Source organism: Saimiri boliviensis, chromosome 11 (assembly GCF_048565385.1).
Source record: "Saimiri boliviensis isolate mSaiBol1 chromosome 11, mSaiBol1.pri, whole genome shotgun sequence".
In the NCBI taxonomy this organism is placed as follows: Eukaryota; Metazoa; Chordata; class Mammalia; order Primates; family Cebidae; genus Saimiri; species Saimiri boliviensis.
This window is the reverse complement of record NC_133459.1, coordinates 31,139,690-31,211,778: the sequence shown is the minus strand read 5'-3', so window position 1 is coordinate 31,211,778 and position 72,089 is coordinate 31,139,690. Positions and strand designations below refer to the sequence as shown.

The 72,089-nt window shown below is 44.9% G+C and overlaps 1 protein-coding gene and 1 non-coding gene across 3 annotated transcripts; both read right to left on the bottom strand.

The window, feature by feature from the left end:
• Positions 1-34,400: 34,400 nt before the first annotated feature.
• ZBTB8B (zinc finger and BTB domain containing 8B) lies at positions 34,401-69,042 on the bottom strand. Of its 2 annotated transcripts, none has more exons than XM_003937558.4 (4): positions 68,995-69,042; positions 52,791-53,822; positions 42,302-42,480; positions 34,401-37,876 (listed from the first exon to the last, which is right to left on the bottom strand). In XM_003937558.4, exons 2-4 carry the CDS (start codon positions 53,779-53,781, stop codon positions 37,559-37,561), a joined length of 1,488 nt encoding a protein of 495 aa, XP_003937607.1. In that variant the 5' UTR covers positions 53,782-53,822; positions 68,995-69,042; the 3' UTR covers positions 34,401-37,558. The 2 variants fall into 2 exon arrangements, with proteins under 2 accessions (XP_003937607.1, XP_039330118.1); XM_039474184.2 differs by lacking the exon at positions 68,995-69,042 and adding an exon at positions 64,548-65,479.
• LOC120366283 (U4 spliceosomal RNA) lies at positions 56,586-56,724 on the bottom strand. The gene has a single exon (XR_005581010.1). It is a non-coding gene; the product is annotated as a U4 spliceosomal RNA (small nuclear RNA).
• Positions 69,043-72,089: the final 3,047 nt, after the last annotated feature.

Sequence of the window (72,089 nt, the reverse complement as noted above, 5' to 3'; positions counted from 1 at the left end):
GGGGAAAAATAGGCTATTGGACAAACCACTGGTGACAGGGAGATAAAAGACTAATAGAAAGCAAAGAGGAGGCCGGGCGCGGTGGCTCAAGCCTGTAATCCCAGCACTTTGGGAGGCCGAGGCGGGTGGATCACGAGGTCGAGAGATCGAGACCATCCTGGTCAACATGGTGAAACCCCGTCTCTACTAAAAATACAAAAAACTAGCTGGGCGTGGTGGCGCGTGCCTGTAATCCCAGCTACTCAGGAGGCTGAGGCAGGAGAATTGCCTGAACCCAGGAGGCGGAGGTTGCGGTGAGCCGAGATCGCGCCATTGCACTCCAGCCTGGGTAACAAGAGCGAAACTCTGTCTCAAAAAAAAAAAAAAGAAAGAAAGCAAAGAGGGGGTACTGGTGTGATGGCTCACGCCTCTAATCCCAGCACTTTGGGAGGCCAAGGCAGGAGACTGCTTGAGCTCAGCAGTTTGAGACCAGCCTGACCAACATGGCAAAACTCCATCTCTACAAAAAATACAAAAAATTATTTGTGGTGATATGCACTTGTGGTCCCAGCTATTTGGGAGGACTGCTTGAGCCTGGGAGACAGATGTTGCAGTAAGCCAAGATCATGCCACTGCATTCCAGCCTGTGAGACCCTGTCTCAAAAAAAAAAAAGAAAAGAAACAAGCAGCTAGGTCAGACACCTGTGAATTTGTACCAGCTCCTTAACAAATGTAATGATCTTACCCTCATGTTACTCATCTCAGAATTAGAAACCTATACTTTATACGTTTATTTTTCCAGTAATCATAGTTCCCATACCACAACTCAAAACACAGCATCTAACAATAACTGCGGTCATGTACCGCATAATGATATTTTGGTCAACAATAGACTGCATATACAACAGTGGTCCCCTAAGATTATAATGGAGCTGAAAAATTTATATTGCTTAGTGATGTTGTAGCTGTGGTAGCGTCCTAGCACTGTGGTGACACTGGCGTAAACAAATCTGTGCTGCCAGTCATACAAAATTCTGGAACACACAATTATGTACAGTGCAGAATACTTGATAATAAATGACTATGGGCCAGGCGTGGTGGCTCACACCTGTAATCCCAGCACTTTGGGAGGCTGAGGTAGGCAGATCACCTGAGGTCAGGAGTTAGAGACCAACCTGGCCAACATGGTGAAATCCCATCTCTACTAAGAATACAAAAATTAGCTGGGTGTGGTGGCGCATGCCTGTAATCCCAGCTACCCAGGAAGCTGAGGCAGGAGAATTGTTGGCACCTGGAGGTAGAGGTTGCAATGAGCTGAGATCGTGCCACTGCACTCCAGCCTGGGGGACAGAGCGAGACTCCATCTCACATACATTTGTCTAAGTGTACAGTGTTTATAAAGTCTACAGTGGTGTACAGTTATGTCCTAGGCCTTCACATTCACATTCATAACTTTACTCACTGGCACTTCTAGAGCAATTTCCAATCCTGCAAGCTCTATTTATAGTAAGTGCCATTAGGTGTACCATTTTGTAAATTTTCGATACTCCTTTTTTTTTTTTTTTTTTTTTTTTTGAGATGAGTTTCACTCTTGTTGCCTAGGTTAGAGTGCAGTGGCATGATCTTGGCTTACTGCAACCTTCATCTCCCAGGTTGAAGTGATTCTCCTGCCTCAGCCTTCTGAGTAGTTGGGATTACAGGTGTGTGCCACCATGCCCAGCGAATTTTTTGTATTTTTAGTACAAATGGGTTTCACCATGTTAGCCAGGCTGGTCTCAAACTCCTGACATCAGGTGATCCACCTCAGCCTCCCAAAGTGCTGGGATTCCAGACATGAGCCACTGCACCCAGCCAATACTACATTTTTAAATTTTGAGACGGAGTCTCGCTCTGTTGCCCAGGCTGGACTGCAGTGGTGCAATCTTGGCACATCACAATCTCCACTTCCCAGGTCCAAGCCATTCTCCTGCCTCAGCCTCCTGAGTAGCTGAGGTTACGGGCACTTGCCATTATGCCTGGCTACTTTTTGTATTTTTAGTAGAGATGGGGTTTCACCATATTGGCCAGGCTGGTCTCGAACTCCTGACCTCGTGGTCTGCCCACCTCAGTCTCCCAAAGTGCTGGGATTACAGGTGTGAGCTACCGCACCTGGCCCAATACTACATCTTTATTGTACTTTTTATATGTTTAGATATAGAAGTACCATTGTGTTACTGTTGCCTACAGTTTTAAATACAGTAACCTGCTGCACAGGTTTGTAGTCTAGGATCAATAGTCATCAGCTGAGATTACAGGCACCCACCAACATGCCTAGCTATTTTGTGTATTTTTAGTACAGACAAGGTTTCACCATGTTGACCAGGCTGGTCTTGAACTCCTGACCTCAAGTGATCCGCCCACCTCAGCCTCCCAAAGTGCTGGTATTACAGGTGTGAGTCACCGTGCCTGGCCTTGAAACTTTTTTTTTTGGTAGAGATAGGGTCTCAAAAAAAAAAAAAGAGCGAGAGATAGGGTCTCACTATATTGCCAGGGTGGCAGTGAGATCTGCGCTGCCTACAGACTCTTCAGAGAGTCGCCTCTAACAAGAACTTCTGGGCTCAAGTGATCCTCCCACCTTGGCCTCCCAAAGTGCTGGGATTACAGGTGTGAGCTACCATGCCCAGCCTATATTTATTTTCATCAAAATTTTTACAAAGGGAATCAAATTAAATGTTACTCAGTTTCATCTAATGTTGTTTTACCTAAAATATCTTACCCAAAATTATTGGTAATGTAATATTAGACTAGTGTTTCCACAATTCATTTTATTTATTTCTCTACTATATTGGCTACAAAGTATTACACAAAAACTATCATACTTCTGTTTTATTATGGTTTTTTTCTTTTCTTTTTTTGAGATGGAGTCTTGTTGTGTCACCCAGGCTGGAGTGTAGTGGCATAATCTCAGCTCATTGCAACCTCTGCCTCCCAGATTCAAGCTATTCTCCTGCCTCAGCCTTGCAAGTAGCTGAGATTACAGGCACCCACCACCACACCTGGCTAATTTTTGTATTTTTAGTAGAGACAGGGTTTCACCATGTTGAACAGGCTGATCTTGAACTCCTGACCTCAGGTGATCCACCCACCTTCACCTCCCAAAGTTCTGGGATTTACAGACATGGCCACCGTGCCCTGTCTATTGTTTTGTTTTGTTTTTTAATTAAACAAGCAATACTTAAATACTTATAAAGGATTTAAACAATGCAGAAATACAGATGTTCCCACATTATGATGATTCAACTTATGATTTTTCAACTTTGTGATCGTGTGAAAGTTATAGACATTCAGCACACTCCTAACTTATGGTGGGCCTCCATCCAGATAAATCCATCATAAATTTAAAACATCATATGTCGACTGACTTAATTACAGTGGGTTCATCTGGGTGTAGCCCCATTGTAAGACAAGGAACACCCATATACATGGTTAAAAGGCAAAGTCCACATTTAACATGATCAATTGCCCTAGATCTAAGTTATGCACATCCTTAGATCCGCTCAGTGGTCTTTATTCTCACTGTTACTGAATGCTCCCTCAGAAGCATTGCCTGGTAGTGAGTGCATTTCTCTAGGCTGCAGGAAGGAAGTTTGTCAAGCTCCTCAAGGCAGAATTCATTTTTTTTCTTTGTGCTCTCAGAGTTTGTCCAGGAGAGCCAACTCTGGAGACCACCCTTAGTCCCACAAGTTGCTCACATCTTTGCCCTTAGCTTATCTGTTGCTGCTGCAGCATGATATTTTTTTTTTTTTTTTTTTTTTTTTTTTGAGACAGAGTTTCGCTCTTGTTACCCAGGCTGGAGTGCAATGGCGCGATCTCGGCTCACCGAAACCTCCGCCTCCTGGGTTCAGGCAATTCTCCTGCCTCAGCCTCCTGAGTAGCTGGGATTACAGGCACGTGCCACCACGCCCAGCTAATTTTTTGTATTTTTAGTAGAGACGGGGTTTCACCATGTTGACCAGGATGGTCTCGATCTCTCGACCTCATGATCCACCCGCCTCGGCCTCCCAAAGTGCTGGGATTACAGGCTTGAGCCACCGCACCCGGCCTGCAGCATGATATTCTATAAGACCTACTCAGCACCCATGGTTTCTGCTATGGTCTGTCTGTCCCTCCGAAAGTAATGTTGAACGTAGTCCCCAATGTGGCAGTATTGAGGGGTGGGGCCTTGAAAAGGTGATTGGTTCATGTATTAATCCATTCATAGATTAATGTATTAATGGGTTAATAGATTAACAGGTTATCATAGGAGCGGGACAGGTAACTTTATAAGAAGAGGAAGCGGCAGCTCATGCCTATAATCCCAGCACTTTGGGAAGCTGAGGTGAGAGGATTGTTTGAGCCCAGGAATTTAGGACTAGCCTAGACAACATAGCAAGACCTTCTCTCTCTCTTTCTCTCTCTCTCTCTCTCTCTTTGTTTTTTTAAAGAAGGTTCAGCTATGGAAGAATTAAAAAAAGAAGAAGAAAAACCTGAGCTAGCATGCTCTGTAACCTTACCATGTAATAATCTGATAATCTGCACTGCCTACAGACTCTTCAGAGAGGCGTCTCCAACAAGGTTTTCGCCAGATATGGCCCCTTGACCTTAGACTTCCCAGCTTCCAAAACTGTAAGGAATAAATTCCTTGGCTTGATAAATTACCTGGGTTTTGGTATTGTTATAAACAACAGAAAATGGAGTAAGACACTTGCAGACTGGCTGGCCGGCTGGTTTCAGAAATATGAGACTTTGGGGGTGCAATGTGTCTAGTGAGATATGGGAACCATCAGATCAATTCATCTTCAGGTACAGGAGCTGGAGTAGGTTTGTAAAACCTCTCTGATGACATCCCTTGAGACCAGGCAATCACAGATGCTTATCAGGAAGCTTCTGGATTGGCATCTGTATGCAACTGGATTTTTGTCTTCGCCTTTTTTACTCCCTTTCCCCCTAACTCCTGCTTTGCTGGGATTACACTATCCCACAAAGTATTAGCTGGCACATAACTGGCTGAGTGTCTGTAATCCCAGAACTTTGGGAAGCCAAGTCCGTCAGATTGCCTGAGCCCATGAGTTCAAAACCAGCCTGGGAAGCACGGCAAAACCCCATCTCTACTAAAAATACAAAAATTAGCCCAGCATGGTGGAGTGCACCTGTGTTTCCAAATACTTGGAAAGCTAAGATGAGAGGGTCTCTTGAGCCCAGGAGGTCAAGGCTGCAGCGAGCCAAGATCATGCTGCTTCTCTCCAGCCTGGGTGACAGAATGAGACCCTGTCTCAAACAAAAACAAAAACCAAAGAAAAAAACTAGCACATAACCTTTGGCTTAGGCTTTGCTTTCTAGAGAAACAAGCTAAGACATTCACCCCATTATTCTACTTTCTTCTCCAAAGGCTACTATTATTGTTAACAGTTTAATATATATCCTCTATTCACTTAGTCATATAAGTTAGATTTTTGTTTTGTTGTTTTATATTCATGATACCTGTATCATATATTACCTTCCTTCCCCGAGGCTGGTTTTTGTTTGTTTTTTGAGACAAGGTCTCACTGTCACCAACGCTGGAGTGCAGTGGCACCATCTTGGCTCACTGCAACCTCCACCTCCTAGGCTCAAGTGATCCTCCCACCTCAGCCTCCTGAATAGCTGGGACCACAGGCATGAACCACCATGCCCGGCTGATTTCTGTATTTTTTTGTAGAGATGGGCTTTTGCCATGTTGCCCAAGCTGGTCTTGAACTCCTAAGTTCAAGTGATCTGCCTTCCTTGGCCTCCCAGAGTGCTAGGATTATAGGCGTGAGCCACTGCACCCAGCTCGAGGCTGGTTTTTTGTTTGTTTTGTTTGGTTTTGTTTTTTTTGAGACAGAGTTTCGTTTTTGTTACCCAGGCTGGAGTAACAGACAGGCATGGTGCGATCTCGACTCCCCGCAACCTCCGCCTCCTGGGTTCAAGCAATTCTCCTGCCTCAGCCTCCTGAGTAGCTGGGACTACAGGCACGCACCACCATGCCCAGCTAATTTTTGTATTTTTAGTAGAGACGGGGTTTCACCATGTTGGCCAGGATGGTCTCGATCTCTTGACCTTGTGATCCACCCGTAGAGGCTGGTTTTGATATCTCTCTATGTCAGTACACACAAAATTGTCTCATTACTTTTTCCCAATATTTTGTTACAAAATGTTTCAATGATACAACATTGAAGGTATTTTACAGTGTTTCATAAACAGTGAACACCTGTACGCTCACCACTTAGACCTTTCCATTAACATTTTACTAGACTTGCTTTATCTCATATCTATCCCTCTGTCCATTTATCCATTCATTTTCCTTTTTGATGCATTCCAAACCAAGTTGCAGGCATCAGTACACTTCCCCCTTAAAAAAGGCACATATATAATTAATTAAAGTTCAATGTTTATAAGCATATTTTTTTTGAGACGGAGTCTCATTCTGTTACTCAGGTTGGAGTGCAATGGCGAGATCTCAGCTCACTACAACCTCTGCCTCCCAGGTTCAAGCAATTCTTCTGCCTCAGCCTCTGGAGTAGCTGGGATTACAGGCATGCACCACCACGCCCAGCTAATATTTGTATTTTTAGTAGAGATGGGGTTTCACCATGTTTGTCAGGCTGGTCTCAAACTCCTGACTTTGTGATCCATCCACCTTGGCCTCCCAAAGTGCTGGGTTTACAGGCCTGAGCCACCTCACCCGGCCCACATTTTTTTATTTCAAGGCAAAATTTACATGCAATGAAATGCACAAATTTTAAGTCAACTTTTGCTGAGTTTTAAAAAATCCGTACACTTGTGTAACCAAAACCTCTGTAAAGACACAGAACCTTATCTTATTTATTTATTTATTTATTTATTGAGACAGTCTTGCTCTGTTGCCCAGGCTGGAATGCAGTGGCACAATCATGGCTCACTGCAGCCTTGACCTCCTGGGTTCAACAGACTCATGTCTCAGCCTCCCAAGTAGCTGGGATTACGGGCATGTGACACTACGCCTGGCTCATTTTTGGATTTTTTTTTTTTTTTTTTTTTTTTTTTTTTAGTGACAGAGTTTTGCCATGTTGACCAGGCTGGTCTTGAACTCCTGACTTCAAGCAGTCCTCTCACCTCGGCCTCCCAAAGTGCTGGGATTACAGATGTGAGCCACTGTATCCAGCCCAGAACCTTGTCACCCCAGCAGGGTGCCTCATAGCCCATCCAGGTCAATTTCTTTCCTTAACTTTCTTAGGCAAACATTGTTCAATTTTGATTCCACAAAGTTTAGTTTTACCTGTTCTAGAACTTCATATAAATGGAACTATATATCATGTGCTTTTTTTCTTTACACAGAGTCTCACTCTTACCCAGGCTAGAGTGCAGTGGTACAATCTCGATCTCGGCTCACTGCAACTTCTACCTCCTGGGTTCAAGCAATTTTCCTACCTCAGCCTCCCTGGGATTACAGGCACCTGCCACCATGCCCAGCTAATTTCTGTACCTTTAGTAGAGACGGGGTTTTACTATGTTGGCCAGGCTGGTTTTGAACTGCTGACCTCAAGTGATCTGCCCGCCTCAGCTTCCCAAAGTGTTGAGATTACAGGTGCAAGCCACTGCACCAGACAAACATGTGCTCTTTTGTATAAAGATTATTTTATTCAGCGTAATGTTTTTGAGAATCATCCCTGTTGTTGTATGTAGCTGTACTTCACTCATTTACATTGTTGAGTATTCCATTGTATGAATATACAAGGTTATATAATAGTCTATTGATATAGACACCTGATCTGTTTCCAGGTTTGGGCTATTGTGAAGAGAGCTGCTATGCACATTTCTGTACAAGTCTTTTTATGCATTAACATTTTCATTTTTCCTGAGTAAATACCTAAGAGTGGAATTGCTGGTTCATAGAGTAGGCATATATTTAGTTTGCCACGTTTTCTTTTCCCAAAGTGGCTGTACCATTTTACACTTCAAAAAAAAAATGTGAGTATCAGTTATTATACATTCTTTCCAAATTTGGTGTTGTCAGTTTTATTCACTGTAGCCATTGTGGTAGGTGTGTAGTGATGTTCATTTTAAAAGCTGACCTAGGCTGAGCATGGTGGCTCCTGTCTGTAATTCTTTTTTTTATTTTTTATTTTTTTAAAATTTATTTTTATTTTTATTATTTTTTTATTGCATTTTAGGTTTTGGGGTACATGTGAAGAACATGCAAGATTGTTGCATAGGTACACACGTGGCAGTGTGGTTTGCTGCCTTCCTCCCCCTCACCTATATCTGGCATTTCTCCCCATGCTATCTCTCCCCAACTCCCCACCGGCCTCCTGTCTGTAATTCTAGCAGTTTGGGAGGCCAAGGCAAGTGGATTGCTTGAGCCCAGGAGTTTAAGACCACCCTGGGCAACATAGTGCAAAACTCCATCTTTACAAAAAAGTACAAAAAATTAGCCATGCATAGTGGTGTACACCTGTAGTCCTAGCTACTCGGGAGGTTGAGGTGGGATGATCACCTGATCCCCAGAGGTTAAGGCTGCAGTGATCACTGCTCTCCAGCCTGGGTGTCAGAGTGAGACCATCTCAATTAAAAAAAAAAAAAAAGTTTATTTCATTGATTTTAAAGGCTGCATAGTATTTCATAGTATGCAATGTGTGTGCGTGTATATATACCATATTCCATAGTATGGAATATATATATATATATATACATAGTGTGTATGTGTGTGTATATATATCTATATATATACATATATAGATATATATAGAATATATATACCATAGGATTCCACAGTATGCATTGTGTGTGTGTGTGTATATATATACCATACACCATAACTTTCTTGACTATTCTCCATCAATGGATATTAAGGCTATTTCTGATTTTTCCTATTATAAACAATGATGCATGGACAGGTATCTGCACATATGTCCAATTTGCAATGTGTCAACTTGGCTGGACTAAATGACATTTTCTAGAATTTCCTTTCTTGTACGTTTCCTTTAGGGTGGACCATGAGGGCAGTCTGGGGGATATTTGAAGGGCAGAAAATCTGCTGACTCATTTGGATGTGAAGCAGCAGTTGGACCTGCAACTTCTCTACTTTCTCCTGGATCCTCCTTTAGCTTCTCTGACTCATTAGCGAGGTGAACATGTTTTGCTCTATGACAAAGGGCCCTGACTTCTGTGAGACACCCACATCAGCAAGGTTGGATTGAAAGCAGTGAAAACTGACAGGGGTTCCGGTCTGGAACTGGTAGGGTTCCACTTGCACTTGTGGGTCCCAGCCTGCTCCTGATCTTTCCGCTTATGTCCATCTTCCCTTCCCCATTGCCTGCCTGCATTTCTTTTTCTTTTTTCTTTTCTTTCTTCCTTTTCTTCTTTTTTGAGATAGAGTCTCACTCTGTTGTCCAGGCTAGAGTGCAGTGGCGTGATCTTGGCTCACTGCAACCTCCGCCTCTGGGTTCAAGGGGTTCTCCTGCCTCAGCCTCCTGAGCAGCTTGGATTACAGGCACATGCCACCACTCCTGACGAATTTTTGTATTTTGTATTTTGTATTTTTTTTTTTTTTTTGAGACAGAGTCTTCCTCTGTCACCCAGGCTGGAGGGCAGTGGCATGATCTTGACTCACTGCAACCTCTGCCTCCCCTGGTTCAAGCAACTCTCGTGCCTCAGCCTCCCAAGTAACTGGGATCATGGGTGCACACCACCATGCCCAGCTAATTTTTGTATTTTAGTAGAGATGGGATTTCTCCATGTTGGCCAGGCTGGACTTGAACTCCTGGCCTCAAGTGATCTGCTTGCCTCAACCTCCCAAAGTGCTGGGGTTACAGGTGTGAGCCACTGTGCCTAGCCGCCTGACTGCATTTCTGTAGAAGAGATTCACTAGAAGTAGGATTGCTCGGTCAAAGGGAATTTATATTTTACATTTTGACATACGTGTGTTAACAATCTTTTTTTTTTTTTTGGCAGGAGATAGGGCCTCACTCCCATCACCCAGGTGGAGTGCAGTGATGTAAACATGGCTCACTGTAGCTTCAACTGCCCAGGCTCAGGTGATTCTCCTATCTCAGCCTCCTGAGTAGTGGGGACTACAGGTGTGCACCACCATACCCAGCTATTGTAGTTTTAGTAGAAATGGGGTTTTGCCGTGTTGCCCAGACTGGTACTAAACTCCTGGCCTCAAGTGATCTGCCTGCCTTGCCCTCCCAAAGGGCTGGGATTATAGGCGTGTGCTACCATGCCTGGCCAACAAATTGCCTTTAAAAATATTCTGGATGTGTTGGCTCACGCCTGTAATCACAGCACTTTGGGAGGCTGAGGTGGGTGGATCATTTGAAATCAGGAGTTTGAGATCAGCCTGGCCAACATGGTGAAACCCTGTCTCTACTAAAAATACAGAAATTAGCTGGGCATGATGGCGGGTGCCTGTAGTCCCAGGTTCTCAGAAGGCTGAGGCAGGAGAATCGCCTGAGTCTAGGTGGTCGAGGTTGCTGTGAGCTGAGATCGCGCCATTGTACTCGAGCCTGGATGACAGAGTGAGACTGTTTCAAAACAAACAAACAACCAAACAAAAAAACCCTCTTCCTGAAATGTTATCAGAACTGGATATTATGAATTATTTTAATTGTTGCCAATTTGGTGAAAAAATACCAACTATTTTTTGACTTGTATCTTCCCCACACCAGTGAGGCTGAACATCTTTTCATGTTATTGGGTATTGGGTGTTCATTTCTTCTCCTGTAAATTCCTGTCCATAGCCTTTGTCTTTTTTTGTTGTTGTTATTTGGGTCTTTTCTTTTCCTTTCTCTTTTTTAGACGGCGTCTCGCTCTGTCGCTCAGGCCGGAGTGTGATGGCGTTATCCCTGCTCACTGCAACTCCACCTCCCGGACTCAAGCAATTTTCCAGCTGGGATTACAGGCGCATGCCACCACGTCTGGCTAAATTTTTTGTATTTTTGGTAGAGATGGGTTTCACCATGTTGGCCAGACTGGTCTCAAAGTCCTGACCTCAAATGATCCACCCACCTTGGCCTCGCAAAGTGCTGGGATTTCAGGCATGTATCAATATAAATTCTTTCTTTTTATATGTTTGGCAAATATATGACTCTGATTTTTTCATCTTCAAATTTGTTTATAATATATTTTATTAAATTTTTTTTTTCTGGAATTAGAAAACCTGATGTAATATATTTTTCATGTTACACAACATTTGGACTATGCAGTAGTCATCCTTTTCTTCTATGGTCTCTGGGTTTTATGTTTTTTCTTAGGAAATATTTTTCTCATATCAATTTTATATTATCTTATTTTCTTTTAATATTTTAATGACTTTTAATGTTTAGAATTCTTACCCATCTAGGGAGAGAGATCCAAGATGGCTGATCACTAGCAGCTCGGGATTGTAGCTCCCAGTGAAAACGCAAAGAACGAGAGGACGCCACACTGTCACATGAATTCTTGTTGCTCACGCACCAGGAGATTCCCAGCGGAGGAGCCCCACGGGTTGCCAGCGCGACTCTTGTGACCGGCGAGGCGGTTTTGCAGCGCGTCAGAGCGTCGGTTCTTGGTGCAGAGTCAGAAAAGCACCATCAATCTTAACGCCGCTGATTTAGTCGGTGCAGTGGGTTGCTCAGATTTCGGCGCTGAGAATCAATAAGTTGGACGTCCACTCAGAAACCCAATTACAAAGACGGTAATTATAAAGACCACAGATGGATAAATCTACAACGAAGGGAAGAAAACAGTCAAAAAAGGCTGAGAATGCCCAAGATCAGAACGCCTCTTCCTCAGCAGGGGATCCCAGTTCCTCATCAGCAACGGAACAAGGCTTGATGGAGAACGAGTGTGTTCCAATTACAGAAGCAGGCTTCAAAATGTGGATAATAAGAAACTTCTGTGAATTAAAAGAACTTGTTCTAACACAATCTAAAGAAACTAAGAACTTTGAAAAAAGGTTTGACGAAATGTCAACAAGAATACAAAATTTAGAGAGGAAAATAAGTGAATTGATGGAGCTGAAAAACACAATACAAGAACTACGTGAAGTATGCACAAGTTTTAACAGCCGAATTGATCAAGCAGAAGAAAGGATATCTGAGGTCGAAGACCAACTCAATGAAATAAAACGAGAAGACAAGATTAGAGAAAAAAAGGATAAAAAGGAATGAGCAAAGTCTCCAAGAAATATGGGACTATGTGAAAAGACCTAATCTACGCTTGATAGGTGTACCTGAATGTGACGAAGAGAATGAATCCAAGCTGGAAAATACGCTTCAGGATATTATTCAGGAAAATTTTCCCAACTTAGTAAGGCAGGATAATATTCAACTCCAGGTAATACAGAGAACACCACAAAGATATTCCTCAAGAAGAGCAACTCCAAGGCACATAATCGTCAGATTCACCAGGGTTGAAATGAAGGAGAAAATACTAAGGGCAGCCAGAGAGAAAGGTCAGGTTACCCACAAAGGGAATCCTCTCAGACTTACAGCAGATCTCTCAGCAGAAACCCTACAAGCCAGAAGAGAGTGGGGACCAATATTCAACATCCTTAAAGAAAAGAACTTTCAACCAAGAATTTCACATCCAGCCAAACTAAGCTTCATAAGTGAAGGAAAAATAAAGTTTTTTGTGAACAAGCAAGCACTCAGAGATTTCATCACCACCAGGCCTGCTTTACAAGAGCTTCTGAAAGAACCACTACACATAGAAAGGAACAAACAGTATCAGCCTTTATAAAAAATACCAAAAAGTAAAGAACATCAATATAATGAAGAATTTACATCAACTAATGGGCAAAATAGCCAGCTAATATTAAATGGCAGTATTAAACTCACATATATCATTATTAATTCTAAATTTAAATTGACTAAATTCCCCAATTCAAAGGCAGACAGGCAATTTGGACAAAAAACTAAAACCCATCAGTATGCTGCATCCAGACCCATCTCACATTCAAGGATACACAAAGACTCAAAACAAGGGATGGAGAAAGATTTACCAACCAAACAGAGAGCAAAAATAAATAAATAAAAAGCAGAAGTTACAATTTTTGCCTCTGATAAAATAGTCTTTAAAGCAACAAAGATCAAAAGAAGCAAAGAAGGACATTATATAATGATAAAAGAATCAACACAACAACAAGAAGAGTTAAAGATCCTAAACATATACGCACCCAATACAGGAATACCCAGACATACAAGACTTATAAAGAGACTTAGACTCCCACACAATAATAGTGGGAGACTTCAACATTAATATTAGACAGATCAACGCGACAGAAAATTCACAACGATATTCAGGACTTGAACTCAGATCTGGAACAAGTAAACGTAATTAACATTTACAGAACTCTCCACTTTACACAAAATATACACTCTTATCAGTACCACATCATATCAACTTAGAAGTTTAAACGAAACGTTGGTTGGCTCCTTGTTTGTTACTCTCTTCCCTCATTTTCTTCCATGTCTCCATTATTAAGGACAATTATAGGCATACCCATATTTAGACTGCATTCTAGCCCGGGCAACAAAGCAATACCCCCATTCTCTCTCCCTCCCTCTTCCTCTTTCTCTTTCTTCCTCTTCTTTATTCTTTTTCTCTTTAAAAAAAAAGAAAAAAAAGAATTGTTACCCATCTAAATGTTATTTTGTTATATATGATCTAATGTGTTTTTTTCCAATATAGCTACCCAGTTACCCAACAAGTTTTATTTAATAAGCCATCCTTTCCTTCAGATTTAAAAAGCCACTTTTTTTCAGATATTAAATTTACATTTAAGCCAGGTGTGATGGCACGTGCCTGGAGTCCTAGCTACTTGGGATGCTGAAGCAGGAGGATCACTTGAGGCCAGGAGTTCAGGAATGTAGTGCATTATGACTGTGCGTGTAAATAGCCATGGCACTCCGGCCTGGACAGCAGTGAGACCCTGCCTCTCAAAAAAAACAAAAAACAAAAAGACTTGCATATATTCAAGAGTCTTTTTCCACATATAATATTGTGTTCTATTAATCCATCCCCTCATGTCTTAGTCTGTTTTCTGTTGCTGTAATAATACTGGAGACTGCGTAATTTATAAAGAAAAGAGGCTTATTTGTTCCAGTTCTGGGGGCTGGAAATCTAAGACTGGGAGTGCATCTTGTTGGCTTTTGGTGAGAAGGTATAACAGGGTGAGGGGGCACACTGAAAGCCAAGTGGCTTTGATAACAAATTTACTCTGTGATAACTAACTAACCTGCTCCCATGATAAATCTTTAATCCATTAACCCATAATCCACGAATGGATGAATCCATTCATGAGGGCAGAGTCAGGACTTAATCGCCTCTTTTTTTTTAAATAAAGACGGGGTTTCACCATGTTGGTCAAGCTGGTCTTGAACTCCCGACCTCCAGTGATCCGCCTGCCTTGGCCTCCAAAGTGCTTGGATTTCAGGCGTGAGCCACCATGCCCGGCCAGGACTTAATCACCTCTTAAAGGCCACCTCTTTTTTTTTTTTTTTTCCGGATACAGAATTTCACTCTTGTTGTCCAGGCTAGAGTGCTCGGCTCACCACAACCTCCGCCTCCCATGTTCAAGTGATCCTCCTGCCTCAGCCTCCCAAGTAACTGGGATTACAGGCAATGCCTGGCTAATTTTAAAAATATTTTTAGTAGAGTGCCGGGCGCGGTGGCTCAAGCCTGTAATCCCAGCACTTTGGGAGGCCAAGGCGGGTGGATCACAAGGTCAAGAGATCGAGACCATCCTGGTCAACTTGGTGAAACCCCATCTCTACTAAAAATACAGAAAATTAGCTGGGCATGGTGGCGCGTGCCTGTAATTCTAGCTACTCAGGAGGCTGAGGCAGGAGAATTGCCAGAACCCAGGAGGCGGAGGTTGCGGTGAGCCGAGATCGTGCCATTGCACTCCAGCCTGGGTAACAAGAGCGAAACTCCATCTCAAAAAAATATATATATATATTTTTAGTAGAGACAGAGGTTGTTGTGAGCCAAGATTGCACCATTGCACTCCAGTATGGGCGACAGAGCAAGACTCCACCTCAAAATAAATAAATAACTTTTAATCCCTAACTCTACTGGGTGTCCAACTGATTATTCACTATAATTCTTCCCACCAACTTAAGAATGACTTTTAACTCTGCAAATTTATTTGCATTTCTAAAAGAGGAGGTGTTTAAAACAAATAATTTTGTTATTGTTAGAGGAGGTGTTTTTGAAGAGCAGGATCAATACTCCTGCCAGTGGCCAGCTCTATCACTTTCTCCCCTCTTCAGAAACACGCATTCTCCTTAAAAGTTAGAGATGAAACGTGTGATTATACAGCCTCACCTTATTGCTCCTCCCTGGTTTTGAAAACAAAATTCAGAAGACCTCATATTAGAAGCACCAAATCTGGGGCCTCTGGGGCTTGCAGCAGCTGACTTCCGTGTGCATTGTTAGGTGACTGAGGCCTCGAGGGGACTGAAAGATGAGGCTGCTCACCCAGGGCCGTGCCCCCAGGACTGCTGTTGTAAGAGACTCTTTTCTTCCGAGTGGTACAGGCATGGGTTTCCGAAGGAGGAACCTACTGAGGAGCATTCACCAAGGGACATGACTGCTGGGGATACAACTCACAGCACAATATTAGAAAAGGGGAAAGAGAGGGTGTCTAACATCTGTGATGGTTCTGCTAGTGACCTCTTCTTAAGTACACCCCCAAATAAAACTGTTGGCCAATGCTGGCTTTGGCTAAGTGGGCACACAGACTCACAGTCAGGCCCACCCTAGGCTGACTTCCACAGTGACCTTTTTTTTTTTTTTTTGAGACGGAGTCTCACTCTGTCTCCAGGCTGGAGTGCAGTGGCGCGATCTCGGCTCACTGCAACTTCTGCTTCCCGGGTTCAAGTGATTCTTCTGCCTCAGCCTCCCGAGTAGCTGGGAATACAGGTGTGTGCCACCACACCTGGCTAATTTTTGTATTTTTAGTAGAGACAGGGTTTCACCATATTGGCCAGGATGGTCTCGATCTCGACCTCATGATTTGCCCGCCTCAGCCTCCCAAAGTGCTGGGATTACAGGTGTGAGCCATTGCATCCGGCCCACAGTGACCCTTTAAAGGAAAATGGGAGAGACCTACCTCGGAGGTTGTGCAGAAAATGTTGGCTTCTCCAGAACTAGCTTTGGTTCCTTCCCAGGTCCCCCCACAGCTGTGCTTTGACACTTAGCAGTCTCTATTCAAGTGCCTCTCTGTCATTACCACCAGACCACAAGATACCTCGGGGCAGGGCTATATTTCATCCACGCAGGTATCCCTTAGCACCAACAGGTACTCTGTAAGCAGAATAAAGAACGGTAGGCCAGGCACAGTAGCTCATGTTTGTAATCCTAGCACTTTGGGGAGGCTGAGGTCAGCGGATTGCCTGAGCTCAGGAGTTCGATACCACACTGGGCAACATGGTGAAACCCTGTCTCTACTAAAAATAAAAAAATTAGCCAGGTGTGGTGGCATGCGCCTGTAGTCTCACCTCCTCAGGAAACTGAGGCAGGACAATTGCTTGAGCCCAGGAGGCAGAGGTTGCAGTGAACCGAGATTGTACCACTGTACTCCAGCCTGGGTGACAGAGTGAGGCTCCATTTCAAAAAAAGAAAAGAGGAAAGAACAGTGTTGAGGGCCCATTGTGCAAAGAATAAGACCTAGTTCCTGCCCTCCAAAGCTGGAGTTTCAGGAAAAGGAAGCCTATCAGGACTTGGGCTCAAAGAAGTTTTCACCAGGGTGAAGTATGGAGTGAGGAAGAGATAAGAGGGCAGAAGACAGCCAGGTGCAGTGGCTCACACCTGTAATCTCAACACTTTGGGAGGCCGAGGTGGATCACCTGAGGTCAGGAGTTCAAGACCAGCCTGGCCAACATGGTGAAAACCCATCTCTACTAAAAATACCAAAATTAGCCGGGTGTGGTGGCGCCGTGATTGTAAGTTTCCTGAGGCCTCCCCAGTCATGCTGAAATGTGTATCAATTAAACCTCTTTCCTTTACAAATTACCCAGTCTCAGATATGTCTTTATTAACAGCATGAGAACAGACTAATACAGCATGCATGGGCCACAGAGTGATACGCTGTCTCAAAAAAAAAAAAAAAAGAAAAGAAAACTTGAAATTCACCAAGGAAGATACATGGCTGACAAAGAGACATTGATGATTAGGAAAATGCAAACTGAAACAGCAAAGCAACATAAAACCACCATACCTACTATAAAGGCTAAAAAACAAAAACAAAACAAAAACCAACAGGACGAAGCACTGGCAAGGATTCAGAACAATGGAACTCTTGCAAGTTGCTGATAGGAATGCATAATTTTACAGTTACTTTGGCAAACAGTTTGGCACTTTATTTATGAATGAATGCATGCATGAATGAATGACAAGGTCTCACTCTGCCACCCAGGCTGGAGAGCAGTGGTATGAACATGACTCACTGTAGCCTTAACTTCCCAGGGATTCAAGCAATCTTAAAATCTTCCCACCTCAGCTTCTCGAGTACCTATGACTATAGACATGCAGAACCATATCCAGCTAATTTTTTACTTTTTGTAGAGACAGTGTCTCCCTATGTTCCCCAGACTGGTCTCAAACTGTGGGGGCTCAACTGATCCTCTTGCCTCAGCCTCCCAAAGTGGTGAAATTACAGATATAAACCACCACCCAGCCATTTCTTACAAATTTAAATGCACACTTAGCATATGACCCAGACATCCCACTCCTAAATATTTACCCAAGATAAATGAAAACATACATTCACACAAAAATCTAGATATGAATGTTTATAGTAGCATTTTGAATAAATTCCCCAAAGGAAGCAATTAAAAAAAAAATTAATTGGCTCCTAACAAGCCCTTGCCAAAAGGCTGGTTGATTATGATTGCTCAGAGGGTGAAAGGAATGTGCTAACCATTCCCATTCCTTCCTCTTTATTTTATTATTACTATTATATTTTGAGATGGAGGTCTTCCTGTGTTACACAGGCTAGTACCTAACTCTTGGACTCAAGCAAGCCTCCCACCTCGGCCTTCCCAGCAGTTTGGATTATAGGTGTAAGCCACTGTGCCTGGTTGTTCCTCCTGATTTTTCTTTCTTTTTTTTGAAATGGAGTCTTACTTTGCCACCCAGGCTGGGGTGCAGTGGTGCAATCTCAGCTCACTGCAACCTCTGACTCCCAGGTTCAAATGATTCTCCTGTCTCAGCCTCCCAAGTAGCTGGGATCACGGGCGTGAGTCACTGTGCCTGGCATCCTCTTGACTTTAAAGCTCCACCCCTGAATCAGTTTAGTTTACCTAAAAGCTATAAACTTAGACACTTAGACAATATGTTTATGATTTAGTGTTGTGTACTTGGATTTTACTGATGGCCCATATTAGAAACACCTCTTATGAATTCCATAAAAATGCTGATAAAGGAATTGTCACTGAGCAACAGAGTAAGGCCCTGTCTCAAAAAAAAAAAAAGAAAAAGAAAAAAAGAAATTGTCTATTTTCCAACATACCTGATAGAGGGAACTGTTTAATACATTCCTTTTAGAGTTTAGTGCCACAAAAATTTCCTTTCTCCTGACAGACGTCTTTCCTATAATTATACAATGAGAACTATTACATTTAGCAGTCTTTTTGCTTATGCTTTTGGCTGCTAGAAAACTCAGAACTATATTTAATTTTATTTATTTTTTGAGACAGAGTCTTGCTCTGTCGCCAGGCTGGAGTGCAGAGGAGTGATCTTGGCTCACTGCAACCTCCACCTCCCGATTCAAATGATTCTCCTACCTTAGCCTCCTAAGTATCTGGGACTACAGGCACGCGCCACCACGCCCAGCTAACTTTTATATTTTTTAGTAGAGATGGGATTTCTCCATGTTAGCCAGGCTGGTCTTGATCCTCTGACCTTGTGATCTGCCTACCTCAGCCTCCCAAAGTGCTGGGATTATAGGCATGAGCCATGGCGCCTGGCCTATATTTAATGTTTAATTATATTATCTTTAGCCTTAATTATCCTTCTACTTTCCATGGCTTTTCATTGTTGATATTTATTTTAGGGTCTTTTTTTGGGAGGGAGATTACAGACCCTCAGCTAATTTTTGCATTTTTAGTAGAGATGGGGTTTTGCCATGTTGGCCAGGCTGGTTTCTGACCCCTGACCTCAAGTGATCTGTCCACCTTGGCTTCCCAAAGTTCTGGGATTACAGGTGTGGCAGGGTCTTATATGAGGCCCTTTATTGAGAGGATATTGTTTCAGTTACTACTGCTGCTCAACACCCATCTGAAACATAGCGGCAGAAACCACCACCACTGTATAACACAGATTCTGTGGGTCAGGAAATCTGAAAGGGCACAGTGTGTCTGATTTTCTCTGCTCCACCATGTCTCGGGTCTCATGTGGGGACTAACATTCAGGAGCTAGAAGTACTAGTGCTGGAGGAGCCACTCCAAGGTGGTTTCTTCGCTCACTAGTTGAGCCTGGGCTAGGCTTAACTGGGGTTTATTCAGAGCACCTGTGCATGGCCTCTAATTGTGGCTGGGTGTCATCAGAGAACAAACCCAGAGGGAATGTCCCAAAACCCATAGACTGAATTCCAATAAAACTTAACACAAATAGACACAAATCTGAAATTTCATATAATTTTCATGTCACAAAATATTATTGCTCTTTATATTTTGCTTAATCCATTTACAATTTAAAAACCAGTTTTGCTGGGCGCGGTGGCTCAAGCCTGTAATCCCAGCACTTTGGGAGGCCGAGGCGGGTGGATCACGAGGTCGAGAGATCGAGACCATCCTGGTCAACATGGTGAAACCCCGTCTCTACTAAAGGTGCAAAAAATTAGCTGGGCATGGTGGCGTGTGCCTGTAATCCCAGCTACTTAGGAGGCTGAGGCAGGAGAATTGCCTGAGCCCAGGAGGCGGAGGTTGCGGTGAGCCGAGATCGCGCCATTGCACTCCAGCCTGGGTAACAAGAGCGAAACTCCGTCTCAAAAAAAAAAAAAAAAAAAAAAAAACAAAACCAGTTTTAGTTCGTAGGGATACAAAAACAGGCTTGATCTGTGGGCTGTTATTCACCTACCTCTGCAAAATTGAATGAAAAAAACAGGGTACAAAAGTTTATGTACAGTATGATGTCATGTAAATCTACCAAAATGTTATTTTTATACTGAGATTATGGTTTTTTCTTGTTTCAAATTTTACTGAAATATTTTACTGTAATGATGGAAATAAAACATTTTTGAAAGAATAAATGTGGTAGTGTTCACCTTCACAGTAGAATAGACCAAAAATCATGGACAGGAAGAAAAGGAGAATGAATTCCATGGTGTTGGATTAGGATTGGAGTTTCGCTTGCTCTCGGAAAATGTCCACCGTGAAGGCCTGAAAGCAGCAGCTGTTCTAACACAATGAAAACACCCAGTTTCTGGATCTGGTTTGTAAATAACTACTCTCCAGTAAACAGAACTAGGGGTCCCTGGAGAAGTATCTGATTCCAGGGTTGGGGCAGGGAAACAGTACAAGATGAGCCTGGAACATCTTGTGCCAGAAGGAAGGAAGTATTCAAACAATAGGGACATGTCAAATGGACACAGAACCTGGCTTGAACAGGCTTCCAGCAGCCAAACCTGGGACAATTTGAATATTAAAATAAATGACAGCAGCCGGGTGTGGCTCAGGCCTGTAATCCCAAGCACTTTGGAAGGCCAAGAGGGGTGGATCACCTGAGGTAGGGAGTAAGATACCAGCCTGGCCAACATGGTGAAACCTCATCTCTACTAAAAATGAAAAAATTAGCTGGGTGTGGTGACGCACGTCTGTAATCCCAGCTACTCCGAAGGTTGAGGCAGGACAATCGCTTGAACCCAGGAGGCGGAGGTTGCAGTGAGCCGAGATAGAGACTTTGTCTCTAAATAGATAGATAGATAGATGGTTGATAGATAGATAATAGATAGATAGGCCGGGCGCGGTGGCTCAAGCTTGTAATCCCAGCACTTTGGGAGGCCGAGGCGGGTGGATCACGAGGTCGAGAGATCGAGACCATCCTGGTCAACATGGTGAAACCCCGTCTCTACTAAAAATACAAAAAATTAGCTGGGCATGGTGGTGCGTGCCTGTAATCCCAGCTACTCAGGAGGCTGAGGCAGGAGAATTGCCTGAACCCAGGAGGCGAAGGTTGCGGTGAGCCGAGATCGCGCCATTGCACTCCAGCCTGGGTAACAAGAGCGAAACTCCGTCTCAAAAAAAAAAAAAAAGATAATAGATAGATAGATAGACAAAAACAGATTATAACCTAGTGAACAAAATAGGATATCAGCCAGGCTCAGTGGTGCACCTATAATGCCAAGTTATGCCAAAGGCTAAGGCAGGAGCCCAGGAGTTGGAGACCAGCCTGGGCAATATAGTGAGAACTCCCCACCAGCTAAAAAAAGAAAAAAAAGAAAAAAAAAAAAAAAAAAGGAGGCCAGGTGTGGTGGCTCGTGCCTATAATCCCAGGACTTTGGGAGGCTGAGGCCAACAGATCATCTGAGGTCAAGAGTACGAGACCAGTCTGGCCAACATGGTGAAACCCCGTCTCTACTTAAAAAAAAAAAAAAAAAAAAAAAAAAAAAAAAAAAAACCAAAAAAATTAGCTGGGCATGGTTGCGCACACCTGTAGTCCCAACTACTCGGAAGGCTGAGGCAGGATAATTGCTAGAACCCGGGAGATGGAGGTTGCTGTGAGCCAAGAATGCACCATTGCTCTCCAGCCTGGGTAACAGAGCAAGACTCCGTCTCAAAAAAAAAAAAAAAAAAAAAAAAAAAGACAGAAAACCATGGTTCATGTGGTATTAAAAAACAAATGGGCCGGGTACGGTGGCTCACACTAGTAATCCCAGCACTTTGGGAGGCCAAAGCCAGGGGCACCAGCCTGTAGTCCCAACCACTCGGGGGACTGAAGTGGGAGGACTGGTTGAATCCGTGAGGTCAAGTCTGCAGTGAACCGTGATGGCACCACAGTACTCCAGTCCCGGCGACAGAGCGAGACCTTGTCTCAAAAATAAAAATAAAATTTAAAAGGTTTGATGAGAAACGGGTGATTCATATAATTTCAAAGTACCACTATACAAAATACTGTTATTTATCGTAACTGCCGAGTGAGCGTGACTTTACAGCGGAGAGCAGACAGCATCTTAAAGACAGAAGTGAGCATCGTCAGTGATGAGACAAACTGACAAGCTGAAATTGTGTGCCACTTGATGCGCTGCGCTCAGAAGGCCGCAGCAGCCCTTCTGTGACAGTCCTGTCTAGGATGCAGAACCTGAATCCAGTCGAGATCAGACAGACAAAGCCCAGTGGAGGGGGGCTCTGAAAATTCGCTGGCCCGCGCCGCGCAGCCCAAGCTTCACCGTGGCCCGCGGCGCCGGCTCCAGATACGCCCGACGCCGTCCCCACCGCCTTCCCGCCGCCGCCAGGAGGCTCCGCGCGCCTTCCAGCCTTTCCCGGGGCCAGGCCGCGCGGCGCGGCCATTGTTCCGCAGCCCCTCCCGGGGGGCGCGCGGGAGGAGCAAGCCGGGCGGGCGGGGAGGGGCGGCCGGGAGCTGGTGCCTGTCAACGCCCACCGCCGCCGCCCGCGCCTCCTGCTTGGCAGCTCCCGGGCCCTGGAAGCCGCCGCTGCCGCCGCTGCGCCCCAGGCTGCAAATGGCGCCCGGTCGCCTTGGCGCCTCCCGCCGCGCTCCAGGCAGGGAGACGTCTGGCGGCCGCGCGCCCTGGGCCCGCATCCCAACGCCAACGCCGCCCGCTGCCAGGCTGGCTGCAGGTCCTGGCAGCCCCGACGCCCTCCCGCCCTCCGTCCGCGCCGCGCGCAGTCGCAACCATTCCCCCTACACTCCCCCTGCCACGGGGACCTACGGGTGTCCCAGAAACAGTAATTAGATTATTTTAAAATTGTAAAATACATAATATCATTTGAAGATACAACTTAGTGGCATTAAATATTTTCATGGTGGTGTGCAACCACCATGATTCAAAACTTTTTCATCACCTCAAAAGCACCGGCCCCCATGAGCAGTCACTCCCCACTCCTTCCTTCCCTCAGCCCCCAGCAACCGCCACTGGGCTTTTTGTCTTCACAGATTTGCCTGTTCAGAATATTTTCCTTTTTCTTTTGTTTTTGAGATGGAGTCTCGCATTGTCACCTGAGGTTGGAATGCAATCGTATGATCTTGGCTCCCTGCAATCTCCGCCTTCCGGGTTCAAGGGATTCTCCTGCCTCTCCGCCTCCGGAGTAGCTGGGATTGCAGGCGCCCCACCACCACGCCTGGCTAATTTTTTGTATTTTTAGTAGAGATAGGGGGGTTTCGCTATGCTTGCCAAGCAGGTCTCGAACTCTTAATCTTGTGATCCGCCCACAGCCTCCCAAAGTGCTGGGATTACAGGCGTGAGCCACCGCGCCTGGCCAGGATATTTCATATAAATGGAATCAAACAATATGTGGTCCTTTGTGACTGGTTTCTCTCACCCGAAGCAATGTTTTCAAGGTTCCTCCATGTTGTAGCAGGCATCAGAACCTCCTTTATTTATTTTTTATATTTTTATCAGAACTTCCTTTTAATGGATGAATAATATTCCACCTGTGTGTGCACGCGCCTGTGTGTGACATTTTTGTTTATCCATTCATTAGCTGATGGACATTTGGATATTTCCACCTTTAGGCTATTGTGAACAGAGCTGCTATGAACTTTTGTGTACAAGTTTCTGTTTAAGCACCTGTTTGCAAATAACTAAACACACTTTACTCCCCTTCTAATGGAAAACCGTATAGCCACCTGCAGCTTTTCCCCACTTAATTCTAGGAGCTCCTGGAAGTATATCATGTGTGTTCCTATCAAATTTCCTGCCAGCCATGATTTTCTTTATTTAGGAGACTTGTAGGTCAACTTTCCTGCCCCTCTCCAGGGCCCCTTTCTCAGGGGACCTGTCCTCATGACCACCACCCATCCCCAGTCAGATCCCCCCACTTCCTGACCCAAGGGGTGCCATGTGATCTGAGGGAACCCATCTTTTGCTGGGCAGAAACTGAGGTGTTTTCCTTTGGAAGAGTTGGACTGAAGGACAGGACAGTAGTTAGGTCAGGGCTGAGCAGCCCTTTTGAGCTGAGGAATGGGCGGGAGAAAGGTGGTCTTCTGAGAGTGGCTGGGGACCCCACACTGGTACAAAGAGAAGTAGACAGGAAAAATGGGCACACAACTGACCAGGAGCAGCCTCACCCCTGCTTTCTGATTGCAGGTGATCTGCTGATTTCCTCTCCCAGAATGTCATAAAGTCACTCATTTTAATTAGAAACAAATCCTCTTAAAACTATTCCCAGTCAGGTGAGGTGGCTCACGCCTGAAATCCCAGCACTTTGGGAGGCCAAGGTGGGTGGATCGCTTGAGACCAGGAGTTCAAAACCAGCTGGCCAACTTGGCGAAACCCTATCTCTACTAAAAATACAAAAGTCAGCCTGGCATGGTGGCAGGCACCTGCAGCTACTTGGGAGGCTGAGGTAGGAGAATCACTTGAACCCAGGAGGCAGAGGTTGCAGTGAGCCGAGATTGCACCACTGCACTCCAGCCTGGACGACAGAGGGAGACCCTGTCGCAAAAAAAAAAAATAAATAAAAACTATTCTCAAAACTTTTTTTTTTCTTTTAATTTTTTGAGACAGGGTCTCATTCTGTTGTCCAAGCTAGAGTGCAGTGGCACAATCATGTCTCACTGCAGTCTCAACTTATTGGACTCAAGTGAGCCTCGCACCTCAGCCTCCAGAGTAGCTGCAACTATGGGCCTGTGCCACCATACCCAGCTAATTTTTGTATTTTTTGTTGAGGCGGGGTTTCACCATGTTGCCCGGGCTGGTCTTGAACTGGTGAACTCATGCGATTGCCCTGTCTCGGTCTCCCAAAGTGCCAAGATTCAGGCGTGAGCCACTGTGCCCGATCTATTCTCAAACTTTTTTTTTTTTTTTTTGAGACAGTCTCACTCTGTCACTCTTGCTGGAGGGCAGTGGTGTGGTCTTGTCTCACTGCAACCTCCACCTCCTGGGTTCCAGTGAGTCTCCTGCCTCAGCCTCTTGAGTAGCTGGGACTGCAGGCACGTGCCACCACAGCCGGCTAATTTTTGTATTTTTAGTAGAGATAGGGTTTCCCTACGTTGGCCAGGCTGTTCTCAAAATCCTGACCCCATGATCTGCCCACCTCAGCCTCCCAAAGGAGGCTGGGATTATAGGCATGAGCCATCATACCCGGCTACTCTCAAACTTTAGTTTGCATCAGAATCTCCCTGGATGATGCTGATGCTGCTGGTTCCAGGACCACACATTATGAATCATTGCTTTAAGCTTGCTTGAGTGTCTGTCCCTTGAAGCCAAATGTGCCCTGACCAAGACAGGTTCTCTGGATTCCCTCTGTGAGGTTTGCTGCTGAATTGCAGGTGTCAGGAAAACTGAAATCCTAGCTGCCTCTAGTGTTCACCCTTAGAGCCCATCCAGCAGGGACTCAACCTCTCTTGCCACTACCTGGGCCACACCTGTACTGAGAACACCCTGAGGACATGCAGTGTTGAGGAAGTGCAGGGCAATGCCCCTGCCCTCCCACCTGGCATCAGGTGTTTAAAGCAGTGCAGTGGTATTTTTTTTTTTTTTTTTGAGATAGAGTTTCGATCTTGTTACCCAGACTGGAGTGCAATGGCGCGATCTCGGCTCACCGCAACCTCCGCCTCCTGGGTTCAGGCAATTCTCCTGCCTCAGCCTCCTGAGTAGCTGGGATTACAGGCACGCGCCACCATGCCCAGCTAATTTTTTGTATTTTTAGTAGAGACAGGGTTTCACCATGTTGACCAGGATGGTCTCGATCTCTTGACCTTGTGATCCACCCGCCTTGGCCTCCCAAAGTGCTGGGATTACAGGCTTGAGCCGGCGCGGCAGTGCGGCAGTATTAAAAAAAAAAAAAAAAAGATAGCAGTGCAGTTTGAACTCCCAGCATCTCACCAAGATTGTAGGTCATGCTCAGTTTCTGCATGTAGCTCTCAAATGGAATGCTCAGGCATACTTCCCTGGAGCTGAGCCAAGTGACCATCTTTCTCCTGGCCAGATCCTTCCAGTGACTTCCCTGAAAAAAACTTCATACAGATCAGTGGTGCCCACTCCACTGACCTTCAAACATACCAGACATGTTTAAATCCTTGTGATGCTCACAGGTTGGTCCAAAGTAGAACTCTACCTCCATCATCCCTACATAAGCAATAACAGATCTCTTGTCCCGCCCAACACCACAGGTGGGCAATCTCTCTGTGAAGGGCCAGATGGTAAATATGGTAGGCTTTGTGGATAAAAGGTGCCTGTAGCAACCACTTGTCACTGATGGCATAAACAATGACAAAAAGGAATGGATGTGCCTGTCTTCCAGTGTAACTTTGTTTACAAAAAAAAGCAGGCAGCAAGCAGGATTTAGCCTAACCCCTGTTCTACCTAGTAGCTTTTTTTCTATTACTAAATGAAGTTAATGAGTCTTTAAACAGATGGAAAGCATATTTAGTGTTAGCAGTTCTATATTATTATGGGAATTTTAAACAAAATTCTAGGCTATACATGTTTTTCTTAAGAGCAGGCAGTGAGCCCAGCTAATCTTAAATAAACCCAGCCTCTACATTTAAAAAAACGTAAAATTGTATCAATACATTGCTGAAACTAAACCAACTTTCTGTCTTCCAAAGAGAAATATTTGAAACTGTTGTTTAAGCAGAAAAAATTTTTAAAACAAAAATATGCACGTCTTAAAGATTTATATAAAAAGTGGAATGCCAAAACCACCGAAATGAGAAATCAGATTTAGATGATATCACTAATTTATTCTCTCATCATTTTCATTCTTTATATATAAAAAAGTAAAAAGAGCAAAACGACACAACCTGGGCAACACTGACCTATACAAACAGACTGCGTACATTACCACTTTAACATAAAAACCAATTCAATTCCAAAAAGCAGAAACCTTCTCGCTTCTTAAACAAGGTATCAGTTGCTATTTTTTTTAAAGGTCAAGATGATTTCCAAAGCCGGCTTCTCTTTTTAATAAATATGTTTTGACAAGTGCCTTTTAATGAACTAATCCATTTGCAAACTTGACAGGTAAAGATAAAGTCAGTTTCTACTTTTCCCCCAAGAATTGTTGGACAGTGTGTAACTGCAGAGCTCAAAGCCTAGCATGGCCATGCTTCCTGTGAGGTTTGTGTTGTCTGCCTTACTTTTTTCATACATTACACCATGAATTACCCATTCATCAAAGAGTGGTCAGTCTTCTTGCACAGAATCTAAAATGTCCTGGCTTGGGATAGTCTGCCAGAAACTGTCTCATATAAATAAATGGTTGGTCCTAACACCATGGCACAAAGAAGCGGGAAAAATGGTTTGATGGAAGTTGCTTCTGTTTAGAGCTCTATTTAATAGTTCTCTTTAATTTTGTGGGATTAATTTTTTCCTTAACTAAAATCTTGTCCTTAAAATTCTTAATTAGAAGTTTATGTAAAATATTGCCCTGAGAAAAACAGTTAACTAAACTTAAATTATGAAGGGTTGTTAACTCATTAATATGAGAAGATCCTCAATGCCTTATTGCATTCATTCAATTTAAAAAATTTTTTTTTTTTTTTTTTTTGAGAAAGGGTCTCATTCTGTTGCCCAGGCTGGAGCGTGGTGACATGATCATAGCTCACTGCAGCTTTGAACTTCTGGGCTCAAGCAATCCTCCTACCTTAGCCTCTCAGGTGACTAGGACTACAGGTGTGCACCACTACACCCAGCTAACACATTCATTCTAAAAGAACTGTTTTAACTATTTTGACCTTAGCCATTTTAAATTTGCAGGTACTAAATTCAGGTCAGCTTCAAATCTGTGAAGGTACAGAAAATAATTCAATCGTATTCTAAGGACAAAATGAGCAACAGAGGAACAAAGGACTTTTTCTTGAACCTCGCTGAGGCCACTCCTAAACTTGTAACTAGGGTGTTTCAATCTGACTTTATATAAATCAAAACAAAAATTTAGCTTGAGATTATTACCTGTTTACTCCCAGGTTGATTTAATCAAATTAAAGATAATTTGCATTTTTGATGGCTCTAAGTTAATTTTAATCCCAAACTTGATAAATATTTCATTAACAACTGGGAATACTGCATCTAGGTATTTTTGGATTGTTAAGTGGCTAATCTGTTTTACTAATAATTCTTTTTTTTTTTTTTTTAGACGGAGTTTCGCTCTTGTTATCCAGGTTGGAGTGCAATGGCGTGATCTCAGCTCACTGCAACCTCCGCCTCCTGGGTTCAGGCAATTCTCCTGCCTCAGCCTCCTGAGTAGCTGGGATTACAGGCACACGCCACCATGCCCAGCTAATTTTTTATATTTTTAGTAGAGACGGGGTTTCACCATGTTGACCAGGATGGTCTCGATCTCTTGACCTCATGATCCACCCGCCTCGGCCTCCCAAAGTGCTGGGATTACAGGCTTGAGCCACTGCGCCCGGCCCACTATATAATTCTTATATATAATTGCAGACCTTTAAATAAAACAAGCTTTTGCAGTAGACTGATTAAAGTCCACTGAGTGAAGAAATACCTAAGAATACATTTTTACTCAATACCATACTATCATGTGGGCTGCTGATTTAAATATGTGGTTTTCTGTTTCAAATAAGAGTGCTCTTGTTACATTCCCTGAATCACACCGAATTTATATTTCAAAAATCAGTTAGAGGCTGGATGCAGTGGCTCACACCTGTAATCCCAGCACTTTGGAAGGCTGAGGTGGGTGTATCACCTGAGGTTAGGAGTTCAAGACCAGCCTGACCAAAATGGTGAAACCCCATCTCTACTAATTTTCTCTAAGAATACAAAAATTAGCTGGGCATAATGGCATGTGTCTGTAATCCCAACTACTTGGGAGGCTGAGGCATGAGAATTGTTTAAACCCAGGAGGTTGCAGTAAGCGGATTGCACCACTGCACTGCAGCCTGGGTGCCAGAGTGGAACTCTGTCTTAAAAGAGAAAGAAAGATCTGCATTGATAACGAAGTGCTCTGTAACAACAACAAAAAAGAAAGAAAGAAAAAAAATCAGAGGTTAGAAAAAGTAATTTCAAGTTAATAATGTATTTTTTTTTTACCTTTGAAACTTTTTACAAGTAAAATGATTAAATTGCAATAAAATACAGGACATATATTAAGGAAGTGGACAACGAATATTTTAATTTGCCGTGTGTGTGTGTGTGTGTGTGTGTGTGTGTGTGTGTGTGTATGTGTGCGTGTTCCATCGTGGTTTATGTTGTTTCAGATATGTGCGGACATCACAAGACAAAGAAATTAACTCCCCCATGCTGGACATGTGATTTTCCCTTCCCTGTCTAAGCATTACAGGAATGCAGACCATAATCACACAATGCATACTTTTTCATGTGAGGCAAAACAGAATTTTCCTCTCCTGTGGCTCTGGTATGATGGATACCCATGGAAACAAATGTTATCTATGAATGGTCTTTTCTGCCTGCCCAAACATGTCTGTCTATTATCAGCACTGGCCTGGCAGGACCTGGTTTCTAATCCTAACCAGCTGTGTGAGAACTAAAAACGTCATTCATTTGTCACATGGAGTTGGACTAGACTATCTCTCATGTCCCTTCTAACTCTCAAATCTCTCTTGATTTAATAGTCCTGTCCTATATGTATCCTGATTTCTTTTTTTTTTTTTTTTCTGAGATGGGAGTTTTGCTCTTGTTGCCCAGGCTGGAGTGCAATGGCGCAATCTCAGCTCACTGCAACCTCTGCCTCCCAGGTTCAAGCAGCTCTGCCTCAGCCTCCCAAGTAGCTGGGATTACAAGCATGTGCCACCACGCCCAGCTAATTTTTATATTTTTAGTAGTGACGGAGTTTCACCATGTTGGTCAGGCTGGTTGCGAACTCCTGACCTTAAGTGATCCACGCACCTCAGCCTCCCAAAGTGCTGGGATTACAGGTGTGACTCACCGTGCCTGGCGTGTATCCTGATTTCTGAGCTATTAACTAGTTCACACGGCCAGACAAGACCCACTCCAGATGCAGTGGGGCTCCTCCCCATCTGTCACAGTACACTGGATCAACATAATGGGACGTTATTTGTTGTTGTCACTTTTAATTAAAAAATAATAATTTATATACTATATTATTTTTAAAAATAAGGAAATCATATTATTATTTTATTATTTATGTATTTATTTTCTTTTTTGAGATGGAGTCTTGCTCTGTTGCCCAAGCTGGAGTGCAGCGGTGTGATCTCAGCTCATTGCAACCTCCACCTTCCAGGTTCAAGCGATTCTCCTGCCTAAGCCTCCTGAGTAGCTGGGATTACAGGTTCATGCCACTATGCCTGGCTAATTTTTGTATTTTTAGTAGAGATGGGGTTTCACCATGTTGGTCAGGCTGGTCTCAAATTCCTGACCTCATGATCCACCTGCCTAAGCTTCCCGAAGTGCTGGGATTAGAGGTGTGAGCCACCATGCCTGGCCAGAAAACCGTATTATTTTTTTCAATAAGAAAACCACCTGGCTGGGTGCAGTGGCTCCCGCCTGTAATCCCAGCACTTTGAGGGGCCAAGGTGGGTGGATCATCAGGTCAGGAGTTCGAGACCAGTCTGATCAACATGGTAAAACCCCGTCTTTACTAAAATACAAAAAATTAGCCAGGCGTGGTGGTACATACCTGTAGTCCCAGCTACTCAGGAGGCTGAGGCAGGGGAATTGCTTGAACCCAGGAGGCAGAGGTTGCAGTGAGCCAAGATAGCACCACTGCACTCCAGCCTGGCAACAGAGCAAGACTCTGTCTTTAAAAAAAGAAAAAAGAAAGAAAGAAAACCTGATGCATATTTTCTAAAGACTAGGATATTCGGATGTTCTATTTATAGTATAGTATTTGTGCATACCTGAATAAAACAGGTAATTTAAACATTGTTAGTGACCAAAGCCACCATGTTTGGGAAAAGGCAAGAAATTTCAGCAACTGTTTAAACTGCTTATAAATATAGTACGCCAAAGCTGGAATTTTACTCGATAGGAAGAGTAGCTTAGACAGAAAGCTTCTCTGAGGCTCTATGACTGGCTAGGTACCCTACCCACGAATTCTCAGAGAGCCCTGTGCTTGTCCTTACTGTCACATCCAACATGTTGTGTTATAACTGCTTAACTGCTAGTCTCTGTAATTATACACTGCAGGCTCCTTGAGGGCAGGGAGTGTGCTGGTTCACTGAAGTACCCTTTGTGCCTGAATACAGTAATGACTCCATAAATAATTGTTTGATAACTATTGAATGAATTACCAGCCATCTTCTCTCACTGATCTGCTGGGAATAACAGAAACAGGCAGGAATAGCACCACATGACAGAGGAATAAGAGGCGCGGTTAACCAAGAGCCTTGTGTTTGGTGTTTGCCAGGTGGACAAAGGCTCCCATCAAAGTATGACTGATGGAATACTCAGGCTTGTTCATTCGATAGTGTCCCTAACAGTATGACATACTATACTTGCCTATTATGAATGACACCAAAGAATAGATGATATTCTGGCTGGGATCATTTTGACTGTTAAGCCAACTCTTACCTACACCTTACCAAAATTTGCAAACTGTGTATTAATCACAAGCAACTAAGCACCAAGAACACTATTCAAGAGAGGAAAAATGGGTTAGGGTGGGTTATATTTTACTAGGAAATTCCTCTGGCTATATTCTATAGGAATTAGGTGCAATATCCATTGTGCAATTGCTTAGCATAGTATTTGGTAAAGGATTAACAAAGCCTCTTTGCCTTCTGCATGAGCATTTGACCTTTTCTTCACTTTCTAGCTCTGTTCTCCTGGCAACCTAATAAAAATTCATATGTCAACTGCTAGGCAACATTACATATGGTAGAAATGACCCCCAATTGGCAAACTGCATCTGGACTGGGAAAACTATACATGCCTGACAGGAAGCCACAGCCCTGGGCTTCCCTAAGTACAGTGTGACTCTTGGAACAGGCATGTCTTTTATAGGGACCCTGGAGGCCATGTCTATGAAGCTGTTCTAAGAGATACTTGTTCCCATGGGACAAGGGGCTGTTAAGCCAGGGCAGCTTCCAAACTTGCCCCATGCGGATCTGTCTCCTTGCACCTGAACTATGCCACACAGACAGCTGGAGAGACTTCCAGAGAAGAGCAACTGGTTCTGGCTCGCTAGTAAGCAGTGTTTCCCATCTTACATCCTAACTGAATCTGATGCCAAGTGTGGCAGTTTATATATTTGAATGTTTCTAAACCTTCAGTTGAGCCTAAGACCCCTGGAGGGAAGTGCAGTACTATTTGCATGTTTTTCTGATGGCAGTAGATGCTCCTCACGGCCTATGGATGGTAAAAGATAAGAAGCTGTTTGGTATGTTTTTCTGCTTCCAAAAGAATCCTGACCATACTCTTCACTGTCTGCATGACAGATAGTCCATATCCATTACATGTCACCAAGACCTGTATATGAAACTGATGCTTTCCCTCAAAATCTCCAAGGTTGTTACTACTAAACCTTCCTCATCAAAGCACATAATCCCTGCCCTAACCTCCACTGTTTAACTGACAAAGATCCAGAAATCAAATGATGGATATAAAAATTGCCCCCCAAAACCACAATTGTCAATGAAGAATTGGCAGAAGCAAAATAATCTACCTGGAGGGTCAAGACGATGCTAAATGTTCCCCTTCAGTTATGAAGTTTCCATCTCATCTGATCATGCAATCATGTGAGTCACTGTCACCTTTTAAAACTAGGACATATATAGGAACCAACCAAACTACTACTAATCCCAAAACATTTTTCATTTTTCTCTACAGAAGCATCATTTAAGAACAGAATTAAAATTTCCAGCACTGCAATGAAAGGTTTGTGGAACACAGTACTGTTGAGAGGAAAAAGAGAACTACAAAAGCAACAAAAATCAGTGAAAACAGTGCCTGTGATATGCACCTGAATAAAGTGCCCCCTTATCAGGTTAGAAGATAGTGTGATCACATCAAAACACAAGGCAAGCTACCAGAGACCAGCAACAATGGGAAGCACAGTGGGAATGCTCAAAACAGAGCACACAGGAACTTCTCACCCACCCCAATCCTCCCAATCCTTTGCCCCTCCCTACCCCGTTACACTAGACTTCACAGAGATCATTCCCTTAATGCACAAGGGACACACGCGAGTAAAACCTAGAGTTCCAAATAAAACAGTCTGAGTTCAGTTGACCAAAGGCCACTCCACTCTTCCCTACAGCTCCCAGAACAAGTGCATGCAGCCCTATCTGTTGCCTTTCTCTCCCTGGGGTTTGTCATGACATCAAAGAACCCATGACAACAAAGAACCCATCTCAGTATTCCAAACCACCAGAATACTTAATTCCATTATATTTTGCAGACCGCTAGGTCAGCAGCTTCCTTAAGGAACATTCAAAGTTTGGTGGCCACCAAAATATTTACATCAGAATGGCATCTTTCTGCCAAATGATCAGAATCATGATGCACTATGTCATTTCTTAATTATTATAGGTAAGGCCCTATTTACATGCCTTCTCAACTTTTGAGAAGGGGGTCCTCATCCCCCAAGAGAAATAACTTCTCAAGAATGTCATTTTGGAATTCCATTACAAGAGTCCTGTTCCCATCCATGTAATATATCTAATATGAGACAAAAATATCCCTTTGTGAACTTGGGAGGAATGTGCCAGAATAGAAACTAAACCACTGACGGTCTGTGTTGGGCTCCACTGTAAATCTACTTAGTATAAAAATATCACCAACCCCACAAATTAAACCTCAAAGACACTGTGATTATAAATACTGACCACCTAATGGGAACATAAATTTAAAAGAGGACCAATTTATGATCTGATAGTCTAGACAAAGGAAGTATCTCCTTTAAAAGTGACAGAATTCAGTGATCCAGTTATTACCAGTGCCTATACACAAACCCTGAACAGTCTACCAGGAATGTAAGAATCTGAGATATTATGGAAGAAAGAGAATCATTTAAATATCAAGCGTCACATTCTATTTTCCTCCCAGTGATTCTACCTCTTTAAAAATTAACAAAATGATCAGAACCTAGTAATGGTTCTGGATGTATAAATGAGTCAGAAATTTCTAAGTTTACACATTATAAACCTAAATCAGATCTTGGGCAAGCTGTGAACCATCTGGCCTCAGCTCCTCATTTTGCTAATCCACTGTTTTCTAAAACTTGTGAGACCATAAGGGCCTATTAAATATTATGAAGGTCAGCCAGGCATGGTGGCTCACGCCTATAATCTCAGCACTTTGGGAGGCTGAGGCAGGCAGATCACTTGAGGTCAGGAGTTCAAGACCAGCCTGGCCAACATGGTGAAACCCTGGCTCTACTAAAAATACAAAAATTAGCCGGGTGTGGTGGCACGTGCCTATAATCCCAGCTACTCAGGAGGCTGAGGCAGAAGAATCGCTTGAATCCAGGAGGTGGAGGTTGCAGCGAGCCGAGATCACACCATTGGACTCCAGCCTGGGTGACAAGAGCGAAACTCCATCTCAAAATAAATAAATAAATACATAAAATTAAAAATAAATAAATAAATATTATGAAGGTAAAAGGTAGCTTAATATAGAACACAAAATTAAGTCCATTCATGACAGATCCCTTAAAAAATCCTACTTTGTCTCACAGCAGTTTCTCAACCTTGTTACTACTGACATTTTGAATTAGAGAATTCTTTGTTGTGAGGACTGCCCTGTGTATTTTAGGATGTTTGGCAGCTTCTCTGGCCTCTACATTAGATGCCAGTAGCAACCTGCAAGGCACAAAAATCACCCCCAACTGAGAATCACTGTCCTACAGTGAAATCTCTACTGTAAAATGCTTTACCCAGTGATATGAATAGGTCACGGAATCACTGAAGACCATAGCTTCGCTGGAGAAAGCAGGTAGAAAATTCATCAAAACATCAGGGATAATTTAAACAGAGAAAGCAAAAATATCAAACACTGTTCCTGGCCAAGTAAATCTACACATCCATTTAGGTTTCCTTTTTGCTGAGGTCCCTCTTTTAAAATAACAGTTACTGTTTTTATATCAGATAAGTATCTCTGGTCCCTGATAATTTTCCATGTGTGACTCTTGATCTAGAATGGTATTTTTCTTTTTCATTTATTTATTTTTTGAGACAGGGTCTCACTCTTTTGCCCAGGCTGGAGTGCAGGGCACGACCTCAGTTCACTGCAACCTCTGCCTCCTGGGCTCCAGTGATGCTCGTAGCTGGGATTACAGGCATGTGCCACCACTCCTGGCTAACTTTTGTATTTTTAGTAGAGATGGAGTTTCGTCATGTTAGCCAGGCTGGTCTCAAACTCCTGACCTCAAGTGTTCTGCCTGCCTCAGTCTCCCAAAGTGCTGGGATTACAGGTGCGAGCCACTGCACTCAGCCAAGAATGCTATTTATCAAACTACCTGTTTTAAAAGAAGTTTTAAAATTTCCAATCTACTGCAAACCAATATGTGGTCCTCTAGCTAAGCAGACCTGAGCTGGTTTATAGCCCACTCAAGAAGACAAAACCATGAATCACAGCAATGTCAAAGTGTTATCAATGTTTCTATGTGCATAGTCTTAATTTCTGACTTTCCTTGTAGCAGACTGGTAGAAAACAATTCACAGAACAGTGCCTATCTGTGGGCCACAGTTTGAGTTTCACTGCTGCAGTTTTAACTACTATTGAGAAGTACCTCTTAAACACTTTTCTAATGCTTTGGCTAACATCTACAAGCCAACTGATAATGTCTTTGACTTTTTTGTTGTTCAAGAGGCATAAAGAAAAGTGACTTTACCACCTTTTGAAACACAACTATACTTAAGAAAAGATTTCTTTTAAAATCCGTTTTGGATATTTTAACATAAGACAAAACTATGGGAAGTGCCTTCAATTACATTCCTAATTCCTAATACTGCCTGCCCTTTAGCCCTTTAGAGTTCAGCCTCTTTTGTTACAATAATTGTGTGGCTGCAAAGTGAGTGAAAAGTAGACTGCTTTTAAAAGTAGACTACTAACCTTCCCTTTCCCTCATGAGGATCTTTTAAAAGATGAACGTTTTAGAAATGTAACTTGGTGATATGGGCTTATACTTTCCCTCCAATTAAAATTCTAGGCAATGAGGTAGAAGGCAGGACTCAACTCCAAAGATCGGACTCAGACATGTATCAAACTGAGGACTAGCTAAAACAGGGCAGTGGTGGTGGGGGGTGTAGGAAGCAGCTTTCCATAAGAAACACCTATCACTGTGCCATGTTAATTACCATTGCCATGGCAACACCTGGAAGTCACTGCCCCTTATCATGGCAACCACCCAGTGACTTGGAAGTTATTACCACTTTCCTAAATATTGCTGCATAATCTGCCCCTTAATTTGTATTTAACTAAAAGTGGGTATAAATATGAGTGCTGACTGGCCTCTGAGCTGCCACTCTGAGCACACTGCCTGTGGGGTAGCCCTGCTCCGCGAGGAGCGGCCCCTCTGCTGCTGCTGTGCACTACTGCTTCAATATAAGTTGCTGTCTAACACCACCGGCTCCCCCTTGAATTCTTTCCTGGGTGAAGCCAAGAACTCCCCTGGGCTAAGCCCCAATTTTTGGGCTCTCCTGCCCTGCATCAGCATAAACTAAGTAAAAGAATGTCAGGGGTGGCTACATTTCCAAGTTACACAGCTCTAACTTTTAGAAAATGCTGGAAAAAGTAGGGCAGCATTTTGAGTTTTGCCCAAATGACTTGTTTTATGATAACAGAACAGGTTGTATGTATAGAATCATCAAATACCAAACCAGACAGGGAAACCATCCAGACCTGGGCTCACAGCCTCCCTTTTCAGGGCTAACTTAAAATGTAATTCAACTGGGCAAGTCAGGATGCCATAATGAGTCTTTCAGATCATTCTCATGTTTGTCTACCCATAAATACGGCAAGCCTTTAAAACTGCTGTCCTAGATTTAGAGAGTTCCTTTTATGATCATGTAGCCAGACCTCCCTGCCTGCTTTATATCAATGAAGGTTTCTCTTTAATACTTTGCCAGAAATTTTAATGTGGAATTCATTAGGAAAGGCTTGGCAAAGGCAAAACTGATCCCAAAACTTAATGGTTTTCAGAGAAAGAGGATAACAAAGGAATGCAGAGGACTGAGTCAATATAAAAACAAACGTGGAGATTTTCTTATCTTTCTCCTGACCAGAGTTTGGACGCACAGCAAGAAAAATAGGAGACCTCAGGGCCTGCCTTGGTTCACTCAGAACTAAGGAGTGGCCAGCAAAGCCCTCAGAAACCAATGGCACCACACAAAAAAGTTATCTGTCCTTTGAGTCACAAAAGCCAACCTATATCAGATAGTCTAATAAAAATGCACATATCATTAACAGTGAAAAAATGTTCCTCTCAGGGTTCCACAAAATTGGACAAATGGTGTCTTTCAGCAACAGATGAGCACTAACAAGTTCTAAAACTTCTCCCCCACCAATTTATTGCTACGTAAGTGTCTCTCGGTCTGATAAGTTGGGACGAATTTGTGGTTTGTCATCAGAATCATCTCCAGTGGGGTCATTTTCCTCACCCGACTCCACATAGATTGGCCAGTCATTGTCTGTATCACTCTTTTCTTGGCTTTCGGATGAAGCTTCCACCAAGCTAAGATTGATGGGCATCAAATCATCATCATCGTCGGGTGTGTCTGTAACGCAGGTGCAGCTGTCACACAGCCCGAAGCGCCGCAGCCCCGGGGACAGATGACTCGTGAATGTTCTTCTGCAGCCCTTGCAGATGATTGGACGGTTGGATCTGTGGACCTGTAATCACAAGCGGACACAATAAATGTCACAAAAAAGGAGATAGGCCTTTTCCACAAGGCCCCTTATAATCTGGCCCCTGCCTGACCCTCCAGACTCCTTTCTCCCGACTCCACCTGCATTCTCTGCCACAGTCTTTGTGTTAGTCTGCTCTTGCACTGCTACAAAGAAATACCTGAGACTGGGTAATTGATGAAGAAAAGAGGTTTAATTGGCTGACAGTTCCACAGGCTGTACAGGAAGCATGATGCTGGCATCTGCTCGTTAGGGAGTCCTCAGGAAACTTACAACCATGGCAGAAGGCAAAGGGGGAGCTGGCACTTCACATGGCCAGAGCAGCGGGGAGAGAGAAGGGGGAGGCACCACATTTTTTCAAACAATCAGCTTGCACGAGAACTCACTATCATGACAGCACCAAGGAAGGATGGCACTAAACCATGAGAAACTGTCCCCATGATCCAATCACCCCTCCCACAAGGCCCCACTTCCAGCATTGGGGATTACATTTCAACATGAGGTTTGGGTGGGGACAGAGATCCAACCATATGAGTCTTCATCTTACCAAGGCTCTTTCCACTCCAGGGCCACTGGACACATGTGGAACATTCCCTTCTCCCCATCGTCAACCCCTCACCCCTCATGAACACTTTGGAAGGAGGTCTTTTCTAATGCTCTAGGCCAGTTAGGGCCCCCAGGTAGCGATTCTCACCCATACTTCTTCCTTTGCTGTACTTCTCACAAATTGTTGATAAAATTCACTAGAGTGTAAGCTCCAAGAGGGCAGGGACAGAGTCTGTCTCATTCCTTAGTGTATCCCTAGTGCTTGGCATACAAAGGGCACTCAAGTGAAAGTGAACTGATTAGGATTTTTTTCTTTTTTCTTTTTCAGAGACAGGGTCTTGCTCTTTCACCCAGGCTAGAGTGCAGTGACATGATCATAGCTCAAGTGATCTAATGGGCTCAAGTGATCCTTCTGTCCCAGCCTCTCAAGAAGCTGGGACCACAGGCATCCATGCACCATCATGCCTGGCTAATTTTTTACTTCTTGTAGAGGTGGCGTATCACTATGTTGCCCAGGCTGGTCTCGAACTCCTGGCCTAAAGTGATCCTTCCACCTTGGCCTTCTAAGGTGTTGAGATTTCAAGTGTGAGCCAGCATACCTGCATACCGGGCCAGTATTTTTTTTTCCTTTTTAGAGATGGGGTCTTGCTGTCTTGCTATGTTGCCCAAGCTGGACTTGAACTTTTGGGCTCAAGTGATCATCCTGCCTCGGTCTCCCAAGTAGCTGGGAATATAGGTGTACACCACTGTCTTTGGCTCGCATTAGGATTTTTGACATTTTTTTCCCCCTCTTATTGGACACCTTTGGTAATTAATGTAGTTTTTTATGTACTTTGGATTGTTTAATTATTAGGAAGGCAGATTTGTTAGAGTAGATAGCTATATTCCCCAGATGTGCCAGCAGCTGCTTTGTTCTTGACTTTCTCATTGGTAAATGTATCACTTACATATGAGAAGAGCTTTGCATACTAGAAAAGGGAACCTGATTACCTACCCCACACAGCTCTTCCTAAAGGCAGCAGTCCCAGGGGTCCCCTCTGTATAAAAAACTATCTTTTTTTTTTTTTTTAATTGAGTGGTGTTTTTTGTTTTTGTTTTTTTGAGACAGAGTCTTGCTCTGTCACCCAGGCTGGAGTGCAGTGGCCCTATCTCGGGTCACTGCAACCTCTGTCTCGCAGGTTCAAGCGATTTCCTGCCTCCTCCTGAGGAGCTGGGACTGTAGGCAGGTGTCACCATGCCTGGGTAATTTTTTTTTGTATTTTTAGTAGAGAGGGGTTTCGCCACGTCAGCAAGGCTGGTCTCAAACTCCTGACCTCAGATGATCTGCCCCACTCAGCCTCCCAAAGTGCTGGGATTACAGGTATGAGCCACCACTCTGGGCCTAGGAACTATCTTTTAACGTGTACACTTTTCAGGAACTCCCGCCAATAGGGGCTCTGTGAACCAATCACAGCCTCCCTTTTAGAGAGCTTTGGATGCAAGATACACACAAGAGGCAGAGACGGGGAGAGGCTGATGCAGGAGCACCAGTCCACAATTAGAATAGTCCTAGTGGGTGGAAAGTGGCATCTCATGGTGGCTTTGATTTGCGTTTACCCTATGACTAATGATGTTGAGCATCTTTTCATGTGCTTATTGGCCATTTGACTATGTTTTCCCAAGAAATGTCTATTCAAATCCTTTGCCCAGGTTTAATTGGGTTATTCATCCTTTTACTGTTGCATTATAAAATTCTTTATTTATTCTGGACACTAGACTCTTAGCAGATATATGCCTTGCAAATATTTTCTCCCATTCTGAGGGTTTTCATATTCTTAAGATTGTCCTCTGAAGTTCAAACTATTTGTATGTTAGATTTCCCAAACACTGATTGTCTTGCTCACAGATGATCATAGCTGCACATGGTGGCTCATTCCTATAATCCCAGCACTTTGGGAGGCGGAAGCAGGCAGATTGCTTGAGCCCAGGAGTTCAAGACAGCCTGGGCAACCTGGCAAAACCCTGTCTCTACAAAAAAAATTCAAACATTAGCTGAGTGTGGTGGTGTGTGCCTGTAGTCCCAGCTACTTGGGTGGGGGCTAAGGTGGGAGGATCACCTGTGTCTTGGAAGGTCAAGGCTGCAGTGAGCTGTAATCTCTCCAGCCTGGGTGACAAACTGAGACTCTGTCTCAAACAAACACAAAGAAAAGATCATAAAATGCAACATCTGCAGCCATAAAAAGGAAACAGATCACATGTTTTGTTGGAACATGGACAGAGCTGGAGGCTATTATCCTCAGCAAACTAACATAGGAACAGAAAACCAAATACAACATGTTCTCACTTATAAGTGGGAGCTAAATGATGAGAACTTAGGAATACAAAGAAGGAAAGAGACACTGGATCTACTGGAGGGTGGAGGCTAGGAGGCAGGAGAGGAGCAGAAAAGAGAACTAATTCCTGGGTCATCGATGAAACAATCTGCACAAGAAACCCCTGTGACATCAGTTTCCCTATATAACAAACCTCCTCATGTACCCCTGAACCTAAAAGTTTAAATAGGTGAATAAATAAATGCAATGTCTTTCTATGTGGCCTGAATGCTTTTCAGCTGGTTGGAATCACCAGCTCACATGGAGACAATCCTAGGGGGCAGCTCCTTAGAGGGGAGGGTCTCCTTGAGCAGGAGCCCTCTTTGTCTGCTGCCACAGGTGGCTCTATACATGGCAGTACACCCTTCCCCCACCCCCGGTGCTGGGGTTGGGTGGGAAACTGAGGATGCAGCTTATCTTTGGTATCACACTGGTGGGAAGTGATCCATAATCCTGTCTGAGTCCTGTTGTTCTCTACATTACAATAATCACCTCTTTTTTTTTTTGAGACGGAGTTTCGCTCTTGTTACCCAGGCTGGAGTGCAACGGCGCGATCTCCGCTCACCGCAACCTCCGCCTCCTGGGTTCAGGCAATTCTCCTGCCTCAGCCTCCTGAGTAGCTGTGATTATAGGCACGCACCACCATGCCCAGCTAATTTTTTGTATTTTTAGTAGAGACGGGGTTTCACAATGTTGACCAGGTTGGTCTCGATCTCTCGACCTCGTGATCCACCCGCCTCGGCCTCCCAAAGTGCTGGGATTACAGGGTTGAGCCACCGCGCCCGGCCAATAATCACCTCTTATCAGGATCTAAACTTTCTTGGCTCTTTCCCTTAGAAAACCCTCTGTTTTTTTTTTTTTTTTTTTAAAGTAGGCCAGGCATGGTGGCTCACACCTGTAATCCCAGCAATTTGGGAGGCTGAGGCGGGTGGATCACGAGGTCAAGAGATCGAGACCATCCTGGTCAACATGGTGCAACCCCGTCTCTACTAAAAATACAAAAACTTAGCTGGGCATGGTGGTGCGTGCCTGTAATCCCAGTTACTCAGGAGGCTGAGGCAGGAGAATTGCCTGAACCCAGGAGGCAGAGGTTGCAGTGAGCTGAGATCGTGCCACTGCACTCCAGCCTGGGTAACAAGAGTGAAATTCTGCCTCAAAAAAAAAAAAAAAAAAAAGGCCAGGTGCAGTGGCTTACACCTGTAATCCCAGCACTTTGGGGGGCCGAGGCTGGTGGATCACTTGAGTTCAGGAGTTCGAGACCAGCCTGGCCAATATAGTGAAACCCTGTCTCGAAAAAGAAAACCGTCTGTTTTAACTTGAATTTAAAACTTAACTCTAACATATAGAGTTTTAACTTTCTGTAAGTGCCACCACCTGAGCTTTAATTTAGTAGCAGAAACATATTTTCAAATACCCCAGTAGACAGAGAAATGAAAGGCAACTGGCTTTACCCTGACATTAGATGGTATCATGAATCGCTCTTGCCAGGAGGGCATGGCCAGCTGGAACTTACACTCAAGGCGTGGCTCCGCAGGTGCTCCTGTCTCGTGAACCTCTTGCCGCAGGTCTCACAGGGGTAGGGCCGCTCGCCCGTGTGTGAACGGATGTGCCGCTTGAGGATGCCCTTCTGTTTGGCAGTGTAAGGGCAGAAAGGACACTTGTGGAGCTTGATGGGGACCACCAGCACATCACCTGGGGAACCAAATGCTTTCATTTAGCTGTGTTGTATGCAGTGACAACCCTGGCTACCCGCCAGTGGATGAGATCCACAGCTGGGGAATTCTACCAGCCCAGATGGAGGAGGAGGACTCTGCCAACAGCCAACAGCAAGATTTCGCCGCAATTCCAATTCAGTCTGGCTCCCATTAAGCCCCAGGGCAGAGTACAGTGAACTTCTTCTAAGGTCAGGAATGCCAGAAGGCACCAGCTTCCACACTTCTCTGTGACTCACAGTTAGAAACTCAGCTTACATGACAACCTCAGAACACACGTGCCTTATGAGGACAACTGGAAGTTTCTCAAAACAATACTCACCCTGACAGTGTTTATTCTATTCGGTTTCATTTTAAGACTGCTGGGTGAAACTCTGTTATGGACTGATTTGTGTCCCCCTAAAATTCATACCTTGAAGTCTGTGTTTGGAGATAAAGCCCTTAAGAAGGTAATTAAGGTTAAATGAGTTTATAATGATTAACTAATGACAGGACTGGTTTCCTTATAAGAGACACCAGAGATTGACTGATCTCTGTCTCCTTCTCACTGCATTCCCCCTGCCATTTCTCTCATCTCCACCCCTAGCACACACACAGAGGAAAGCCTATGTGAGGACACAGTGGGAAGGCTGCCATCTGCAATTCAGGAAGAGAGGCCTCACCAGAAGCCAACTCTGCTGACACCTTGATCTTAGACTTTGGCCTCTAGAACTATGAGGCTACATTTCTGTTGTTTAAGCTTCCCAGTCTGGGGCTCTCTGTTGTGGCAGCCTGAGCTGACTAATACAACCCTCTGAATTGATCTCACTACCTTCAGAACTTGGAAAACTCAGTTATGATGGATCAGATTTCTAGACCAGAATTCATGCCTTCTTGGACAGTAGTTCCTAAGATTATTTTCCAGGTCTACATAGAAGAGGCTTGCTATAATACAGACCCTAAATTGTTTGGAATTTATATTAACTCTACATATCTGAAATCATCAAATATTTAGGAATTCACTCAAATCTTTTTCTAATTTATTCTCTCACCTTGCTCATATAACCATTAAGGTGACAATATGATTATTGCTCACACGTACAGAAACTGTTCCGCTCAAGTTCTGTGAGTTACACTTATTGCTATGGTCATCCCTTGGTATCAACTGGGAATTGATTCCAGTATGCTCCTTGAATACCAAAATCCAAGAATGCTTAAGTCCCAAAGTCAGTCCTGCGGATCCTGTGAATACTGTATTTTCCACGCGTGGTTAGTTGAATTCACAAATGCAGAAGCTATGAACACAGAGGGCCAACTATATTCCAAGATTTGTTCTTTATTTTATTTATTGAGTCTCACTCTGTCGCCCAGGCTGGAGTATAGCAACACGATCTCAGCTTACTGCAACCTCCACCTCCCGGATTCAAGTGATTCTCCTGCCTCAGCCTCTGGAGTAGCTGGGATTGCAGGCACCCACCACCACACTCAGCTAATTTTTGTATTTTTAATAGAGGTGGGGTTTCACCATGCTGGCCAGGCTGGTCTCAAACTCCTGACTTCAGGTGATCCACCCACCTCAGCCTCCCAAAGTGCTGGGATTACAGGTGTGAGCTACCATGCCCAGCCTGAGATTTATTCTCTCCATGCTCTGTGAGATTTACAGATTTTGGTTATATCATATTGTATCACCCATGAAGGCACACTAGTGACTCAAGCTTTCCAGGCACTGGTCAAGTCCTGGCTCTAGTACTGACCAGCCGTGTGACCCTGGACATCTCACTTAGCTTCCCTGTGCCTTACTTTCCTCATCTCTAAATCAGGTATGATAACAGTTCCTACCTCGTAAGATTGTGGTAAGAATGAAATAAAGTTAACACATAAAGCATAGCACGTGGCACATGGCAAACACTTGCAAATGTCAACATTTGCATTGTCATTTCCTCAGAATTTCTTTTTACCAAGTAAGCAGTCCAGGCTCTTGTGGTCTCTGTCAACACTGGAGTAACTAACTCTTTTTATCTGGAGCTGGCTTGGGATACCTAAATGGCTCTGTTTTTCCTGAGGTGCTATAAAAAGTATGGCACACCGAATTGAATGTGAGAATCCAACATCATTTACATAAAGGTGGAAACTCTCTTTGGTTTCTAGTTCCTATCCTAATAATCCCTAACATTTTGCATAATCTACAGTGACTCCAAAATCTGTTTGCCAGGATAAAAACAGCAGCTCAAAGCTCATCACTGCTCACATATGTGGGATTGTTAAATCTCTCACTGCTCACACTGATCCTGAGGTACAAGTAAAACAGGAATGATTTTCTGTTTTGTTTTGGTTTGTTTTATTTTCCTGAGATGGAGTCTTATTCTGTCACCCAAGTTGGAGTGCAGTGGCACGATCTCAGCTCACTGCAACCTCTGCCTCCTGGGTTGAAGTGATTCTCCTGCCTCAGTCTTTGGAGAAGCTGGGATTACAGGTGTGCACCACCACACCTGGCTAATTTTTGTATTTTTAGTAGAGACAGGGTTTCACCATGTTGGTCAGGCTTGTTTTGACACAGAATCTCCCTCTGTTAGCTGGGCAGGAGTGCAGTGGCATGACCATGGCTCAATGTAGCCTCTACCTCCCAGGCTCAGGTGATCCTCCCACCTCAGCTCCCCAAGTAGCTGGGACTATAGGCATGTGCCACCCCATGGAGCTGACTTTTTTTTTTTTTTTTTTTTTTTTTTGAGATGGACTTTCACTTTTGTTGCGCAGGCTGGAGTGCAATGGCACAATCTCAGCTCACTGCAACCTCTACCTCCCAGGTTCAAGTGAATCTCCTGTCTCAGCCTCCCAAGTAGCTGAGATTACAGGCACAAACCACCATGCCTGGCTACTTTTGTATTTTTAGTAGAGACAGGAGCTTCACGATGTTGGTCAGGCTGGTCTCGAACTCTTGACCCCAGGTGATCCACCAATCTTGGCCTCCCAAAGTGTTGGGATCTCAGGTGTGAGCCACAGTGCCTGGCCATGAATGACAACCTGTTTCCTAGGATCGAAGCAGCAGTTCATAGCTCATCACCCTGCTCACTCCTCTGGCATTGTAGAAACTCCTTGTTATTTACCTCCATCACCTTGGCTTTGTGCCACACACTTCTTCCTGATTACCTACAAAAATATAAAGTATATGGGTCCAGCATAAGTCCTTGGAAAAATAACTGTTAACTATTTCTCCATCAGAAAAGTACGGATTATCTTTCTTCCTCTTTCCTAATCTCACTTCCCCAATACAACAGTTCACCTGAATCTTCTTACATGCCAGGCATTGTAAGACACCTGTTTCCTCCCTCAAGAAGTTAAGTTTAGCAGGAAAGACGTGTAGACATATTCATACAATATGATGCACACATGCAAAGTTCAAAGTGATGAAGAAATATAAATTAAAAAGTGATGATTTTCCCTAGGAGTTAAGAGAAGATTAACCTCACAGAAGAGGTTAACTTTGAGCAAGGTTTTAAAAGATGAACAGGAGTTCACTGGGAGTTCAAGACAGAGAAAGGTATCTCAGGCAGAAGAACACATGTTTAGACTTAGAGGTAAACGAGAATACGAAGTACAAAGTGGGGGTTAGGAATAAAAACAAGGAAGGGACAAGAACTAGATTGTGAGGCTGGGCACAGTGGCTCATACCTGTAATCCCAGCACTTTGGGAGGCCGAGGCAGGTGGATCACAGGTCAGGAGTTCAAGACCAGCATGGCCATCATGGTGAAACCCCGTCTCTACTAAAAATACAAAAATTAGCTGGGCATAGTGGTGTGTGCCTGTAATCCCAGCTACTCAGGAGGCTGAGGCAGGAGAATTGCTTGAACCAGGAACCAGGAGGTGGAGGCTGCAGAGAGCAGAGATTGCACCACTGCACTCCAGCCTGGGGAACAGAGCGAGACTCTGTCTCGGCGGTGGGGGGGAAAAAAAAGAACTAGATTGTGATGGTCACATTCATTCATTTATTCAGCAAATTTATACTGTGCACTATGTGTCAGGCTCTGTTCTAGGGTCCTGGGGATACAACAGTGAACAGAATAGACAAAAGTCCCTGTACCTCACGGAGCTAACATGCTAAGAATCACATTCATTCATTTATTCAGCAAATATATACTGTGCACTATGTGTCAGGCTCTGTTCTAGGGTCCTGGGGATACAACAGTGAACAGAATAGACAAAAGTCGCTGTACCTCATGGAGCTAACATGCTAAGAAATTTGGACTTTACCTGTAAGCTGCTAGGATTTTTTTTTTTTTTTTTTTTTTTTTTGAGATGGAGTCTCTTTCTGTTGCCCAGGCTGGAGTGCAGTGGTGTGATCTCAGCTCACTGCAACCTCTACTTCCTGGGTTCAAGTGATTCTCCTGCCTCAGCCTCCTGAGTAGCTGGGACTAAAGGCCTGAGCCACCGTTCCTGGCCAGCTAGGATTTGAAGCAAGGAAGGTACGTGGTCAAATTTTCATAGCCAGATTTAATTTTTAAAAGATCCCTCAAGGCATAATTCAGGAAAAAGACTTAAGAGAGGCAATATTAAATGCAGGAAGTCCAGGTGGGAGGGGACCATGAGTCTGGATGAGAGAAGACATGAGCTGAAGCAGTGGTTGTGGAGGTGAGGAGGAGGAGACACACTGAGGAGGAATGAAATTAACAGGAGGAAAAGCAAGTACATGAGGAAACGGGAGTTCAGTTCAGATTTTATTGGGATTGAGGCTTGTGCAGAGCATCCAGGTGGGAATAAAAATTAAAAAACAAAAGAAACTACCAAAAACTCCCCTGTGGCCAGGGGTGGTGGCTCATGCCTATAATCCCAACACTTTGAGAGGCTACGGCAGGAGGACCACTTGCGCCCAGGAGATCGAGGCTGCAGTGCGCTGTGATTGCGCCACTGCACTCCAGCCTGGATGACAGCATGAGGCCCTGTCTCAAAACAAAACAAAACCTGGCCAGGCACAGTGTGGCTCACACCTGTAATCCCAGCATTTTGGGAGGCCAAAGCGGGTGGATCACTTGAGGTCAGCAGTTTGAGACCAGCCTGACCAACATAGTGAAACCCTGTCTTTACTAAAAATACAAAAATTAGCCGGATATGGTGATACACGCCTGTAATCCTAGCTACTTGGGAGGCTGAGGCAGGAGAATCACTTGAACCTGGGAGGCGGAGGTTGCAGTGAGTCGAGATGGCACCACTGCACTCCAGCCTGGGCAACAAAGTGAGACTTTGTTTCAAAAAAAAAAAAAAAAAAAACCCCAAAACCTTCCCTGTGCCTACAGATAAAACACCCCACCCTCTTTGCATTTAAGGTTTTCCATGATCTGACTCAAGTTAATTTTTCCCTGTCCCCTCTTCTTACCTTCAGAAGGCACTTTCAGGATGCCTCCCTGATCTCCCAGTAAGAAGCCAGTCCTCCTTCTGGACTACTGTGAATTCATACCTCTGATTGTTTTTCAAGCCTAGTGCCTTTCTAGCATGTGACATCATTTATATTTGTGTCTTTTTTTTTTTTTTTTAAGAGATGGAACCTCGCTCTGTTACCCAGGCTGAAGTGCAGTGGCTCAATCTCAGCTCACTGCAACCTCCGCCTCCTGGGTTGAAGCAGTTCTGCCTCAGCCTCACGAGTAGCTGGGATCACAGGCATGCACCACCACACCCAGCTAATTTTTTTTATTTTTGTATTTTTAGTAGAGACGGGGTTTTACCTTGTTGGCCAGGCTGGTCTCGAATTCCTGACCTCAAGTGATCCACCTGCCTCTGGCTCCCAAAGTGCTGTGAGCGACCACGCCCAGCCAACATTTGTGTATTATCTCCTATAACACACCATCGGTTATTTGAGGGCAGCATCCATGTCTGACTTATCTTTATGTCTTCACACAAAAGGTGATCAAATGTTTGAGCAAATCAAGGAATAACCAAACAAATCAATCCTAGTCTGTGCCTTAGCACTTGGAAAAACTGTACCCTGGAGCCATATGAATGAAATAAAAACACAGTAGACAACAGACATTGCCAGGGGCCAGGGCGGCTGCTTTGCCACAGCACTGTGTAGCAAGAAGCCTGACTTTCCAGACTGATAAGGACAGGACTTGAATATGAGTGGCACAGAGCCAAATGCCTATTTCATGGTACTTCTTGTGTTTACATGCAGAGGGGTTCAAAGAAAAAATTATTGCACTGAAATCCTCTATTACGTTGCTTTCACCGTTTGTTTAATGAATGAAATGAAGCCACCCCAGGTTTCTGGTTTTAGCTGGGCCACTTAACTTACTACTGCATTCTTACGAAACTCAGTAAACCCCTCTGGGTCCCAGTTTCTCTGTATTTCCTCTGTCAAACACATGGGGCATCATGAGAGTCTCATGGATGTGAAAGAGTAGTCACAGTCTGTGAAATGCCATTATACACAAGGCAATGAGAATTTCAACAAGTTCTCATGGTGTGTTCATGGAAGCAGCCACTATCTTCCCAATGCTGGTGAAGCCGGTGTTTCTGAGAACCAAAAATAGCATTTTTCACGTGTTTCTTTTTTCTTTCTTCTTTTTTTTTTAAAGACAAAGTCTCATTTTGTCATCCAGGCTGGAGTGCAGTGGCATGATCACAGCTCACCACAGCTTCGACTTCTCAGGCTCAGGTGATCCTCCCACCTCAGTCTCTCAAGTAGCTAGGACTATGGGCGCATGCCACCATGCCTGGCTAATTTTTAATTTTTTTGTTGTAGAGATGGGGTTTTGCCATGTTGCCCAGGCTGGTCTCAAACTCCTGGGCTCAAGTGATCCTCCCACCTTGGCCTCTCAAAGTGCTAGGATAATAGGTGTGAGTCACTGCAACTGGCCATTTTCAAGTTTTTCAGTTCTTTTTTTTTTCTTTCTTTCTTTATTTTTTTTCTTAAAATTTTTTGAAGGGGAATCGAACCCCAGTCTCCTGCATGACAGGCAGGGATACTCCCCACTATACTAACGAGGATCAGGTCTAGTTTTAATCAGACATACTGAGTGCTCTTGCTTTAAAAAAATGAAATTTGAGGCCGGGCATGGTAGCTCATGCCTGTAATACTAGCACTTTGGGAGGCTGAGGCAGGGGGATCACCTGAAGTCAGGAGTTAGAGATCAGCCTGGCCAAAATGGTGAAACCCCATATCTACTAAAAATATAAAAATTAGCCGACATGGTGGCACATGCCTGTAATCCCAGCTACTCAGGAGGCTAAGGCAGGAGACTCACTTGAACCCAGGTGGCAGAGGTTGCAGTGAGCCAAGATTGCACCACTTCACTCCAGCCTAGGTAACAGAGTGAGACCCTGTCTCAAAAAAAAAAAAAAAAAAGAAATTAGAAAGTTTCAAGACAGGCCAGGTGCAATGGCTCATACCTGTAATCCCAGCACTTTGAGAGGCTAAGGTGGGAGGCTCTCTTGAGCCCAGGAGTTTGAGACCAACCTGAGCAACATAGGGAGATCTCATCCCTACTATAAATTAAACATACAAAAAATTAGTTGGGTGTGGTGGTGCATGCCTGTAGTCCCAGCTGCTTGGGATGCTGAAGTGGGAGGGTCACCTGAGCTGGGGAGGTCGAGGCTGCGGTGAGTTGTGATTGTGCACTGCACTTAAGCCTGGGCAACAGAAAGAGACCCTGTCCCAAAAAAGAAAATTCATAAGACTGCCATTCAGAAATGAATAAAAACAGCTGATCTTCCTTTATTTAAAAGACTCTTACTTCAACCAGAGAATCAGAAGCTAAAAAAAAGGGAAAAGACTTTCACTACTCAATATTTCACTACTAGACTACATGCAATTCATTAATTTCTTGGCTTGAGGTTCTATTTTTTTGTTTGTTTGTTTTTCTTTTGTTTTTTGCTTTGAGTAGGAGTCTTGCTCTGTCACCCAGGCTGGAGTGTGGTAAGCCCAATCTTGGCTCACTGCAACTACTACCTCCTAGGTTCAAGCTATTCTTCTGCCTCAGCCTCCTGAGTAACTGGGATTACAGGCCCATGCCACTGCGTCTGGCCTTGGCTTGAGGTTCTGGAAGCCACGTTTCATCAGTAAGGTGGGAGTCAAGTTTATTTTAGTCTCCTACAAGATACCTTGCAACACAATTACCTCACCTGTTAAGAGGAGTTAACCGTGTTGACTCGACTCTCAGAATTGTTCAATGAAACGACCAGGTTCTCTTAAAATGCAAAAGCCTACCAAAGGGTATAAAAAATTAGCTCCCATGAAGCCAAACACCAGCTCTAAATAGTCTCAAGTTGGCTGGGCACAGTGGCTCATGCCTGTAATCCCAGCACTTTAGGAGGCCAAGGCAGGTGGATCACTTGAGGTCAGGAAGTCGATACGAGCCTGGCCAACATGGTGAAAACCTGTCTCTACTAAAAATACAAAAATTAGCTGGGCATGGTGACATGCGCCTATGGCAATCCCAGCTACCTGGGAGGCTGAGGCACAAGAATCACTTGAACCTGGGAGGCAGAGGTTGCAGGGAGGCAGAGGTTGCAGTGAGCCACGACTGTACCACAGCACTTCAGCCTGGGTGACAGAGTGAGACTCTGTCTCAATAAACAAATACATAAATAAAATGGTCTCAGACGGGCATGGTGGCTCACGCCTGTAATCCAAGCACTTTGGAGGCCAAGGTGGGTGAATCACCTGAGGTCGGGAGTTCAAGACCAGCCTGACCAACATGGTGAAACCCCATCTTTATTTAAAACAATAAAAAAAAAATTAAAAAATAGTCTCAAGTAGATGGCATCATCAAGCACACTAGGCTGAGTGCCTACTCTATGCCAAGCACTCTGGCTGACACAGAGCAGTATAAATCTCTAGAGTGTATATCTCTGGACGTCACTTCAATTACATTTCCCCACACAAATACAACTTCCCAGAATAGAGGAAATCTAAGATGATATGTGAGAAAAAGTTCTGAAAACTCTCTCATTTGATCCCCACAATAAACCTGTGAGAGAGGTAGGGCAGGGATGATTATCCCCCTTTTATAGATGGCAAAACAGACTCAAAGAGATTCAATGATTTAACCAAGGTCCCACTGCTGGTTAGTGGAAGAGAGTGGGTTCCTCCCATGTCTCCAAACTGCCCCCAACACGCTTACAGTCTAGTCGTAGAGGTAAAACACAAACATACATGAAGAAACAATGCCCTGCAAACATAGGCGCTCAATTAATGCATACTGGTGGTGGTGGTGGTGGCAATGGTGACTGATGATGACGGTAATAATGATGATGATGGTAGTGATGGTGATGGTACTGGTGATGATGGTAATGATGATGGTACTGGTAATGATATAGTGATGATGGTAATGATGATGGTACTCGTGATGACGGTAGTGATAATGATGGTACTGGTGATGATGGTAGTGATGATGGTAATGGTACTGGTAATGGTAATGATGATGGTGGTACTGGTGATGATGGTAGTGATGATGGTACTGGTGATGATGGTAATGATGATGGTACTGGTAATGACAGTAATGATGATGATGGTACTGATGATGATGATGGTAGTGATGATGACAGTGATGATGATGGTAATGATATGATGGGACTGGTGATGATGGTACTGATGATGATACTGGTGATGATAGTGATGATAATGATACTGGTGATGATGGTAGTGATGATGATGGTAGTGATGATGGTAATGGTAATGATGATGGTGATACTGGTGATGATGGTACTGGTAATGACAGTAATGATGATGGCACTGATGATGGTAGTGATGATGATGACAGCGATGATGATGGTAACGATATGATGAGACTGGTGATGATAATACTGATGATGATGGTAATGATGTTGGTACTGGTGATGATGATAGTGATGATGGTAATAATGATGATGGTATTGGTGATGATGGTAGTGATGATAATACTGATGATGATGGTACTGATGATGATGACAGTGATGATGATGGTAGTGATGATGGTACTGGTGATGATAGTGATGATGGTAATAATGATGACGGTATTGGTGATGATGGTAGTGATGATAATACTGATGATGATGGTACTGGTGATGATGGCAGTGATGATGATGGTAGTGATGATGGTACTGGTGATGATAGTGATGGTAATGATGATGACGGTACTGGTGATGATGGTAGTGATGATGGTGGTACTGATGATGATGGTACTAGTGATAGTTGTAATGATTATGGTACTGGTAATGATGGTACTGATGATGTTGGTAGTGACAATGATGATGGCGATAATATCATGATGATGGGAGAACACAAGGAACACGCAGTATGTACTAAATGACTGGCAGGGCTGATGAATGCTAAGGCGACCCACCTGAGTCCTCTCCATACCAGTCAGTCTGGACATCCATCATGGAACTCATGGCTACTCCTGCACTTTCTGGTCTTCCCTCCAAACTCCGAGAAAAGTGATGGTCTGCATCATCTTTGCTTGGGGCAGCGCTGTTGCGCAAGAGCGCCTCCAGGAACTGCTTCACATGGTAGTTGCTGTAAGCCAAGTCAACTGCCTGGCCGCTGGGCAAGGCCTCCTCCACGTGGGCCAGGCTCAGTGGGGCAGCATACTGCTGCAGCTGTTCACCAACATCCACCTCCACTTCATCAGCATCAAATTCCACCTTGGGCTCTATCTGGTTGGGTGGAGTAGAGAGGTCACTGTCAGCCGAGCCACAGCCAAGGCTGTCTTTCACCACCAGTTCCAAGGGGTGGCAGTCTCCACAGTCACCGCAAGGGGACTCTCTCAGGCAGTCTACACTCTTTTCTGCTTTGGCTGGAGAGGAGACCAAGCTCTTGGTACCACAAGAGGTCCCCTCTCGGCATGAACTGGGGCTTCCACTGTCAACCTGATGAGCCGCCGCTGCAGCTGCTGCTGCAGCCGCCGCCGCTGCCGCTGCCACCGCTGCAGCCACAGCAGCCTCCTTCTCCATCTTTCGGCAAATGTCGAGGGATGACCTGATATATGTCTTGCAGAAGTTCACCACGTCATTCATCTGCAGGTAGCTGGCAGCTGACATCACTTCAATCACATTCTCCCCACACAAATCCAACTTCCCAGAATAGAGGAAATCTAAGATGGTGGAGAAGGCATCAGAGGTGACAATGTCCAAGGAGGCAGTGCTATGCCGCCCGCTGTCCTGGATATAGTGAATGAGCAGGGCTCGGAAGTAGCCACTGTTAGCAAACAAAATGTTCCTGTGGGCCTTGAAGATCCGCCCTTCCACAATGATGCTGCAGTCACAGAAAAAGTCCCTCTTTCTCTGTTCATTCAGCTCCCCCAAAAGCTTGGCATAATAGGATTGCATCTCCATTGCTCCACCAGCTGCTGCTGCTCCGGAGTAAACCTGTATCTCTGCCAAGATTTTTCTTAAGTTAAATCACAAGTCCCAACCTTTACAAATAAGATTTCTTTTTAAATTTTTAAACAATTTTTCCAAAACCAGTGGTCCATGGTCCAATAGTGTCTTCAGGATATGGGCTTCCCAGCACTTTGGGAGGACAAGGCAGGTGGATCACTTGAAGTGAGGAGTTTGAGATCAGCCTGGCCAACATGGTGAAACCCCTTCTCTGCTCAAAATACAAAAATTAGCCAGGCCTGTAATCCCAGGTACTAGGAAGGCTGAGGTGGGAAAATTGCTTGAAGCCAGGAGGTAGAGGCTGCAATGAACTAAGATTGCACCACTGCACTCCAGCCTGGGTGACAGAGTGAGATTCTGTCTCAAAAATAATAATAATAGTAATGATAATAATGGCTGCGTTGGCTCTAACAAAAATAAGAGGTTATCAACTGAGTTAATTTATGAAAAACAACCAAAATAACCATAGCTAACTGCATGTGAGCACAGTGCTGTTTTACATGAATTCTTTCAATGAATTTTTATAAAAACCTTATAAATAAATATTAATATTGTCTCCCTTGTGCTGATAAGGAAATTGAGGGTAGGAGATGACCCAGCTGTAACAGATCCAGGACTCAAAATCAGGTTGATTAGCCTCCAGAGTCAATGCTCTAATGTACTACATTCTACTTTCTTCAAGGCTCAAAATATAGAAAATATCCACATCTAAGAATTACAGTTGAGCCCGGGCATGGTGGCTCAGACCTGTAATCTTAGCACTTTGGGAGGCCAAGACAGGCGAATCACCCGAGGTCAGGAGTTTGAGACCAGCCTGACCAACATGGTAAAACCCTATCTCTACTAAAAATACAAAAATTAGCTGGGCATGGTGGCAGGTGCCTGTAGTCCCAGCTACTCAAGAGGCTGAGGTAAGAGAATTGCTTGATCCTGGGAGGCGGAGTTTGCAGTGAGCTGAGATCGCACCACTGCACTCCAGCCTGGGTGACCAAGAGAGATTGTGTCTCAAAAATAAAAAATAAAAAAAAGAAGTAGTTGAGTCTTTAGTGTATCAATCTGAAACTGGTTTTCTTTTTCTTTTTTTAAAGATGGGGCTTCACCATGTTAGTCTGGCTGGTCTTGAACTCCCGACCTCAGTTGATCTGCCCGCCTTGGCCTCCAAAGTGCTTGGATTACAGGCGTGAGCCACCACACCCGGCCGAAACTGGTTTTCTTTCTTAGAGACAGGGTCTTGGTCTGCTGCCCAAGCTGGACTGCAAATGGTATAATCATAGCTCACTAAGCCTCAAGCTTCTGGGCTCAAGCAACCCTCCTGCTTCAGCCTCCCAAGATCTAGGACTAGAGGTGCGTGCCACTGTGTCTGGCCAACTAAAAAAAAATTTTTTTTGTAAGATGGCAGTCATGCTATGTTGCCCAGGCTGGTCTCAAGCTCTGTGCCTCAAGCCTGCCTCCACCTCCCAAAGTCCTGAGATTACAAGTGGAAGCTACCCACACCGAGTCTCCAGTGTCCCAATCCAGAACTTTGAGTGCAATGGCGTGAGATCTCAGCTCACTGCAACCTCTGCCTTCCGGGTTCAAGCGATTCTCCTGCCTCAGCCTCCCGAGTAGCTGGGATTACAGGTGCATGCCACCATGTCTGGCTAATTTTTTGTATTTAGTAGAGATGGGGTTTCACCATGTTGCCCAGACTGATCATGAATGAGACTGGTCTCCTTTTATCATCATTACAGTGAAGAATTTGGTGGATTCTTGGGCTAGCCAGCATGCATTCCCCATTCTTTTGGTTCTAGTGCCGTTTTTGGCTTTGATGGAAGCGTCCTTCCCCCATTACTGGCCAACATGCTTTGCATAAAGCTGGTGCCATCCCCAAGCACCAAGTGTGTAAACTATAATGTAGGCTAATACAATCAACGCATCCTACCCTCTGACCACGGTGATTGGCTTGGAGATGGCCATGTGGCTTTCAGAGCCAATGAAAAGCAATAAAACATTTGCTGGAACTTCCAAAAAAGAGCACTTTCTGCTCTGTGGGATGCAGGATGTGAAGGATGCTGCTGCTACACCACCAGGGAAACCAGCCTAACAAAGATGACTGCCCAGCTCAGGCTGATGGAATCTGGGGACAACATCGGAGCCCCAACTCAAGCAGTGCCAGAAGCCAATTAAGTTCCTTTTCACTTTAGCTGGTCTGAGTTGGGTTTTCTTTTTTTTAATACTATTATTATTTTTTTTTTTGAGATGGGGGATGGGGTCTCACTCTGGTACCCAGGCTGGCATGCAGTGGTGTGATCTTGGCTCACTGCAACCTCCATCTCCCTGGTTCAAGCAATCCTCCTACCTCAGCCTCCCACGTAGCTGGGACTACAGGTACCCACCACACCAGGCTAATTTTTTTGTATTTTTGGTAGAGACAGGGTTTTGCCATGTTGCCCAGGCTAGTCTTGAACTCCTGGCCTCAAGTGATCTGCCTGCCTTGGCCTCTCAGTCTCAAAGTGCTGAGGTTACAGATGTGAGCCACCACGACTGGCCTCTGAGTTGGGTTTTCCATTTCATACAACTGAGAGACTCCTAACTGATTGATTCCACTACCCTTGGTTAACTCCTGCTTATGATTTATGTCCTGGTCCTTCTCTGTCAGCGAACTACAAGCCCTTTGAAAGCATGAGCCATGTCTTATTCAATTCGATATCACTTACAGTATCTGGCAGAGTGCTTTGGACAAAATAGATTTTTGTTTGTTTGTTTGTTTTTAAATTCAGTCTCCGTAAAGACTCAAAAATTGCCAGTGCCGACTATATTTCAAGTCGTCATCACGGGGTATTGGGAAAATTTTTCAATTAGCAATAATCGCCCCTCGGATAAACCTCATTGGCTATGATACTGCCACTGCGCAAAGCTACAAAATAGATTTGTTAAGCAAAAAAAGGAATACTCCTTTCTTAACTGCTTAGTAGATAAGCTATAAACCAAGTTTAAAATTCCCTTGGGGTGAGCAGGTGGCTCACACCTGTAATCCCAGCACTTTGGGAGGCCGAGGTAGGCAGATCATCTGAGGTCAGGAGTTCAAGACCAGTGTGCCCAACATGGCAAAACCTCATCTCTACTAAAAATACAAAAATTAGCCAGGTCTGGTGGCAGGTGCCTGTAATCTCAGCTACTTGGGAGGCTGAGGCATGAGAATCACTTGAACCCAGAAGGCACAGGTTGCAGTGAGCTGAGGTCGTACCACTGCACTCCAGCCTAGGTATACAGCTAGACTCTGTCTCCAAAACAAATAAATAAATGGATAAAATCCACTTGGTAGTGAGGATAGAGTTACTAGCCTGTTCCTCAAACCCTCCCCTCCATCTTCTTCCATCACAAAAACCACATAACCATCCACCAACTATTACCCCTTTACTTACTGACCCATTGAGCTCAGAGAGGTTCCTATAGCCAAGTGCATCCCCTCTGCTGGAATCACAAAAGGCTTAGCTACAGCTGAAACCACTGCTAACAGCTCTTCAACCACTCCTCCTCTCCACAAATGGAACACACCAATACCTTTCCCAATAAGAAATCAGGCACCCCTTTCCCCAGTAAAGGGTCCCTCCACTGGCAAAATCCAAGGCTTATGCATTAATTGTTCAGGCTTTACCCATGAAAGACTTACTGCAACCTTATTAAATGTCAACTTATACCTACTTTGTATGTATTTACAACAAGTAATAAAGTTTAGAAACTAGAGAACCAATTCAGAGGAGGCTAGAGAGAAGCCTCGGTAAGCAAATACGGTAAACTGACAAACTTAAAAATGAAAACTGACAGTTATGAAAAAGTAAAAAAGCTATAAAAGGTATACTTAGAAATTTTTTCAAAGTATCAGCTGGAGGCCATTTAGCTAAGGGTATTAAATGCTTCTACATGTTCAAAATGGCCTAAGGACATCACTAAATTATAGCCCAGGGCTATAACTGATGGGCCTAAGGCATTAAGAAGATTCCTATCTTAATATTCATTTTAAACTCAAGGAAGTTATGTCATAATTTTAGGATTTTTTTCCTATCCAAAGTAGTTAAAGTTAACATTTTGGTTAAAAAAAAGTACTTTCGAATATCTGAAAAATTCTGCTATTACCAAATAAATCAATCAAAACTTTATTTATTTATTTATTTATTTATTTATTTTAGTAGAGTCAGAGTTTCACCTTAGCCAGGATGGTCTGGATCTCCTGACTTTGTGATCAGCCCACCTCAGCCTTCCAAAGTGCTGGGATTACAGGCATAAGCCACCGCGCCCGGCCTCAATCAAAACTTTCATAGGACTAAGGTTTCACTGACATTCTTACCCCTTCCCACTGCTCCAACCTGTTAAGGTCACAGCAAGGCAAACCCATAGACCCCCCTCCCTGTTCTCCCCTGCTAAGCCTAGCGCACAGCAAAAACAGCCTCATGCCTTGCAAACAGGGAACCTGGGTTCCAGCATGTGGTCGCACCCAGCTCTTGAACCCAGGATGGTGACCCAATTAAGCAGGATGTTAGCACTTAAGCATCAAGAGGCAGTTTTTCTTAGATTAGCACCCAGCCAACCTGTAAACCCCCTATATAATCCCCATAGTTTGTAAGCCAGGCTGCTGCCTTCACTGCCTGTGGTGAGGCAGCCAGCCTGGCAGGTTGAAACAAACTTGCTAAACCTTACCCTAGGTCTGTCTCTCCATCCTTTTGGTCAACCTTACATTTTGATGCCGAAACCCCAGGACAGGAGTAGGTGCTGGCCGCGCTCTCGCGCTCTCTCTCTCTCTCTCTCTCTCTCTCTCTTTCCCTGCTCCCAGGCTACCCCATCCCCACCCCCCACCGCCCATGCTGAACCCCTTTCCAGACCCAGGAAGGAAACCCCAGACCTCTATTGCCAACTGTGGTTATCTCCATCCGAATTATCACCTCCCAGCTGGTAAGTTGGATAGAGGTTTGCCTTCACCCAGGTTCCTCAACTGTCTGTCCATTTTCTGTCCAAAAGTCTCAGCGCTGGGCCCAGAACACCCTTCTGGCCCCAGGGGCCTCAGTCCTGTCATCTTGGGGATGCCTAATTCAACAGCTACTATTCCAAATTCACTGTCTTAGGTGAAGGAAACAGGGCAGCGGATGCTCTCTCCTGTCTTCCTTCTCTTTGGCAGCCTCCTCCTCTTCCAGTCTTTCACCGTGGGGTCCAGACAGTCCATTCCATCGAAAACTACCCCCTTAGGATGACTCCTCTGAAATCTGGACACCCTTGGTCTCTGGTCTGAAGTCAGGCCCAAGAGATTAATTTTCTATTGTAATATGGCCTGGCCCCAACATAAATTAGACAATGGTTCTCAGTAGCCTGAGAATGGCACTTTAAATTTCGACGTTCTCCGGGACCTTGACAATTTCCGCCACCGCAGTGGTAAACGGTCTGAGGTTCCCTGTGTTCAGCCTTTCTTTAGCCTCTGCAACCGCCCCCTCCCTCAGTCAGTCCTGCTCCACTTTGCAAATCCTCCTCACCCAATCAAAACCCAACTCAACCCCTCCCACAGCCCTGGCAGGCAATGCGTCCATCCTCTTTCAACCCAGCTGATTCCCTCCTCTCCGCCAACGCCCGGAGCCTCCACCAGGACCCCTGAACCTCCGCCTTATGCCCCAGCTCCAGCTATTCCCTTGGCCTCTCCACTCTCCAATCCCCCTGCTTCTGACTCCAACTCCTCTCCATCTCCACACCATACCCAATCCCAGGCTCAGCATCCCCCGCAACCAGCTCCCTTACTCCCCATTTAAGAAGTAGCAGGGATAGAAGGCATTGTCCACGTTCATGTTTCCTTCTCTCTCTCCGATCTCTCCCAAACTGAAAACTGCCTCAGGTCCTTATCCTCCAATCTAGACACTCACATCAAAGAATATAAATATCTTACTCAGTGGTCTTAAGAACTCACTTGGCATAATCTCTATATTATCCTCTCATCTACCATCCTTCCAAAAGAGAAGGAAAGAGTGTGGCTTGCAGCACAGGCACATGCTGATGACCTTCATCAGCAGAACCCTACTAAACCCACAGGGGCGGCTGCTGTCCCCCAAGAGGAGCTGGCCTGGGAAAATCAGCCTACAGATTCCAGCCAGGCATCTCATAACCACAGGATTACTTGCCTCATGATAGGCCTTAACAAAGCTGCCCATATGGCTGTAAATTTTTAAAAATTCAAAGAAATTTCCCAAAAGGCAAACAAAAATCCTTCCCAGTTTCTTTCCCACCTCACAGAGGCCCTGCAAAAATACACCTGTGTTAATCCTGCCCTCAAGAAGGCAATACAGTTCTTAACACTCATTTTATCTCCCAATCTGCTCCAGACATCCAGCACAAACTTAAAAAGGCTGAATATGGCCCTCAAACCCCACAACAAGGCCTCCTCAACCTGGCCTTCAAGGTCTTCAATAACAGGGATGAACAAAGTAAAATAAACAAGGCCCAAAGAGATTGTGGTAAACACCAGCTTCTAGCAGCAGCCATCAGCCAACCTAAACCATTCTGGCTATGGCACCCAGGGGCACAAAAGACCCAATAGCAGTGCGCCTCTGGGGTCATGTTTAAATGTAGCAAGGAAAGCCACTGGGCGTGGGCATGTCCCAATCCACAGGTGTCAAAGAGCCCTTGCCCCATCTGCCAGCAGACAGGCCACTGGAAGTCTAACAGTCCTCTCAACAGGCAGACAGAAAAGCCTGTACCTCCAACCCGCAACCCCTTCACCAAGACAAAAGGTGAAGAATCGCTCGCATGCCCAGAGCTCCTTGGCTTAGCCGCTGAAGAATGACAGGGTTCAGGGCCCCTGGCGGCATCAGCCACTACTGTATCGGAGCCCAGGGTAACTCGGTTAGCAGCAGGTAAGCCTATCTATTTTTAAATCAATACCAAGGCCACCTGCTCGGCTTTACCTGAACTTTCAGGACCGATTCATCCCTCACATGTCTCAGTTGTGGAGGCTGACAGACTCAAGTCCACAGGCCACCAGACCCCTTGTTCCTTATTTAATACCGTCTTCTCACACTATTTCCTTATCATGCCTTGGTGTCCTACTCCCATTCTAGGCAGGAACCCCCATCAATAATGGTCCCCTTACTTATCAACTCCTCCAAGCTGCACACCTCCCAGCTAAGGCAAGAGTTATACACTACCGAGGACACCAAACAGGATCAGATGAAATCTCAAAAAGGAGCAGAAAGGCCGACAAGGCAGAAAAATAGCCTCCCTATCCTCTGCCCCTGCCCTTCTCCTCCTCATCATCCCCACAATCCAACCTCAGTATTCTCTCACCGAAAAAGCTTCATTGTTACAATAAAAAGCCTCCTTCCAAGGGAACTGGATAGTCAAAAATCAAAGCTCATTATCCCTCAAAAACAAACCAAGGAAATTCTAACATCTCTTCACCAGTCCTTTTATATCGGCGCACGCCCCCTGTACGTTTTCCTTTGCCCTGACTTCTCTTCCCCCCACCTATTTACCACACTAAAGGACACAACCTCAAACTGTCATGTATGCTCTGTAACTTCCTCTCAAGGGGCCCTCCACCCTCCTTCCATCCCCACACACCAGCTAAGAGGATCACTCCCAGGAGAAGACTGGCAAGTAGACTTCACTCACAAGCCTCCTGTCAAAAAACCTAGGTTTCTTCTTACCCTTACAGACACCTTCTCTGGGTGGGTGGAAGCGTTCTCTACCTCCTCAGAAAAGGCTGCAGCAGTCTCTCAAATTCTTTGAACAGAAATACCTAGATTGGGTCTCCCGCAGTCCATACAATCAGACAACGGCCCTAGCTTCATCTCCCAAATCACCCAACAAGCCTCTCAGTCCCTCGGCATCCAGTGGCGCCTGCATATCCCATACCGACCCCAGTCATCTGGAAAAGTCGAAAGGGTAAGTGGAATCCTCAAAACTCAGCCAAACTCACCCTCAAAGTCCAAAAGCCCTGGACCTCCCTTCTGCCCATAGCTCTAGCCCGAATCAGAGCCAGCCCAAATGCACCCATCTTCCTCAGCCCATTTGAGTTAATGTATGGACGCCCTTTCCTCTTACAACACAGGCCCCCTCCTAACTCTCCACTAGGAGAATATCCCTCGACACTCTCTCTCATCTGACACCTCCTCTGCCAACACACCCACGGGACCCTCCCAAGGCCTCATGAAGGCCCAGTGAACCAGGCCCTACTCCCAGGAGAATGTGTTTTTCTAAAAACCCTTGATCCCATAAGCCTTAAACCAAAATGGGAAGGCCCCTTCCGGGTTCTCCTCACTACCCCCACGGTGGCCAAACTCTCAGGACACACTTGTTGGTATCATCTAAAACGGGCCCCTGAGGCCCCCACTGGTCCATCTACTCCTTCCCTGCCAATCACTCAATACTTGAGCTCAGGCTGGGCGCGGTGGCTCAAGCTTGTAATCCCAGCACTTTGGGAGGCCGAGGCGGGTGGATCATGAGGTCGAGAGATCGAGACCATCCTGGTCAACATGGTGAAACCCCGTCTCTACTAAAAATACAAAAAATTAGCTGGGCATGGTGGCACGTGCCTGTAATCCCAGCTACTCAGGAGGCTGAGGCAGGAGAATTGCCTGAACCCAGGAGGCGGAGGTTGCGGTGAGCCGAGATCGCACCATTGCACTCCAGCCTGGGTAACAAGAGCGAAACTCCGTCTAAAAAAAAAAAAAAAAAAAAAAAAAATACTTGAGCTCATGCTCGGGCCAACCAGATTCCACCTTACATCCATTCCAGAGGGACTGCCACCAGACAATTAGGCAAAATGACTCCCTCTCTATTTGTTCCTGCTCCTTTCTTACAAATCAAGTGTTATAACACCCTTAAATGGAAATTGCTTAGGGGAGCTGCCTCACTCACCCTCTTGTTTGCAGTAGCCCCTCAACGTGGAACAGCAAGCAGAGGGCCTTCATTGCCATAATTTTTTGCCTAATCATTGCACTAATAGCAGGAATAACAATTGCTGGTAAATAACTGCCCCCCCCTTTTTTTTTATGCCCTGTCTCTGTTCTTCTTGTTGCTTCATTCTCCTTCACCATCTCAGGGAGGATATTACATGGTTCTTTCCAAAAGAACCTACTCTCTCCCCATTTCTAGATTGAATAACTGACCTTATCTTCCAAGGCACCCTCTGCAATTTCACCCTGGATGAAGTCCAGTTTTTTACCTTCATTCTTACCCTTTGCTTATTTGCTATTCCTACCCCCTCTCACCAACACCTACCCCATTCCCTTGGCACGCTACCTTCACCACAGTCTCAACTCAACTCAGTGCCAACTAAACCAGTATAACCCAGCTCTGCCAAGCAACTGTTGGCTGTGCCTCTCTGTCTCGGACACTGCCTACACTGCCATCCCTGTCCCCACACAAGACTAGATCCATACTAGAGTAACCTATCACCCCCACTTTCAATTAGGGAGACCTTTGCAATATAATTTACAGCAACTAATACAACTCTCTGAATCCTTCACAGAACATAACAAACCTCCATCTCCCACTGGACAAGCAGTTCTGTTACTACACCCATATCCCACCTCCCTTACTCCCAATATCAATCAAACTCAGCCTCTACTAAACCCCGTCACCACACAGACAGCTCTGCTCTCTCAGGCCCCACTGTGCTTTCAATGCCATTCCCCAGCCGGCCACCTCCTAGGCCACCTGCCCCCCCAACAATGTAAACTTCATTTTACAACTCAAACCCTCCACTGGTCATACCAACCAAAACATATTCAAAACTACTCTCTGCTTTTCAAGCCCCCCAAAACTCAACATCATCCTACTCCTTAATAAGAAGTCAGACTTCTGCAACAGCAGACACCTTTCCTGCTTAAATCTCCATCCCTGGCTGCCCTCCTGTGAAACTGAGTCATCTAAAACTCCAGACTGTCTCCTCCGCCCGTTCTTTGCCAATAACTCCTCTCACTGGATTCTGGTAGACACCAAATGCTTCGTACTACATTGGGAAAATAAGGCACTGCAGGGCACTCAAACCCCTCATAATGCACCCCTACAACCACTCACTGCAGCCACACTTGCAGGGATGTTAGGAGTATGGCTCCTAAAGAACAACAAATATTCACATCTCTTCATCATACAAAATCAATTCCATCTGCCAAGCCAAGGTGTCTTCTTTTTAAGCGGCACCTCCACCTATATTTGCCTCCCCACTAATTGGACTGGCACCTGCACCCTAGTATTCCTTAGCGCAAAAAATTAGTATAGCCCCAGGTAACAATCCTTACCCATCCTGGTCAACACTCCTATCTGGCACCACTGGGCGGTGCAGCTCATACCTCTGCTTGCAGGACTAGGAATAGCTACAGGACTGCAGGCATTGCAATAGGAACTGCCGGGCTTTCCAACTGTCTCCTACTATCCTTCCCTCTCCAAAGACCTTATAGACCAGGCGTCCCCAAACTTTTTACACAGGGGGCCAGTTCACTGTCCCTCAGACCAATGGAGGGCCGCCACATACTTTGCTCCTCTCACTGACCACCAATGAAAGAGGTGCCCCTTCCTGAAGTGCGGCGAGGGGCTGGATAAATGGCCTTGGGGGGCCGCATGCGACCCGCGGTCTGTAGTTTGGGGACGCCTGTTATAGACAGTATAGAGGACATGGCCAAGTCCATTTCTAACCTCCAAACACAAATAGATTCACTGGCTGCAGTTGTCCTCCAGAACCACAGAGGCCTCGATCTACTTACCGCTGAAAAAGGCGGTCTCGACGTCTTCCTAGATGAACAATGTTGTTTCTATCTCAACCAATCCGAATAGTGCAAGATGCAGTCAAAAGACTTGAAGACTGAGCCCCAAAAATAAAAGAAAACAATTCTCTGCCTGGGCCTCCTAGCCCGGCTGGTCTCTCAGCTCCTGGGCCCCTTGGCTGCTTCCCCTCTTCAGCCCTGCTATAACTCTCCTCCTCCTCTTGGTCTTTGGCCCTTGTCTCTTACGCCTTTTCACCCAGTTTTCACAGAATCAATTATAAGCTTTTACTCGCAGCACAATACAAAACATGATGGTATTCCAGGACTACCAACTTGCAAGCCAGCCGCACCCCAACCAGCATCCCTACCTAGCATGAAGCAGCTAGAAACAAATGTCGCCCCTTCTCCCTTTCTTTTATAGATATAACAAAAGGCCGGAATGTTAGGGTCACAGCAAGGCAAGCCCATAGACCCCCCTCCCTGTTCTCCCCTGCTAAGCCGAGCTCACAGCAAAAACAGCCTCACGCCTTGCAAACAGGGCACCTGGGTTCCAGGATGTGGTCACACCCAGCCCTCGAACCCAGGATGGCAACCCAATTAAGCAGGATGTTAGCATTTGAGAACCAAGAGGCAGTTTTTCTTAGAATAGCCCCAGCCACCTGCAAACCCCTTATATAACCCCTTTAGTCTGTAAGCTAGGCTGCTGCCTTCACTGTCTGTGGTGAGGCAGTCAGCCTGGCAGGTTGAAATAAACTTGCTAAATCTGACCCTGGGTCCGTCTCTCCATCCTTTCAGTCCATCTTAGACAACCAAGCCTCCTCAGCAGTGTCTGCTGTTGCCTTTGACAATCAAAATACTAAGGGAAAAACAAGAGACAGAAAAAACACTACATTTTATTTTTTCTTAGAACTTAAAGAAAACATCAGACTGGTAAAATCACATTTTTCAATGTGATAATATCCAGTATTGGTGGGAACACAATTTGGAATACCATAGCAGAGGGGAATTTGGCAATATTTATCAAGCTTTAAATATACACACCTTTTGCCTTGGCGAATTCATTGCAATAAATTTACTCATTTGAATATATTCCCCCAAATACATCAAATTATAAATTCAGGGCCGTACACAGTGGTTCACGCCTGTAATCTCAGCACTTTCGGAGACCAAGGGGAAGATCACTTGAGGTCAGAGAGTTCGAGACCAGCCTGGAAAACATGGTGAAACCCCTTCTCTACTAAAAATACAGAATTAGCTGGGTGTGGTGGTGCACACCTATAAACCCTGATACTCAAGAGGCTGAGGCAGGAGAATTGCTTGAACCTCGGAGGCAGACGCTGCAGTGAGCTGACATTGCACCACTGCACTCCAGCCTAGGTGATAGAGCAGGACTCCAATTCAAAATTTTAAAAAATTATAAGTTCAGGACTGGGCAAAGTGAATCACGCCTGTAATCCCAGCACTTCAGGAGACTGAGGTGAGCAGATCATTTGAGCTCAGGAGTTTAAGACCAGCCTGGGCAATGTGGCAAAACTCAGTCTCTACGAGAAATTTAAAAGATTTGCCAGGTGTGGTGGTGCACATCTATGGTCCCAGCTTCACAAAAGGCTGAGGCAGGAGAATCACTTAGGCCTGGGAGGTCAAGGCTGCAGTGAGCTATGATGGCACCCCTGCACTCCTGCCTGGGGGACAGAGAAAGACCCTGTCTCAAATAAATAAAATAAGTAAGTTTGGAGATGTTTGTTGCACCAGGTTTTTGTACTAGCGCAGAAGTAGAAACAAGTGAATGTCCATCAATAGAGGACAAGTTAAATCAATGACTTTACAGTCACACAATGGCTGAATATTATGCAACCATGTAGAGTTGCCCCTGTGTTCATGTGAAAAAGTCACCAAGATATATTAAAAGAAAAAAAAATGCAAGATGCCAAACAAAATATATAGTTGATCCCATATGTATACGCTTTTGCTGGTAAATATATGTTTTGCTGGAAGGCTGTATAAGAATTAACAGCAGACACCCTTGGGGAGAGGGAGTACAGAAGTGGGTGGAGGGACTTTTGCCTTTCATTTTAAACCTTTCTGATGGAATGTTTTACTATGTACATGTATTCCTTTTCTTTCCTTTTGAGACAGGGTCTCACTTTGTCACCCAGGCTGAAGTGCAGTGGCATGATCTTGGCTTTTTGCAGCCTCGACCTCCCAGGCTCAAGCGATCCTCCTGCCTCAGCCTCCCAAGTAGATGCAACTACAGGCATGCAGCACCACACTCAGCTAATTCTTAAAACATTTGTTGGCCGGGCGCGGTGGCTCAAGCCTGTAATCCCAGCACTTTGGGAGGCCGAGGCTGGTGGATCACAAGGTCAAGAGATCGAGACCATCCTGGTCAACATGGTGAAACCCCGTCTCTACTAAAAATACAAAAAAGTAGCTGGGCATGGTGGCACATGCCTGTAATCCAAGCTACTCAGGAGGCTGAGGCAGGAGAATTGCCTGAACCCAGGAGGCGGAGGTTGCGGTGAGCCGAGATTATGCCATTGCACTCCAGCCTGGGTAACAAGAGCGAAACTCCGTCTCAAAAAAAAAAAAAAAAACATTTGTTGTAGAGATGAGGTCTCACTATGTTGCCCTGGCTAGTCTTCATGGTCTCAAACTCCTGGACTCAAGTGATCCTTCTGCCTTGGCATTTTTGTTAACTAAGAAAAAAAGGAGGCAGGGCAGAGGGGTAAGGAGTTGGCAAGCCAGGTAGAAAAATATGGAAGTATGCACAACACTTCTTAACTTGTATGGTCTGATCTACAGGGTCTCTTCCCAGGGCATTTCTATCTTTCACTGGAAGAGCCTCCATTCCAGCAATAGCACCTAAAACCAATTTCTTTTGGCTTTCTCACTGCAATTATTTTTTTCTGTTGCAATTATTTTTATTCCACTTCCTGACTTTGCAAAAATCTATCCATATGGTACTTTCTTCAAAACTTTCTCCAATCCTGTACTTGGTATATATTGTGTAAATATTTATCTATATCAACCCCATTTGCCTGAAGTGTGCTGCTGCCCTGGGGAGTGCTGAGGATCACCACTGCTCCCAGAAAAGCAGCTCTTAGGGCAGAGTGCTCTCAGAAGCACATCTATCCACACCCTAGCAGAGAACCTCCCAACCATCCCATGGTTCCAATTCAATTCAACAGTTACCTGCTACATACAATGCCTGACACAAGGAAGATGCCAGGAATAGAAAAATGAACCAAATACAGTGCTTGTTCTCCAGGAGACAGCAGATGCCAACACAACTACCTGCAATACAAACTCTCATATACCTTTGAGGGAGTCCTAGCCAGGTCACACGACTGTCTCCATTCAGAGGCCAAAAGCAGCCTTGAATTCCACCCCGAATCCTTTCTGAGTCCCACCAACCTGAGAATAACAAAAACCTGCCCCTCAAGTTAAGCAAAATACTGGACACTATTACTTATGAAACACTGTATAAAGTACAAGCATATTCATTTTACTTTTTAAATTAATTTTTTTAAAGCAGCACAGTCTTGCTCTGTTGCCCAGACTGAAGTGCACGATCCTAGCTCAATAAAGCCTGGAACTCCTGGGCTCAAGACATCCTCCCACCTCAGTTTTCCGAGTGGCAGGGACTACAGGTGCCCTCCACCATGCCCGCCTTTTACAAGCACATTAATTTTCACCTCACACTAACCCAGTAGGGCAGATACTACATCCTCTTTTACAGAGGAGGAACTGAGATTCCAAGACACAGATAACATCACCAAGCTAGGAATGGAACGGAGAACCGACTGCCTCCAGGGTTGACATCCTTAACCACTATGCTAACCAGCCTTCCCAAACCCTCCAGGACACGGTGCGACAGGTTGGGGAAGTCACTCCTTTCTTTTAGGCACTGGAGAAGTTTCCATTTCCACATGAAGAATTTCAGGGTCAACTGCATCTAAACTGCATGCAAGACAGGTGGACCCTCCCCTATCCAGCACCAGACGACCTGTGGCGGCCACCAGAACCAGCTACAGGGTACGGAGCCCGAGGGTGGGGCCCCGAGGCCTAGCCCCTCTCGTGGCCTCCAGCGGACAAACTGACCATCGCTGCGGCAGGCACTTCCCCAGTGTGGCCGAGTCTCCGCGCCTGGGCACAATTCACCGTGGAGAAAGGAGTCGGCGCCGCGACCCCCACCTGGACGACGCGGGGGGGGGCAGCCAATGCCAGGGAAGCTGGGGGCCCACGGCCGCGCCCGCCTCTCCCCACTCCGGAAGGGCTCGTGCGGCGGAGGTCCCAGGAGTTGCCAGGGCCAAGTGGACCAAAGGAGGATGACTGGGAGGGGGCAACCCTGCCCGCTAACCCCAATCTCGGGCCAGCCTCCCGGGCGCTCCGCATCCTCCCCCAAACCAACGAAAGCGGCAGCGCCAACAAGCTTCTAGGCGCTCACCTTCTAGCGGGTTCCAGCAGCGCAGCCACGGAGCACCCCGCACCGACACGCCCCCCTTTCATTCACCTGGCGCCCTCCGATGAGAGGCGGGGTTGCTGGCCAATCGCAGGAGCGTCTGGGCTCGTGAAGGCGGGCCCTTCGGCCAGCAGGGTGGTCAATGGCGCTGGCGCCCCTCGGAGGATGCGCTCTGAAGGCGCCGGTGCTCGCAGGGTGATGGGAGTTGTGGTCTCAGCACTGGCTTTTCGGGTAAAGACAGAGTGGACAAAACTACAAGTACCAAGATGCCAAAAAGGGCGAGGACCAAGGATAGCGAAAGGCTGCAGCTCGGTTCGGTCTTTTGAGTCCCACTTGAGGGACCTGCCAAGTACCAGTCTCTTTGTCTGGAGAGCGAAAAGCACGTCATGGGTGTTAATGGAGCCCAGGGAATAAGAGCTGTGACTCATCAGTCCGCACACATTTCACCTACCCGCACTCTCCGCAAAAATCTGGGAATAAGTGAAACGGTTTCATCGATTCAACAGGTTTTTATTGCATACCCGCGGTTACCATTACTGGGTAGTCGTTAAAAAAGATAAGCAATTCAGCTCTTCCCTTGACACGCTCTCTGGTTCATACGTACTAGTGAAACGGATAAATGGCAGTACTAGGTGCTAAGTGACCGTACTGGCGCGTTCTGGGACAGCTGTGAGCAAAACAAGGCAGCTTACCGCTCTGAGGGAGCTTAGTTCTAACGAGGGTGTGTGTATTCGTTTGCTAGGGTCGCTGTACCTAAGTGTCACCAACCGGGTGGCGTCAATGACAGATTTTATTATCTCACAATCCTGGGGGCATCTGAAAGCAAGATGTTGGCGGGGTTTGTTCCTTCTGGGCGCTGGGAGGGAAGGGTCTGGCTTCTCTCCTGGGCTTGCAGATGGCCATCTTCATGTTCACAGGGCATTTTCCCTGTCTCCTTTTGCTTGCAATAAGCCAGGATCACGGCCCTACACTCCAGCCTGGGCGACAGAGAGAGACTACTTCTCAAAAAAAGAAAAAAGAAAAAAAAAAAAAAAGGTTTTTTATAGGGGTTCACTCTACTCCAGCATGACTTTTTTTTTTTTTTTTTTGAGCCGGAGTCTCACTCTGTCACCCAGGCTGGAGTGCTGGCGAGTGGATAACCTGAGGTCAGAGTTCAAGACCAGCCTGGCCAACATGGTGAAACCCTGTCTCTACTAAAAGTACAAAAATTAGCTGGGCATGGTGGTGTGTGCCAGTAATCCCAGCTAAATGGACTCTTCTGATACCGCATTCTCCTTCAGTAGTGCTTCACTTGACAAGGTCCTACTAAGTATTATCAGAAAATCCACCCAGCTTCGCCATTACTGTGACATCTAGGCTGGAGAAAATGATGAAACTATCCAGGCTACCCTCAAGTTTACATACAGTGAAAAATATCCAGATGAAGCTCCTCATTATGAAATATTTTCCTGGGAAAATCTAGAAGATAATAATGTCTCAGACATTTAAAAATTACTAGTATTACAGACTGAAGAAAATCTTGGTGTGGTGATGATCCTTACTCTAGTGAGAGCTGTGCAAGAAAAATTAAATGAAATAGTAGATTAGATAAAAACTAGAAAAGAAGAAGAAAAGAAACAGAAAAGAAGCAGAAGAAGCTGGAAACCAATGATTTCATGGCACTCCAGTTACAAATGAGAATTTCTTAAATTGGAAGGCCAAGTTTGATGCAGAATTCTTGGAAATTAGGCCGGGCGCGGTGGCTCAAGCCTATAATCCCAGCACTTTGGGAGGCTGAGGCGGGTGGATCACGAGGTCAAGAGATTGAAACCATCCTGGTCAATAAGGTGAAACCCCGTCTCTACTAAAAATACAAAAATTAGCTGGGCATGGTGGCGCGCGCCTGTAATCCCAGCTACTCGGGAGGCTGAGGCAGGAGAATTGCTTGAACCCAGGAGGCGGAGGTTGCGGTGAGCCGAGATCATGCCATTGCACTTCAGCCTGGGTAACAAGAGCGAAACTCCGTCTAAAAAAAAAAAAGAACTCTTGGAAATTAAAAAGAAAAGGATGAAAGAAGAAGAAGCAGGAAAAAAATAAATTAAGTGGGAAACAGCTATTTGAAACAGATCATAATCTTGACACATCTGATATCCAGTTCTTGGAGGATGCTGGAAACAACGTGGAGGTAGATGAGTCTTTGTTCCAAGAAATGGATGACTTGAAGCTGGAGGATGATGAAGATGATCCAGACTACAATCCTGCTGACCCAGAGAGTGACTGAGTGGACTAATGGACTGTCCCTATCTGCAGAGAGGCTTGACTGCCACAGCATCTGTGGCTGTGCTCAGAGGGTTTTGATTTTCCTTTCTTTTTTTCTAGAAAAAAAATATTTTCAGGAGAATATTCTTCTGATAGCTTTCATCATTGAACTTAATAAACTTACTTTAAAATTTAAAAAAAAAAAAAAAAAAGCACCAGGTGTGGCAGCTCACACCTGTACTCCCAGCACTTTGGGAGGCTGAGGTGGTAGGATCAGTGGAGACCAGCCTGGGCAACATGGCAAAACTGAGTCTCTACTAATCTAAACTAAAAATTAGCTGAGCTTGGTGGCACATACCTATAATCCTAGCTAATTGGGAGGCTGAGGCATGAGAATCTCTTGAACTTGGAAGGTGGAGGTGGCAGTGAGTGGAGATTGCACCACTGCACTCCAGCCTGGGCAACAGAGCGAGACTCTGTCTCCAAAAAAAAAGAAGAAGAAAGAAAGAAAATTAAATTACTAATAAAAAGAACAAAATCTAAATAAATATTTGTTTTAAAATTTTAAGGCCGGGCGCGGTGGCTCAAGCCTGCAATCCCAGCACTTTGGGAAGCCAAGGCGGGTGGATCACAAAGTCAAGAGATCGAGATCATCCTGGTCAACATGGTGAAACCCCGTCTCTATTAAAAATACAAAAAATTAGCTGGGCATGGTGGCACGTGCCTGTAATCCCAGCTACTCAGGAGGCTGAGGCAGGAGAATTGCTTGAACCCAGAAGGCGGAGGTTGTGGTGAGCCGAGATCGTGCCATTGCACTCCAGCCTGGGTAACAAGAGCAAAAC

What these genes read in the sequence shown, in the direction of transcription:
- ZBTB8B (XM_003937558.4), bottom strand. Translation starts at nt 53,781, where the DNA reads ATGGAGATGCAATCCTATTATGCCAAGCTTTTGGGGGAGCTGAATGAA. An exon ending in CTGGTATGGAGAGGACTCAG is followed by an intron (nt 42,481 to 52,790) that starts GTGGGTCGCCTT and finishes TTGGTTCCCCAG; the next exon opens with GTGATGTGCTGGTGGTCCCC. An exon ending in TGCGGAGCCACGCCTTGAGT is followed by an intron (nt 37,877 to 42,301) that starts GTAAGTTCCAGC and finishes TTGTGATTACAG; the next exon opens with GTCCACAGATCCAACCGTCC.